General features: G+C 40.9%; 3 protein-coding genes across 3 annotated transcripts in view; 1 reads left to right on the top strand and 2 right to left on the bottom strand.

Moving 5' to 3' along the window:
• The first annotated feature begins 42,980 nt into the window (after positions 1 to 42,980).
• mrps18a (mitochondrial ribosomal protein S18A) lies at positions 42,981 to 48,585 on the top strand. Its single transcript, XM_086263934.1, has 6 exons — positions 42,981 to 43,199; positions 44,549 to 44,580; positions 44,867 to 44,971; positions 45,063 to 45,186; positions 47,857 to 47,929; positions 48,028 to 48,585. Exons 1-6 carry the CDS (start codon positions 43,052 to 43,054, stop codon positions 48,170 to 48,172), a joined length of 627 nt encoding a protein of 208 aa, XP_086120060.1. The 5' UTR covers positions 42,981 to 43,051; the 3' UTR covers positions 48,173 to 48,585.
• An 81-nt stretch (positions 48,586 to 48,666) lies between these two features.
• On the bottom strand, positions 48,667 to 52,208 carry rsph9 (radial spoke head component 9). Its single transcript, XM_086263932.1, has 5 exons — positions 51,829 to 52,208; positions 51,545 to 51,713; positions 51,205 to 51,334; positions 50,645 to 50,788; positions 48,667 to 48,928 (listed from the first exon to the last, which is right to left on the bottom strand). Exons 1-5 carry the CDS (start codon positions 52,053 to 52,055, stop codon positions 48,768 to 48,770), a joined length of 831 nt encoding a protein of 276 aa, XP_086120058.1. The 5' UTR covers positions 52,056 to 52,208; the 3' UTR covers positions 48,667 to 48,767.
• Positions 52,209 to 67,528: 15,320 nt separating this feature from the next.
• tmem63a (transmembrane protein 63A) overlaps positions 67,529 to 72,089 on the bottom strand; it is a 17,095-nt gene continuing 12,534 nt past the window's right edge. Inside the window, exons 19-24 of the mRNA XM_086263920.1 lie at positions 72,065 to 72,089; positions 71,811 to 71,916; positions 71,526 to 71,693; positions 69,887 to 70,002; positions 69,747 to 69,797; positions 67,529 to 69,225 (exon numbers count right to left, since the gene is read on the bottom strand). The exon at positions 72,065 to 72,089 is cut by the window's right edge and continues 138 nt beyond it. Of these exons, the coding sequence (XP_086120046.1) occupies positions 69,064 to 69,225; positions 69,747 to 69,797; positions 69,887 to 70,002; positions 71,526 to 71,693; positions 71,811 to 71,916; positions 72,065 to 72,089 (628 nt within the window). The 3' untranslated portion in view covers positions 67,529 to 69,063. The remainder of the gene's footprint in view (positions 69,226 to 69,746; positions 69,798 to 69,886; positions 70,003 to 71,525; positions 71,694 to 71,810; positions 71,917 to 72,064) is intronic.

The raw sequence follows: 72,089 nt of genomic DNA, 5'->3' as shown, positions 1-72,089 counted from the left end.
AGTTGTGGCCAAAGAATAACTTTAATGCTTTTGTGAGTTTAAGCTAACACGACCAAGATGAAACATTTAGTTTTGTTACAATCCAGTATTTCTGGTGAAGTAATTATTTTACCCCCAGGCCTTAAAGACATCAAAACCCCTCACACTGAGCAAATGAGAAACTTGTGCTAACTCTGATTGGAGGTTAAAAAATCCAAGAGAGGAGGAGAGCAATGTCAGACGGAGAAGGGGCAGTTCGGTAGTCATGCTTACTTTACTCAGTAGGTTAATTACCACACTGACAGACTGATTACTGAGAGTGACAGAGGAGGGGGATCTAGCAGAAGCTGCACTCCTTCAAAAATGTGTGTGTGTTTGTGTCAGTGTTTGTAAGAGACAGCGAGATTCCAAAAGATAACTAGAGATTTGTATCAATGGTAACTTTATTGTGTGTATAATAAAATGATTTAAAGATTAAGGACATAAATCTATTCAGAGCTTAGTGGGTGTAAATTATTAAAGAACTGCTTTTTCTCTGTGTGTGTGTGTGTGTGGGCATGCGTGCACTGGACACCTGGAGTTTGAATAAAATGTTACAGATGTTTGTGTCTGTATGCGCTTTAGTTCCAGGGTCATTGCAAAGGTCCTTCATGTCACTGGAGTTGGAAAACAAACATCAACAGACACACGATAATTTCCTTGTCAGCAGGTTCTGGCATTGGTCACATGATTGCGATAGTTATCAGAGCACTCTGTGTGTGCTGTGGCAGTTACAAACAAAAGTTAAGTGATTGTAAAGACTGTGCCCAGACAAAGGCAGAGTCTAAACAGTGATAACACACTTAAATTCAAATGTGCTTTCTCTGATATTTATCACAGCAAAGACAAATTAATTAAACAAGCTGCCTGATTTCTTTCACTGAGCCCGACGGTCATATGTAAGTACTTTCAACACAGCTGTTTCTTATTTAGTCTAAAGGCTAATTTAGTACACAGACTTTGGAAACACGTTGAGTGTCGGACTACTGCAGGGGGATTCTCTTGCTTGATGTTTATGCAGACATGCGTGCGTGTTCATTATTTTTAACAGTCTTAACAAATAAGATAAGTGCGGCTGTGTCGTGAAAAGTTTGTCAGATCGGTCGTTCACATCTGCAGCGTGCTATCTGTTGGGGCCTTGCCCTGCACAACCTCAGTGACCCCTTCCTCTGACACATGTTTGGGGGTAGTGAGGCGAGGGATGAGCCAAGAGATGAAGAAGGAAGTGAAAGAACAAGGAGGCTGTCTAAGTAGCTTAAGTGTTTTTTGTCTTCATCTGCTGGGGATCAAAGCTGGCTCCTGCTATAAGAGCTCTCTCTATCTCCCTCATAAGAAGGATTAGTATGAAACAAATGCAGCCCTGGCTTGGCCTTTGCTGTCCCTCACAGAAATGAGGAGGAGGGGTAGATTCCCATGCCAGCACAGGTGGGCCGCTTACAAGCACAAGGAGGTTAAACGACACCTCATTTGGACAATATCCTGAAAAGTATTTTGGAAAGCCCTCTGTAAAGGATTATGATATCCCCACACAAGAGCTCACATACAAACCTTTCTTTTGATGCAGGGATGAGTCAGCATGTTCGAGGGAAGCCCGTGTTCACATGAGTTCAGCAGCTGACTGTCAGGCCAATAAACCAGTAGGTGTAAGATGAAGGACTGGAGAGTTGAATGAGTACACCGTGGCCTGTATGTTTGTGTGTGCTACCTATCCTATTGGGTTGCTAAATATCAAAAAGCTATTCTTCATTGTGAGTCCTTGCAGAGAAGCTGAAGTAGCAGACCCTGTTTTCATGCCTTATTAGGTTGTTCTATTTAATATCAAACTGAAATAGATCCTGGCAGCTGTCTGCTCCACCTGGCCAGGACCCTCACCACGCAGGTGACTCTGTAGTCAACACCATAACACAAACTGTAACTGAGAACGGTTTTTGTACAGTGTTTCTGTGAGTGTGTGTATGTGTGTGCACCTGTGTGCATGATGTGTTCCTGTGAGGAATGAGAGACGGAGGTGACTGGCGGATGCCACAAGTACTTTTAAGGCATTGTGACATTTCAGTGGACTGTGCGACATGTGTCTGCCAAAACCAGCAGGGTCGCACAGTTCTAACCTTGTCAGACCATGACCAACACCACTGGGCCGATAATTATCACAACAAACGTCAGGGATGTGTGATCAAAAGATGTGTCATGGGACTGGCCCCTGCAAGATGATAGGATGGTTCTGGTGCTAAACAGTGCTAAATGAGCTGCGTGTTTATGTATCCATGGTGCCGTGACATGGCTGGAACAGGTTGCTGGAAATGCAGCTGAATGGTCACCCAAGGACATCCAGCCAGACTGGGTCATTTGACTTTAACAACATGGGTCCAGGAGGGTGGTGTTTATAGGACAGTGACATATATCATGTTGTTAAACACAGAAAAATACACATGCTGACTTCAAACATACAAAAACATATGAAATCTGTTCAATTTTCTTCAGTTTCACATTTTCTACAAGTAAAAAAGAGAGCTGACCATGAAGGTGAAGTTGTCTATTCAATGGTCTAACAACATACATACACTTTTCTGTATGTGATGACCAAGAGATTGCACACAAAAACACCAGAAATTAGCGCTCTATGAAGAATATCGAGGCGACTTTAGAAATAAGTTAACCTTTGTCGTTCAGGAGGGACTCACAGTAGAGCTGATGCTCCTCCACACTGAAAATAGCCCGTTGAGGTGGTTTAGGCATTTGACCTGGATGCCTCCTGGATGCCTTACTTGGGGAGGTGTTTCAGGCATGTCCAACCAGCAGGAGACACTGGGGGAGACCGTAGACTGTATATAAGACAGATATAGCTAACATCTGACATCACCTGCTAGTTAGTGAAGTTCCACAGTTAAACCTCAAGGTGGGTGACTTTGCTGTCACCATATTGCTGTCAAACTGAATATAAAGAACGAGGGGGTTTCTTTGCTTGCTTGGAACATCTCAGTATCTTTCTGGATGAGGTCTGGGGAAGCTGCAGGTTTGTTATCCAGATATATGTGTTATTGGGTGTTTGTGCTGATTTACACATTCACCTAACAACTGAAAGATTCTCAGTTTGATCCAAGGAGTGAACATAAATCCCCAATTACAAACATGCAGAGATGCCCACTATGCTAACCTCTTTGTGAATAAGGGACAGGCTGATTTATATTTAACTCTTGGCCTCTGTGGCTGTTGATATATTATCTTTGTCCAAAATGAGAATAGCAGAAATGAAACTGTTATTAAGAGGCTAACACAATGCTAATAAATGATAAAGAACTGAAGACTGGACTTAAGATTAAGAAAAGATTTAAAAAGAGTTATTAAGTTATGGTACTTTCAATAGTAATAAAATTGAAATTACACATATTTAGTTTTTTAGAAATGTGTGTATGACTTATTGAATATTGTCAATGTTTTTTTTTATTAGCATCAACACTGTAGTACAAAGATATACATGGAGCAAGGCCACAATGCTCCTTTTTATATATTTACCCCACCCCAAAAACATATTGGGCACCGATCCAGAGGGGAAAAAATTAAAATAAATAAATGAATAAAGTGAATTTAAATGAGGTACAAGGAAATTCACCATATTTGAAGATGTGCACTTAAAGGGCAATAGTTTGCACAAAGTTAATCACAATCACACAGAAAAAGGATGTACGGCAGCTGTCAAGCATCTATTAGGTGGGTATCGTTCTAATTTTCTCAAAGTGTTTTAGCAATGTATCCCAAACGGCAAAAAATCTCTCCTTCGACCCCTTTATTTTTTCCAACTGTATAAATTGTGTCAGGTCACTAAATCACAAAGACGCTTTGGGTGGCTTTTTTGACTTCCAGTGCAATAATATCCTTGCTGCGTGCAAGCAGTGTAGTAAAAGTAAAAATATTGTCATTGGTTTTAATTTCCTTATTTTATCAAGTCTTAACTCACTATACAGGCAGAAACTTGTGTGTTTATTTCCTGGTTTCTTTTGATAGTTAGTGTCTTGTTTGACTTCCTTCCTGTCTGATTGTCTTGATTTTCTGCACCTGTTTCTAGTTACCCTCCTTGTGTCTAATCCCCAATGAATTCCTTGTGTATAAATAGTCCAGTCCTTCTCTTTGTCTTTGATCTGTCACATTCTTTTGTCTGCTAAGTTCAGGATATGTTCTTGTTGTGTCCTTGTGCTAATGCTCTTTGAACTTTGTTTAATTGTGTTTCAGCATTAAAGTTCACTATTTATTTGTGAACTGTACCTCCTGTATTAATCTTCCCTTTACACCTCTACAATCCACACAACAGTAAGTTGTGACATTCATTTCCCTTTTAACGGTTTTAACTGTTGTAGTACTGTTTCAATGGTTGCATTTGGCCTTCAACTTTGTGACTCTTTCACTTGTAAAACAAGAAAACGAAAGAAATATAAAAGTGTGTGCAACACTTTATTGCTCACAACCTAATCGTGATAAGTTGGTGATAAACCGGTACATGAACTGATGAAGATAACGATAAGGAGAAAGATGAAGGGGGATTCCAGTAGCTGGTGGGCCAAAACACTAGACATGAAGATAGCTGAAGCTGGGCTTATCAAAGCTCCAAGAAAAGGCCAAGGAAAGCCTGCAGAGGGGTGTACTACAAAGCAAATTCAACATATCTGAGCTGATTAGCTGGATTTAAAAAACTAAAAGCACAGCCAGAGTTAATCTTCTGCATAAATTGAACCAACCTCTACCAGCTATAGTTGCATCAGGTTATTCATAGAATATGAATGATGAGTATAAGAAAGAAAAATATTGAAAAATGGCTTCTTTTAAAATTTATATCTTCACATTACAGCTTTTAAACTTTGTTAAAATTTGTTTTATAATTAATTTTGCTTAAAACATAAACTATATTAAGACTGTTTGATGTCACACTGTTGTCAGGTGGTAAACTACAATGCTGTGAAAAACTTACTTTTCCCCTTCCTGACTTTTACATTTTTTTCCACGTGTCACACACTTTCATCAAACAAATATTAAACAAATATTAATAAACAAAGATAATGTAAATAGGATAAAGTAAATAAAAAATAATGTTTTAAAATGGTGATTTTACTTATTAAGGCAGTAAATTATCCACAAGTACCTGGGCCCTGTGTGTAAAAGTAACTGAATTCAGTTTTACTAGCCACACCCAGTCCTGATTACTGCTAGACCTGCTGAATCAAGAAATCACTTAGACAGAACCTGTCTGACAAAATGAAGAAAGCTAAAAGCTCTCAAAAAGCAACACATAATGCCACAATCTAAAGAGACAGATGAGAAACAAAGTCATTGATATCTATCACACTGTAAAGGGTTACAAATCAATGTCTAAGGCCCTTGGGAATCCAGCGAACCACAATGAGAGTTTGAGTTGAACCTTTGAAGACTGCGAAGACTTATTCAGGAGGTCATGAAAGAATCCAAAACAGCATCTAATGAATTCCAGGCCTCACATTTGCCAAAGAAATCTTGATGATCCCCAAGGCGTTTGGGAAAATAGTCTGCAGACCGAGGAGCGATAAGTTTAACTTTTTGGAAGGTTTGAGTCCTGTGACATCTTGTGTAAAACTAACACAGTAGTTCACAAAGAGGAAATCATACCAACAGTCAAACATGGTGGTAGTAGTGTGATGGTCTGAAACTGCTTTGCTGCTTCCTGGATGACTTGTTGTAATTGACGAAACCAGAAATTCTGCTCTTTACCGGAAAGTTAAAGTTCATGCCCTGAAGTGCACTCAGCTTATGCAGCAGGACAATAATCCTAAAGTCCATCTCTGAATGGCTCAGAAGCTTTGATAGAATTATTGCCAGTTATCGCAAATGCTTGTTTGCAGTTTTTGCTGCCAAGAGTTGCACAACCAGTTATTAGGTTTAGGGAGCAATATTTTTTTTCTACACTGAACAAGGCGAGTTTGGATAGTTTGCTTTTTCTTAAAAAAATCATCATTTAAAAACTAGTTTTTGTATTTATTCCAATTAATTTGTCTTCGTTTGATTTAAGTGTGAGAAAATTAAGAAAATGAAGAAATCAGGAAGGGGGCAAATACTTTTTGATGGCAAAGTGGGTTTCCAGAGGTTCTTTTATTTACTGCTATTTAAATAAACACAATATAAATGAAGTAAGACCTGGATTTAAGTACAAAAAACTAGCAACTGGTTAAAATTTGAAAGATTGTCGGTCGCTGTTTTTCTAGTTTGTGTATGTAATTTTAGACCTGAGAGACTCCAGGATCAAATTTAATTTGGAAACTGACTCTGTTTACCTGATTTTGTGTTATTTTTATTTAAAACAATGCATTCACGCAAACAAACCTTAGTCCGAGGAGACCAAATTACGTGAACACTCAAACCTCAGCACACTAGAACAGTGTTGTTTGGCGGTACCAGGCTTGTAGTTGTCTGTGCCGGGTCAATGCACATTTCTTTCTGAGGTGACAAGCAGAGGGGCTGACAAGTTCAGAGCTGTTTCACTTTGTTTCCTTTTTATACACAAACAACGTCCCACTGTCATCACTCCATCCTTCAAATGCCAAAGGGCCCCCTTTAGTGTGGTCCCAGAGCTGGCCTCTTGTCAGGCCCCATGATTTCTCTCCTGGAAAGCACGTCCCCAGAGAGGGAGCTTTTACTGAGTGCAAGTTCAGACCTTTTCTTCTCTGCCTCACATCCACAATAATAGAAATACTGGAAGACAGACAAAGATATTTGGTGAATGGAACTGAGCACATATTGCAAATCTTCCTGCCTTTGCTACATCTCACACAGACCATTTTTTTCTTCTTTTAAGGAAAATCTCCAGAGGGTCACTGCCCACTTTCCTCTTGTACCTAGTGACATAAGGATTGCCTTACTCTGACTGACACAGCATTGCCCCCTTCCTGATAGTGTTTTACAACTGGTAGTCAATCTCTCACCTTGTAAACCTGCCGGCCTGTGTTAGTATGTGTTATTGGGAGTTTTCTCACAGGTTCTCACTCTCACAGCTGCTTTTTCTTGTACTCTAGCTGTAATTTAAGCTACTCTGCAATGATAATGGATTTAACAGGTACTTTTTTTTATCACAGCTCTCACCAGATGTGCTCGGCAGCCTCAGGTTAGATCGCTAAGCATCGTGACTTTATTTCCTCTTAGGTGGTCCCCTGTTTTTACCCAGGTAAAGCTTACCTGGAGGTCCAGGATACACCTCTTAATTACCCATAACTTTCCAGTCCTGTACCTCACCTGACATACAGCCTCTTGCCTTTCCTCACAGCTTTTCCACCCTTAAAACTTGGAACCCAAAAGCACACAGATGTGCCGATAAGGTAATTTTTTGATGACTTAGATTTCACAGTTCTTTAAAGTGTAAACTAAAATCAGTGCTTCAAACCTCAGGTATCAAGTTTAGTTGTGGCAATATCTGCAGCCAAGGATTTATATATTTCCCATGAAATTCCGGGAATATAGTTTGACAAGTGGGGAATATGTGGTTATGTACTGCCTTCCAAGATTGAGGTGGCTTTTCTTGTCTTTAAATATTAGCATGCAGCCAAGGCATGCTTAGCTTAACTTGCACCCAAAACTAAAATTGGCAAACGGCTAAACTCATTAATCATTATATTAAATCAAAAACATGAACAGGCAACATGCCTTTAGACGTTTGTCTTGGCAGATCTTTCTCTTATCTTTGACCTACCTGTCCTCCCAGCTGTGATGGTGACTTATTGGCCAGAGCTCCATATTTAAAGAACAGACATAAGAATGACACCAATCTTCTCATGTGACTCTCGGAAAGAACGCAAATAGCCACTTTTCCCAACTTGCCAAACTATTTTTTTTAAGTCTCTGCAGGCTTCAAAATAAATCCTCAGATTTTTAAACAGTGCATGTAACTTGGAGGGCCTGCCCCTGACTACACAGAGTAATACTAAAAACACTATTGTCTTCAAACAAACAGTTCTGACTCACAAACTACAATCCAGCCTGGCCAAAACTTCAAAACTTGAGGCTCTAACTATATATTCTATTACTGCAGTGTGTCTCCAACAGCTTCCTTATAGTTCCTGACCTGATGGTCACGCTTCATTAAGCCTTTAAGAACTCACAAATGTGGCCATTTTTAACTGGTTAATGGTAAGGATTACAAGACAAATTGGCTTGACTTCTCCGCAAGACTCCTGTGATAAGTTAAGTTCTGGCTCCGGTGGAGCTGAAACAGACATTTTTCTGAGGCTAATGGATCCTCCTGTGTCTAGAAAAAAATTCTGGCATTGGCTTTACAAAGCATCGCAACCTAAATGGCAGCAAACACCAACATTTCTACATGCTTAACCTTTCCTAGATGTGTGAATTAGCAGAGGGAAAAGGGTGTGGATGAAGGAGGTGCGGCAAACACATGGGGGTTGTGGTGGGTGATGAAAAGAAGAGAAGGAGAATATAGTCGGGTGAGTAAGGAGGGGAAAGAGGCTGTCCCTGTCTCTGAGGTTGAGCAGGGGGGGGTAGAGGTGAAAGAAATGGTGGTCTATGCTGTCTGGGTGGTGGGACCCCAGGGAATGGCAGAATTATTAGGAGGCGCATCTGACAGGAGATAAATACAACGTGGGTAGTATCGCCACCAGGCAGGCAGGCAGACATAGTTGAAAACTACAATAAACTTTGCTATGTATGGGTTAAGAAAACTTTTCATGGAGTGCTGCACTGGAGGATTCATGACCTCTTCTGCTCAGACTTAAAGTAAATAATTTATCTTTTCCAGAAGGCATATACAAATATTCCCATCTTGAGATATCCTCATAGGTTTCTTCATTTCATTTATTTCTGTCCATATGACAAAACCTGTTAATTAGAGACCGTTCTCTTTGTAAATAACTCAATTATATCATTCTGGTCTTGTGTGTTGAGGTTCTTGGGATGTCACTATGTGGGTTATGCTCCATCTTGTTGGGTATGCATGTGCATGTGTTGATTAACAGATGGAGCACAGAAAACCACCGGGTACCCTCAGAAGCTCCAGTGGGTTTGGGTCATCTATCCGCTGTGTCATTTGTTAAAGGACATTTGAGATGACAAAGGGAAAAAAAACATAGAGGCTGCGACGAGCCAAAATAAACAGGACAGCAGTGACTTTGATGAATCTTCCTTTTATGTGTCATTGTCAGGAGTTTTCAGCTTAAGTGTCCTTGGGATCCCTAAGCAACACAAACAAACAGCTGGAACGTGTCACAGCACTGCGCCTGACACAGTCGAAACATAACACGAAAGAGCATTTTTCTCATTCTGCTGGGGACGTGATGTTGGGGCGCTTTTTTGTCCACGCAGTTTTGGCTTTCCTGCCATTCTTCTGTGTAACACGTAACAGAAAGAAGGCCAAAATACAATTACAGAAAAATGTCTAATTAGCTTCAGACAGGGAAACCGAATCATTATCTGGCTGCCTTCACAATTTTACTGGCTTAAACGTCTGGACGTGAAATCTGCAATCTCTTTGTAGCTTCGTACTGAAGACGCATTGATGTGGTTTTGTCATTCAGTGACTCTTCCATAATGAGAGCAAATGATCGTGCTAATGCTTCCTGGCCTGCGGATCAAGGCATCAGTCATACAAATTGTAATGCTTCCTGTCCTGCTTCCAAACACACAGACAGCAGAGCTGTTTGTGAAAAGGAAATCAAGATAAATGGATAAATTGAGGGAAATTGTTTCATTTAATTCACAGTATGAGTAAGTTTTACACAAATGCAGCACATTTGTGTGTCGAAATGACGATAAAGATTAAGGTTTTAAGGAACCAGAATCTTCTTGCTTGCCTCCTTCCCAGAAGGTTTCACTGCAGCTGGTTTGATGTCTGGCAAATCCAAATCACGTGGTCGTTGTTTTGATTGAAGACCTTTCACTGTTTATCTAAATGCTTGTCTGGTTCCATCCATCCAAACCTCTACCCCATGCTTTTAACTTTTTTTCTGCATTTCAAACAGATCTGGTGTATTGCTCCCTGACAGAGATATAATGACAGGGGTTACAAGAGACATTATTGTCTCTTTGTCAGAGAGTTTATCTTCTGGAGACTGTGACTAATTATGTTTAACATCGCGCCAGTTATCAATATGTCAACCGCATAGAGACCTTAAGATTGTTATCATCAGTAACACCCAATCGTCAAAACTGACATTTCAAACAAAACCGAAACAGAACAGAAAACATCATCGATAGCTATTTTTATTTCATTTTATCTTTTACCCGGCAATTAGTGGATAAGTCTTGTTAATTCACTGTCTTTCACACAGAAGTGATCTCCTGTCGGTGCCTGAGGAGGGTCAGGTAATTGACTTTCAAATTTCAAGAAAATCCTATGCACGGTACTGTGCAAAAGTCACGAGTCACCACCCATTTCTTGGTCTTACTAAAAAAATTGGAAATAGGTGCTTTGATTTATTGAAATATACAACAATAAATAGAAATAGATTTGATAAGACAAAACAGTTTGTACAATTCTAATGATCACCTTTACTTTTCAACCCAGTCTGTACTCTCTTATACAACTTTCTTGTAATTTCAGTGGTCTTCAGAAATAGTTCTCCAGGCTTCTCGAAGGACATTCAAAGCTGTTCTTTGGATGTTGGCTGCCTTTTGTTTCATTCTCTGTCAAGATGATCCCACACTCATTCGTTGATGTTGAGCCCTCCAGTGAGGCCAATCCATGACCGTGTTTCATTGTGTGTTTATCTATCCAGACATCATTTTACCGCACTGGCAGTGTGCTTGGTATCATTATCATGATGAAAAATGAAGCCTTTGGCAATCAGATGTTTTTCAGATAGTATAGGATGTCATACTTCCAAACTTTTGATAAGATTCCCAACACCAGTGGCTGATATGCAGTCCAAACCACGACAGAGCCTCCACCGTGTTTTAACAATGGTTGTAGACGTTCTCTGTTGTGCCTTTCTTCTGACCTCCTCTGTAAATATTGATGACAGTTTGAGCCAGAAATATCGATTCATCACTCCCAGTGTTGGATGCAAATTTACTTTACAAATTTACTTGAGATATGGATATTATATGTATTTTTATTGTGCAAAAGAATCGATAAAGACAAGCTGCTAACATAAAATGAGCTAAGATCCTAGAATGATGTTAAAGCTGAGTGAACGATGCCCCAGCCCAGCAGCCAGAGTGTGAACTTCTTTTTTTTTTTTTTTTTTTTTTTCTCGCCTGTCCCATTTGGTTCTTTAGCCATCAGAATTGTTGTCTGAAGACCAACAAGGATACCCAATGGATTTACTTTGCCAAATGGATCATCGTGGCATTGCCGTATTGGTCCATTTGGTCGATCTTTGTTTTTATTATTTATTATATTTTATTTTCAGATGTTACAGACGGGACAGACATGATAGGATAGGAAAGGGAGAAAGAAAGAGGAAGGAAAGGAAAAACAGAAGGGGAGAGGGACAGTGAGAAAGGGGGGGAGAAAAAAAAATAAAAATCTCCTGGATCACCTGTTGAGAGAAGAATAGAAAACAAGCAAAAAAAGACAAAAAAAAAACAAAACAAAGCAACATACTAAACACAACACCATCGCATTAATCTAGCTAAGTGTAAACAGCAGTAAATACTAAATATTCAATGTTGTTGTGCAGCACGCAGGACAGATGTGCTTCGAAGTAGCAGCCAAGAAAGGTGTAATTTGGGTCTACGAGCAGTGAACACCCGTGTGCATACCTGTGTGGATCAGCGCGCTTGCATTCCAAAGGTTTCTCCATGTAACGATCTGCTAGGGAGTGTGGGGGGGCCACAGCCCCGTCCTCCAGGGTGTGAAGCAGGTATGGAGGAGATCAAAACTCCAGACATCCAGAGGCCCCCAGAACACAAGAGACCATGGAAGACCAACAGAGGGGCAGCCGCGCCACTGTTCCAGTAAGAGCTGAGGAGAGTCCCAGATGAGGGTTCACTCAGCAGCCGCGGAGCAGAAGCCAGGGGGAGTTGCAGTGACGCGCCCGTGAGCTCCGCCGGCCGCCAGCTGTGCCTGAGTGACCGAGCCCCAGGCCGAGAGGCCGGGGGCACCCCACCCCCGAAGGGGCCCGAGTGAGCCCCAGGCTCCAGGCCCCGATAAGCGGCCGCCAAGGAGTGAGCCGGTGTGTACCTGGACGCCCACCCCCAGACACAAAGAACCACCAACGCACCGACACCTGAGGGAGTCCGCCACCGGCAGGGGAAGTGGTGGTAGGTGGAGATAGGCCTCCAAACCTTGGAGGGCCTGAGGTGTCCCCAGAGAGGTGGCGTCTGACACCCAGCCTGACATATAGGCACAGACATACAGGCACACACAGACACAAACATCCATTCCCCCCCTCATGCTCTCATATGCACTCACTCCACACTCAACCAACGTGGAGACAGACATAAAGAGACGCTGTACACACGATCACACTCCCCAAGCGTACTCTACAAACCGGGTCTAGGTACCCTTGCCCCTGGAGGGGGGAACTGCACCCAGACCCAGGTGGTGTTACCCTTTTCCCTGCGGTGGGGAGAGGCAGACCACCCCGACTCCGTAGCAGCAGGGAGGCCCCACACCCCACACCCCAGACCAGAGTGTGAACTTCAACGGGCAAAGTGATGAGCTGTCAGCATTGTAGACTAGCCTCCCTTTCCACCTGTATATGTTTCTATAGTAGAATCACTGTGGGTGTGTTTTATATGTATAAACTAAAAGAAAGATTGCATGGATTATGCGTGGAGCCTAACGTTCATATTTTTAATCGGTTTTTATGAGACAATGTTTTTTTTGTTGTTGTTGAAGTTTTATTTTTAGATTTTCCAGGTAGAAAATAATGTAAAAATAGTGTAACGAGTTACTTTGTCCAGGAAGTCATTAAGTAACTTATTGCATTACTTATCAGAAAGGCAATGAATAATGCGTCGTACATTACTGTTTTGAGTATCCACTCCAACAGTGATCACTCCATGAGAACTGTTACCATTGATTTTGAGTCCAGTTCTTGTGTAATTTGGTATACCTCAGCCTTTTCTCCCTGTTTTCCTTCCTTAATAATGGCTTCTTGACAGCCATCCTTTAACTGAGACCATTTCTGATGCAGCTCCAATGAACAGTAGTTGAATCAACTGATGTGTCAGGTCCTATGTCAGGTCTTTGTGGTCATTTTTTCTTCATATTTCTTAAGAACATGACTTTTTGATTCTGTTCATTCTGTTCAATCCACTGCCGAAATCTACTGGGGGAGGCTGGTGGAAGAAGGCATTTTGAGACATTATCAGCTGTGGAAACCCTGGATAATGAGCCTGGCCGTCTATTCCCCCGCGAGATCCTTTCCACGTTACACTCTTTTATGATAGGGAAGATAACGATATCTATCGGGAACAGTTCCAGTCTGATCTTGAGGGACAGACGTGGAATGTGCGAACACATAACATTTATGTTGGACCAGAAGGTGTGGCCGCGGCTGTGAAATTTACTGATGAACAACTGCCTTGGTACAATGTGGGAGAGGATTCAGCCCCTCACATTACATTGGCGGTCCACGAGGGTCATGGGCCAAGAGATCTGGGACCGATGGTCAAGCGGGCGCTGGACAACGCCAGCTAGCAAAGCACCCAAATTCCAAATGTCTGGTATGCACCAAAATGTAAAATATATCGCATAACTTGTTTGTCCAACGATGCAGTGATCTTAGAACATAAAGAAATCTCCAGAATACATGGCAGGGAAAGAATGGATCATCCTGATGCAGTAGCTGAGCTCTCAAAATTGCCTGATACTTTGTGGTCCGCAGGGCCCACAGATGTAGGTTTAGCTAACTGTTCGCCTGTCCTGTTCCAGCTGAAGTCTGACACACCAATTAACAGACCACAATATAAGCACAAAACTGAAGCAGAAGAAGGTATAGCTGAAACCATTGAAGGGCTGTGGAAGGTAGGAGTGCTTGAGCCCTCATGGTCATTTTGGAACACACCTATTTTGCCAGTGGAAAAACATGGGACAGGGAAGTACCGTATGGCACATGATTTGAGAGCAATAAATGCCATACTGAGGACTGACACTGTGTCTGTACCAAATCCCTACACAGCTCTGACCGAAATTACTGGGGACCAAAAGTGGTTCACATGTATTGACCTAGCGAATGCATTTTTTGTCTCCCACTGCACGAGTCACTCAGAGACATTTTCTCTTTCACATACAGAGGCCGGAAATTTAGGTACACACGCCTACCACAAGGCTTTGCACTCTCACCAGGAATTTTCAATCAGGTGTTGAAAGAGGCATTGTCCCCATGTCAACTGCCAGAGGGCTGTACATTAATACAGTATGTTGATGATCTTCTTATTGCAGCCCCGTCAGCAGCGGCCTGTACGGCAGCATCGCTCGTGGTGTTGAACAGATTGGCGGAGTGTGGCTTCAAAGTGAGTAAAGAAAAACTGCAGTTGGTCCGGCCAGAGGTAACATTCCTGGGCCGGGTGATCGCACACAGATCAGTGGGGTTAATGAACACACACAGAGACCAAATTCTGACACATCCAAAACCAAGAACTGTGAAGGAGTTGCTTTCCTTTCTTGGCTTGACAGGTTACAGCAGGCAGTTCATTCCGAACTATGCGGGTAAAACTGCCCCTTTAAGGGACCTGATCAAGAAAGTTGGTGTTCGAAATCTGAAGGCTGAATTGCCTTGGACGCCGGACACAGAGACAGCGTTCATTTCGCTAAAACAGGATTTGTCAAGAGCCACAGATCTGGCCACACCTAACTATGATGAGGCATTTTATCTTGATGTTTCAGAAACAAAGGGAGTTGTGAATGGTGTGTTGTTTCAGAAAAAAGGGGGAGGTAGGGATGTACTTATGTATGTCAGCATAAGATTAAATTCAACAGAAGCAAGGCATCCCACATGCACACAACACGCAGCAGGAGTAGCAAAGATAATTCAGAAAACAGCACACATAGTGAGGGAACACCCACTGAAAGTGCTTACCACACACAGTGTAGTGGCCTATGTGAACTCACAGGTATTCACAATGACTCCACTGACGCAACAAAGGTTGAGCAAAATTTTAGAGGCGCCAAATTTGATATTCACACATGAAGGAATAAATATGGCAGACCTAATGGGGTCAGGAGAACCACATGACTGTATTAAGAAAGCCCAAGTTGAAGGAAAAATCAGGGAAGACCTGAAGGCAGAGCCCATATATGGAGCTGAGGATTGGTTCACAGATGGATGCTGCCACAGAGATGAAGAAGGATTAAAAGCCGGCTATGCAGTAGTCTGTAGAGTAGGAACTGAGTTTCAGGTGAAAGAAGCAGGAAAAATTGAGGGACAACAGTCGGCCCAGAGAGCTGAAGTGATAGCCCTAACTCGAGCCCTGAGGTTGGCTAAAAACATGAGAGTGAACATCTACACTGACTCAGCATATGCGTTTGGAGCAGCTCATGTGGAACTGGCTCAGTGGAAGAGAGCCGGGTTCAGAACGGCCACTAATGCACCCATCTGTCACAAAAAGGAAATGGAGGAACTGGAAAAGGCCCTGGAGGACCCAGACGAGGTAAGTATTATAAAATGCAAAGGCCACTCACAAGCAGACAGTATGGTGGCAAAAGGAAATCAGAAAGCTGATGAAGCCGCAAAGGAAGCAGCGGGCTACAAAGGACAGAGACAAATGGTGCAGGTAACCCCAGAAGAGGAGGTTAGCACTAACAGCATGGAAGAAGTTAGACAGGCTCAGGGGAGACATCCCCAGAGGAAAAGGGGGTGTGGGAAAACAAAGGAGCCTGGCAAGATGGCGGTTTGTGGAGGGGGCCAGATGGGCGTCCCGCTTTAACGGCCAAAATGGCGGAACAAAAGGTGAATGAGGCTCACGGGCTTGGTCACGTGGGAGTGAAACAGATGGAGAGAAATTTGTGCCGATGGTGGCATCCTGATTTGAGAAGGTTGATACTAGAAAAGGCCAGAACGTGCCTAATTTGTGGGGCACACAACCCAAAGCCAGCAGTAAAACCTGAAGCTGGTAAGTTTCTCATGCCAGAAAGGCCAGGGGAAGAGGTCGTGATTGATTATACCGACATGATTGATACAGGCCCAGGTGGGGTGAGGTATTTGTTAGGTGTGTGTGGATGTTCTGACTGGATGGCCCGAAGCATGGGCGACCAAACGTGAAGACGCGAAAAGCGTGATTAAGTGCTTAATCAATCATTACATTCCAAGGCATGGGTTTCCCAAGAGAATTAGATCAGACAATGGTACTCACTCCAAGAACAAAGATTTGCAAGAGGTAGAGAGGATGTTGGGAGTGCAACATAAGTTCGGGATGGTCTATCATCCTCAATCTCAAGGAAAGGTAGAGAGGATGAACCTAAATTTGAAAAACAAGTTGGCTAAAATCTGTGCGCAGACAGGGCTAAATTGGGTCGCAGCCCTGCCCATTGCTTTGAGGACCATAAGATGTTCTGTTAACCAATCCACAGGTTTCACCCCTTATGAGCTGCTGACTGGGAGACAGTTTCCAGCACCCTGGACAGTGGTCCCGGTGGAGCAGCCCAGGACAAGCAACAGGTCTCATGCAGAATATTTTAATGAGTTGAAAGCTCTTGTGTCCAGCTTTACAAAACAGGTCACTTGTGAGAGACCCACGGGGAACGGAGAGGTACCGGACGCAAAGGCAGTATGGCTAAAGGTCATTAAGCGAAAGTGGAAGGAGCCCCGCTGGACTGGTCCGTATGAGGTGACCGTCCGGACGGCTACAGCAGTCCAGCTGAAAGGGAAAGGCGACACCTGGTACCACTGGTCGCAGTGTGCACCCGCACACGAGAGCTTGGTGGAGGAAAATTCGTCTTCAAAGAACGCAGGTGTCAAGGAACAGAGGCAGAATAAACCTCTTCACCTGTGCAACGGGCCGACCAGTATTCCACCTGGAAGGCCGAAGAAAGAAGAGCAGCCTAGGAGGAGATCGCCGCGCCTACAGAAAGGAGTGGTAACAAATTGAGAGTTTGAAAAGGGGTGGTTTAAATAAAAAGAGTAAAAAAGGGAAAGTGGAAGGGGCTTGCTCTGTCAATTATGTTGTCTCTATCTGTATTGGTGGGTATTTTGGTGACCTGTGGTTGTTGTCTCATTCCTTGTGCCCGAAGGTTGGTAGAGAAGGTGATTGTAAAGGCAGTGGACCCTGGGGCGGTGGCCCCTATGTCCATGATGCCGATGATGGATCTGGAGGTAGTCGAGTGGACTGAGGAGTGAACAACAACCTATGTATCGACCTCTGGTGTGCCAGAGGTCGAAAGGGGGATTGTGGGGATGAACAAAAAGTATTTGACCAGCATAATATAATCTGCAGTATGATCATTGCTTTAACCATGTAACAGATAGCTTTAAGATGGCCTTAAGATGTTATGCATACAGTTATTATGTTGACCTTGTATTTCAGGTGCAGTTATGACTATTTTATACACAATGCATATCTGTGCTTATTAAAGAGTTGGAGCTCGGTCAATTAATTGGGGGTTGGAAGCTTTGTTCGGCGCGATGTCCGGACAATCTATTCTGCAAGTGACTTGGAGCCATAGAAGGAATTGCAATACATGCTTACAAAACACTTATATATCAGATCATTTTATATTAAGGTTTTAGTAGAGGTTCTTGGTTAAAACATTTATTTAGTAGAAGACATACACATAGTCTCAGTGAGCTTCTGGTCTAGTGAAAGGTCAGAAGTGCAACAGGTGAATTGAGAAAGAGCATGTGAGGTCAACACATACACACACATTAGTTAGATTTATTTAGAGGAGAGATTAGTTATGTCTCGACAAGAAAGAGGAACAATTCACTTTAAGACAAGAACGGAAAGTACCAGCCATGAAAATAGAAGATGATCTTCTGGGTTAAAAGTCATTGTGGTGTTGATCTGATCTATGTATAAAATGTACCTGTGACGCATGAAGGGGCATCAGTAAACAAACCCTGATGTTATAAAATAATTGTTTGTGCTTTAGTAAGTCGGAGATCACTTGCTGTCGGCGTACAGAGTGTTCTTCCCGCACGTGTGTATTCATTAAAATCATTGTTTGACCAAGACCTTCTGGACCAAGGGTGGTTTGTACTCTCCCTCCTCAATTGTGAACCTTAACAATCTGCTGTAGTTAGTTCTTTAGGCGTGCCTCATCTTGTCTTTTGGGGTTTTTTTTGTCCGTCACATGTCCAGTACTCTCCAGTTTTGTAAGGATACACTGCACACTATTGTGGGATAGTTTTCAGCTAATAACTTTTGATTCAGCTAAATGAATGGGATAAAATCATATGCTTTACATTTAAAGTTACAATTTAAAACTGGTTCTTTGGTAAGTTGTCTATTTTATTTTGTTATGTCTGGACACACACATTTTGACAGTTAATGATTCACAGGTCATTGTTAAGTTACTTAACAAGAAAAAACAAATTCCTCTGAAAACAGTTACATACGAGTCAACTTCCAAAGAAGAATGCTGAAGTGGTCTTGCTCAAGACCACTTTATCAGATTTACAAAAAAATGGTCTCTTGTGTTCTGGGGGCCTCTGGATGTCTGGAGTTTTGATCTCCTCCATACCCACTTCACACCCTGGAGGACGGGGCTGTGGCCCCCCCACACTCCCTAGCAGATCATTACATGGAGAAACCTTTGGAATGCAAGCATGCTGATCCACACAGGTATGCACACATGGGTATTCACAGACGCGGACTAAAGCTTTCTTGGCTGCTGCCTCAAAGCACACTGTGCGCTGTCTATCTTGCGTGCTGCACAATATCGTTTATTATTTAGTAAATATTGATATCTATGACTAGCTAGTTTATTGTGATGGTGCTTTGTTTTCTCTATTATTATGTTGCTCTTTGTTGTTTGCTGTCTCCTCTGTTTGTTTTTTTTGTTTGTTTTTTTTTTTTTTCTCCATACAGGTGACCCAGGAGTTTTTTTTTTTTTTCTCTCTCTTCCCCCCCCTTCTCACCGTCTCTTCTCCCCTTTGGTTTTCTTTCTTTCTCTCCCCCTCTTTCTCTCATTCATTCCCCCTGTCCTATTTATTAAATAAAAAAAAAATAAAAAATAAAAAAAAAAAATAAAAAAATAAAAATAAAAAAAAATGACAAAGGATGAACTGAAGCTCTGCCATCACGTAATGTCGCATACTGCTGTTTCTGATGTCATTTAAAAGAAAAAAAAAAAAAAAAAAAAAAAGATTTACAAAAAAAGAGAGAGAGGTGGCTCAAAACTTTTGCACCGTGTTGTAATCTAATTGATGTTGTCACCATATTTAAAGTCTCATCCACACGGAGGAAAATTGATTATATGACAGGATTCATTAGGATCCACCACAAATGTTTGAACCAAATTTCTTGACAATCCATGATTGTTTGAAGTGTTTCAGCATGATCCAGAATGGTAGACTGACAGACGGACTGAAGCGTATTCCTACTGTAGCTCAAAACACATAAATTATATCAAAGATTTTCCCAAGCAACAAAGCAGTGTTTTGGTTTCCAAACTGCCAAAATCAGCATTGACAATGCATGTTAAGACCCACATGCTACAAACTTGATGCATGACTGCACATTTATTATACAGTACATGTGTTCAAGGAAAAGACAGACTCCTGTGATTTAAAGGGGTCAAACGGGCACCGCTATGCAACAGGCACGAACTTATAGCAATAGCCGTGAAAATCTATGTTCTCTTCCATACCATGCAGACAAAATGTCCGCGTGATATGTTTCAGTAAGCATGTAACGTGAACTACGACAGCCACAGCGAGCATGTCTATTAATCAGCATTATCGCTGGCTTTCAGAAAAGTAATATTATTCTTACAGTTTTTTTTAAAGCAACCAACATGCCCCTCTCCAAAAGAGGTAATTTAATTTCCAGCAGGGCCCCAGTCCACAGAGGCGCACTCTGCTCGGAGCGAGGATCCCCCATCTGCATGAAAAGATCACAGACCTATGCAGGGTCCATGTTTAAAGGCTAATTGTGAAGGCTGAGCCCCTAGACACAGGCCCTGTGAGGTCCCTCTAAACTTTTACTACGTCCCAAACTGATTCAATGATACTGACTTAATACAACATAAACATTCTTGCATGCATGTCTTAATAAGTCAGTAGGGATAAGGGATATTGTGAGTTTCATTATCCCTTAGTTCACTGCTGGGAATCAGCCGTGGCTTGTGGATGAGGTAAGAAAATCATAACCCTGTGTGGGCCAAAAGATAACTGAGGTTGTACTGCTGCTAACAGGCTGTTGTATGCGGGATTCAGTATAAACATATTACAAGGATTTTTGGCTATTGTAAAGCTTTAGTATGATAAAGTAAGCAGTTCTGTTTAAAGTGTGTCTCTGAAGAAAATGTATTTAAAAACACAAAAATATCTAGCAAACAGTTCTCTCAAAGGACAGACTCCCAGGTTCTTGCATTTGACTGACAGTAAAGGTGATTGCAGTCTGGCTGAAATCCCAGGGCATTGTTCAGACCCCAGTTTTATATGCTTTATATAGTCTGGAGGCTGTCTGAGGTGTCTTCAGCGAACAAAAAAACCTCACTGACTGACAGTTTTCTGTTGAATTATCTGCAAAACTATTTGGAAACATTGAATGTAGCCTGTCAGATATCATAGCGGGACTAAATGTGACCTAAAACAGAGCACCCATACCAGATGTTTTATTTCTGAGCTCATTTTCATTAACACTTCTCACTGGAGGAGGACAGGTGGGCCATTTCAAGTGTTTATTGAACTGAACTGAATTTATTGACCAGCGGTGAACTGAACTGGATTTATAGACCAATATGTCTGCTTCACAAGCCAAGTCAAAAAAGGCAAAAGGGAAAACACACAAACAGAGACACATATACAGATTTTTGATTGGAGTTTTTTTTTTTTTTTAATTTTTGAAAGATACTGAAAAGATACAGAAGAGCCTTCATTTATTTGGTTGTGGCTCCGGAGCTTGATGGTTCATTCCCAACTCCTGTCCTTGGGTAAGGTACTGAAGCCTCAGTTTGGCCCTGATGGTTGTCCAGTGTCTGTTTGTAGATAAAATGCTTTAAGCACATAGAATAAACTGCCGTATATGCGTCAATAACCATACCCAGTATAACTATAAACATATTATATATTACATGTTAGTCTATATACCTGCAACTATTTTCACCAAATAAATTTTTGATGATGCTATTATTAATGGCATGGGAGGCCTATGGTAGCACATACATTGTTGCCTCAGGCAAAGCAGATATTACATTGGGGGAAAAAAATCTCCTTCGACTAGCAGGTAATACTCTCCCAGTGTCCTCGGAGACTAATGTCTGCTGTCCGGGTTTGAACAGCAGCATTCACAGCCCAGAGCACATAAGTTAAACATGATTTTCTAGTTGATGACAACGGTATGTCTTCCTTGTAAGTTACATTAGACATATAGTAGAGCTGTTTCACATTATGCTCTGCCTCCCGAGGTTTACACTCCAACTCATTTCGGGCCAATGATGAGAGCCACATTTCTGCTGCAGGGAGGCAGCGTTTTGGGAGTTCCTTTGGACTGGGATATATATGAGGTCCATGTAGTAATCATACTGTCAAACTGCAGTGGACAAATCCAAGTACATGCAATAACAAATACGCTTGACTTATAAAAGCTCTGTAGTTGTTCCAGCAAGAACAGATTGACATTTTGAAAGAATACACGTTGGCTGTGTTGCTGGGAAATGAGTAGCTCAAAGCCTCTCTAATGTCTGTAATAAGTAGCTGGAGACAGCTGGTTAGTCTGACTTAGCATAAAGATCAGTTCCTGTTCCTAGGCTATTTCTATCCAAACCTCCAAGTCTCACTAGAAACAACCTGTAAAAGTGACAGTTTGAAGGGTAAACTCGTTTTATTCAGGGTCTGCTAACTCAGATCTTAACTAAGAATGGAAATGTCCCAGAGAATCAATATACTTATATATAGTAAGCTTTAGATGGATGGGTGTAGATCACTTTTTTCAGGACATTCTGCTAAACTATTTTAACTTGCAATTAAAAGATGCATCACATTTACTCACTCTTCTTTTTATCATTGATGTATTTTAATTTTTTCGTAGTTTTGATATGGTAGTTTTCCTTCACATTGGTAATCATCTGCTTTAGTTTACTACATGTAAACTTACCTAAGGCTCCAAAAGGATTTTACATTTTTTTTAAAAAGCAAAAAACAAAAACAAAAACAAAAAAACTATGCTTGGGGTGCATTGTTGATTGGCAGGTATCTAGGATGGAGGCTTTGACAGTCTTATCCCTATCTGCGTATGGATTTGGGGACATGGAATTTCACCTCACTCATGAAGAAATCGCCCAAGCTAGGGAGCTTGCACGAGCTTGAGAAATGCTGGCTAGATATAGTTGGTCTCGCTTCAGTGCACATCATGGGCTCTTGAACCAGTCTCCTGGATAGGGGCTGAATTTTATTCCACTCTAGAGTTGTCCTCAGTGAGAGTTGTTGACAGAGCCAAAGGATGAGGAGGAGAACTGACGCAGCTCTGTGGCTGAGGTCACTGAGGTAGTCAAAACTCTTTGGTGGTCGGGTCCTGGGGGTGGGTTCTTCCCTGAGTTCCTTTGACAAGCTGGGGTCATGGTCCCTCTTTTCAAGAAAAGGGGACCAGAGGGTGTGTTCCATCTTCAAAATTAGATTTCTCTCCCCAGCCTGCCCGGGAACATCTATGCCAGGGTGTTGGAGAAAAGAGTCTGCCCATTAGTCGAAGTTATTGAGGAAGAACAATGCTGTCTTCGTCTTGGCTGTGGAATGCTGGACCAGCTCTTTTACCCTCCTGAGGATACTCAAGGGGGCGTGGGAGTTTGGCTCGTATGTGCTTTGTGGACTCGGGGAAGGTATTCGACCGTGTCCCTCACATGTCCTGTGGGGGTGTCCTCTGGGGGTGTCCTGCAAGGTTGTGTCAGGGGTGTGGGGTATCAGGTGTACAACTGCAGCAGCAGCTTAGCAGCAATAAGTCAGATTTGTTCCCTTTGGGAATTGGACTTTTATGAACAGAATTTCTAGGTGAAGAAAAAGGAGCTGAGGGTGTCACCTTTGGTCTGCGTTTTGAGGATGATGTGGTTCTGTTCATGTCATCAAGTGGTGACCTCCAGCTCACACTAGAAGTTCTGCCCTAAGTGGAGGAGTTCAAATTTTTTAGGACTAAGTGAGGGGAGATGGAGGGATGGATTGTGGCAGCATCTGCAGTGATTTATGGTGATTGGAAAGTTGAGCAGTAAGCCAAAGCTCTCCATTTGCTGGTCGACCTGGTCCTACCCCCACCCATGACAAGTATAGAATAGTGACTGAAAGAAAAATATGGTGGATACAAGTGGTGAAAATGAGTTTTCTTCATTAAAGAGGATCAGGAATGTGGACATTCAGGAGTTACTCATAGTAAAAAGGAGAAAGTTGCCTGACCATGATGGCTCCTGGATGCTTACTTGGAGTTGTTTTGGGCATGTCAAACTTGGAGAAGATCTCAGACCTAAGACACACTGGAGAATCTCTCTGCTGGTCTGGGAACACTTTGGTACCCCCACAGAGGAAGTGACTGGGTAGAGCGAGGTCTGGGTATTTGTGCTTCGACTGCTGCAACCACTAACCTGGATATGGATAAGCAGCAGAAAATGGATGGTACGGATAATTTTTCTAATTATTGTACAAATAATTATAATCACAGGCCCACTGTCAAGGAAGTCCACATGGATGTAAATTTGATATAAATTAGTGACATGTGTTTTATGTGGCTTTCATTTGAAGCTTGGCTCTGTGTGGAGTAGTTCTTCTTGGTCTTTTAAAGAGATATTCCCCTGATCAAATATCTTTCAGATTTCCTGTGGTTCCGCAGCAGACGAACTCTGACACTTAAGCCAACAGATACATTTCCTTAACATGTAACAGGTAGAGTGATTGATGGAAAACTAACTCATCATGGTAAATGTGCAGCAGATATAGATATTATCCAGTGACAAGCTTTGTTATTTAGGGACTGTTCTAAACTTTAAAGTCTAAACTTATTTGAAGTAATGTGAGGAGGTTCATTAAATAGAAATAATTATTTTGGGAACATGGAGTTAACATGGAGTGATTGTAATTTTTTAATGTGGACATTCAGATCAGAAAAAGCACGATTCATCCTCACTTCATTTCTGGTATCACCCTTGTTTTCATACGGTAATTGTGTTATTATCCATGGACACTCAGAACATATTATTACTGGACAGTGAAAAAGACCCCGCCGATTATCCTCACTTTAAAAAGCCCAACAGACTGTCTCCCATCTCTCCAACAGCTGTAGGGTCAAAGACATAAAAGAGCAGATGAAACACAAATGTTTGGTACATGTGGGTTCTGGTTCTTTGATGCTTGTGTGTTATTTTCTTTCTTATGTACGAGTATATGGGGAGAACCTGACAACAGGGTGTTCATCAGATATAAAGAGACTTAAATCAGCCGAGACTACTTTGTTTGTTCTTGCACTTTACTGTTTCTCTTTAATCCTTTTCTTTCAGTCCTCCATGTAGGTCCCTTGTGCGCTCCCGGTGCTTGGGAGAATGCTTACCACAACAAAGAGACAACATCCCGCATTTGAAAATGGGTTCCTGCCAGTTGGACGGGTTTTTTAAACAAGCATTTCAGTGGGGAAAAAAAAGTCCGCTGTTGTGAATGTCAGCAACATTAATTGAGGACAAAATGTGTGATCCAGTCAAATCTAATTAGATTTACACAACTCACACCTTCTTTTAAGCTCTGTGCTTATTTACCGATGTTGAAACATGTGCAAGATTAGGAAAAGTTCTTTCATCATCGCTGTGATTTTTGTAAGCTGTGGGGGATTTATTAATCATAACATTGACTTGTTCCTGTTCCAGGATCTTCCCTCGGACAGTAACGCGTTGTCTGCCTTTCCGTTGTGGGAATTATTGTGTTATTTCTAAGTCAGGCGGATGTTTAAGCCTATTTGAAGGGCCAAATAAATTCAAAAATGACCAAAAAAAAGTATAAAGAAACAGAAAATGTGCTAACGGCATCTAGAATTATAAGAGACTATGAAATACATAGAGCAGCTCTGCACTCCAGAGGTCACTGACACATTTGCTATTAGTCAAATGGATTATAAAGGAACTGAGGTGCTGCATGTGGAGGTGTTAGGGATGAAGAGCTGGTGTCTGCAAAAGAACCCATTCCAAAACTAACCATAAATATCATGCATGTGGTTAAATGTGGAGATTCATTTCATGTATTCGAACCATCTGGAGGACGCCTCGGAAACTTGTGATCCGAACTCATCTGGAGTACCTCATGATGTGGTTGTTATGACTAAAAGAGTGGCCAATGGAAAATGAGTGAGCTAAAAGAGGATGACAGAAAGAAATGTTCACCACCTCGGTGCAGTCCAAAGGGCACTCGGTTCTTCTGAAATCCTGTCTATTAGTTTGCAATATCGTGTAAAATGAAGAGCAAACTTGCGACATGTACACACACTGCAATGCTAAAACTGTTGTGTAACTGTGTTGTGTAACTGAGACCTAATGTCTCTTTGCTGCATCTCCTGTTGGTTTGTATGATTTAGGACTGAACAGATAAATAATTCAAGGGTTGTATCACAGGATCAAGACTCCGGCACTGTTGCTACAAAACATGTCATACTACAACAGAGCCTTCAGCATATATTATCATATTTCAAGGAAAACTATTCGTCCAACACCAGACCTCTGAGTGCCAAGAACATCAGCATAATGGCTCATCTTGCTAATGATCCATCAAAAATCAACAGGTTATTGTAATGTGTGAAGAAAGGGGGAGGAAGTGAGGTCACCTTGTCAGTGGCTGAGTGCATTGCTCAAACTGATCAGAATTAAAATTCAAAGAGAAGTCAAACATGCATGTCACTACAAACATTCGGGGGGCATTATGACTGGTTGGTTGGTTGGTTGGTTGTCAGAATGATGATGGTTGCAAGTGGCACACTGGTTACGGCTTTCTTTCAACATGATAAAAGTTATAAAAGTCCTGAGTCCAGTATTCTTACTGTAAATGACAAATGCGGAAAACCACATTGTCATCAAATGTGGTCTTACATATTTCTTTCTAACACTGCAGTGGTTAGAACTGTTCGCCTATTCAGCACCGCAAATTCCTCTTGTGTGTTTCTGACTAGTTTTTCACCAAAGATTTTGAATTAATCACTAAGAGAATAACAATCATTGCCTCATTATAAAGAGTAATAATCATAGCATCAAAATAAAGACTTCACAAATTCCAACAAATTCTTGGAAAGCATTGGAATGGATGTGAGGGAATGTACAAAGAAGTGGAAAAACTAGAGGCACAAATATGTTTCCACCCCCCCAAAATAAACTGGCCACAACAAAGGGTGAGGTTCCATAAGGGAAAAAACATTGGGACATGATCATGTGTTAATAATAACACGTAATACACCCAACACAGTGTAATAGCAGTCTGGTGAGGAAGGAGCGGCTACCAGGTCCAGTGGGCATGTGATGTGGAGGTTAGCCAGATAACTCTAGGCCAGTTACTTAAATCGAAACAGACCTTTTTTTGACGTTAGCAACATAAAACCATACAAGTCAGGTCTCCACAGCTTTACTCTGTCCGTACATACATGCGCATAGATGGGTAGGCGCCGGTGCCAGCCCTTTACAATGGTGAGGTCTCTCTCGGAACAGACATGAACAGCATGTAATGGCTGCCAGACTATACTCACACACCCACTAGGAGACTCCCTCAACTACAATAATATGGCAACCCCCTCTAGTGGTGCTATAAAACAATAAGGGGTTGTTACAACAGACCAACAAAGGTCGGCGACAATTTTGGACACTATGTCATCGGCTCTACATAGGTTCCCTGCAGATGTTTAAAACAGGCCACACTGGAGACATCCAGGATGTACCCTGAATGTGGCAGCTGGAGAAAGAAAGTGACTGGATAGGTCAGTTGTCATCAGGACCTTTAAAAGCATGTAAATATATGAACACATCAGTGTGCCGTAGTATTTGCCATATTACTGATGTTGGTACAATGGTGAGCTTTTGGTATAATTTTGAGCTATCAAATTACTAGGAATTAAATGAAGTTCTTTCTTTATCATTTTCTGCATGCAAGCTGTATTAGCACTGAGAATCTTGTGTTAACGACTCTGCTAAATGAGCTGAATTAAATAGTATTCAGCTGTTGGTGAAGGTTATGCTGTGTATGGAAAAGTGCCTGTAAAATAGAAAATAAGATGCTGAGCATAGTTTGGATGAAGATTCATGTGTTTTAGTGTTAGTAAAATCAGGGAAGATGGAAAACAGATGCCATGGCATCAGCTCATTGGGCCAGATGAGCTAAAAAAAAATGAATGTAAGAATCTCATCCAGATTCGTTCAGAGTCTATCTATAGATAAAGAAGAGAGCTGGGATGATGATCTTCTCTCTTACTAAGTCGTTAAGTCAGGTTGCTTTTTGTTTATGTTTTTAAATGAGCCGACTTTGTGAATTTGGGGTTAATAAAGGGTCTTTTGGTGTGTGGTCATCCTATTAATGACCACTTGTCAGCTCAAAGTGCACAAAAGTTACATACACTAACAAAATAAAAGCCAGTCAGTGATGAGGTATCCAATTATAGATGAGAACTGAACAAAAATGTATTAGAATGATACTTCCTGTGAAAAAAATGTGACTGTGAATCATACAGGAAAACACGCACACATTCAGTGTAATTCTCTCTTTAATCTTATCATTTGATATAAATGGAAATAATTAAACATGTGAGTGTCTTTCCGCTTGACGACAAAGCGGCACTCGGAAAGAAATAGCTCTTCCTCTGTGACTTTTCATAGTCCAGTGTTTACCAGTGATGGAATTTTACTGGAGAGTTTGCCTTGTGTTGGACAGCCCAGCCCTCATACATACTTGTGAATGGCAGATGGAAGGACTTCAGATTTGCCTTCTTTTCAACGTCCAGTCTTTTGTGGCATCATGTCTCTTTGTTTGACTGAATGTGCCCTCATTAAGCCCAGTCCATAAAGACTGGAGGAACCCTTGACTCTTTGCAGTTCACTGTATGACTTCTTGTCACTGTGGCAAGACAGACTGAACGCGCGCGCGCACACACACACGCACACACACACACACACACACACACACACACACACACACGAATGGTTTTGGCGTTCTCACAGGATAACATAGATTTGGAGATGGTGTTAAAATTGCAACAAAGAAGAGTGGCAGTAAAGACAGGGAAAAAAGGAAAAAAAGAAGTCAGTCTCAAGTTGTTTTTTTTGTTTTTTGTTTTTTTTTTAAATGACCCCCAACTGGGAAAGGACAAGAAAACAAAACAGCAGCCTTGGTCCTCATCAAGGAGCCCACGTAACCTTTCTCTTTGGTAGAAATGGGCTGAAAACATATTTGAAGGTAAATCATTATGACAGTTTATACATTTATACAGTTAACATCAACAACCCATTACTGTCTTCTCTTTTAACCCTTTACAGCCGATCGGAGCGGGCACGCTCTGTTTTGCTTAACTATTTTTAAATCCCGGTAGCTCTGCAACCAAGTAAGCTAGCGCAATAATTTTTTTTGCATATGAAACTGGAGGAGTTGTACTTACATCTTATGCCATCAGCTTGTCCTAGGTCACAGTTTCCTTCCACATATAGCTTTGCAAAAACTGCATAAAAATCACTTGCAGCAACAAAAACATGATATTCCAGAAACACGCTTCGCCGATCCATCAGCTGTTTGTAACACTTCCTACGTCCATCAGCGCGAACTATCACATGACCGCATGACCTGCCCGAAACCGGAAGTGACGTCATTTTGCGGAAATGTAGTTTTTTATGATCGGGGCCTTATGAGCTTGTGTTTTACTTGTTATGTGTTTTAAAAAGTTATGTTTGACTTTATGACTTTCTGTGTCGTTTCTGGGATGCTTAAGACTCATATTGCACTGCTGGAAATAGTTTATTTTGATGCATATGCTGTTATTTTGCAAATTTGCACTATAATATTTATTTTCGTTTTTCCTGCAGTATATAAAAATTGGTGTATTTCAAAAATAAAACTATGAAGACACTCAAAATAAATTTCCTGTGGTGGGAAACTAGTTTGTGTAACTTTTTTGTATTTACAGTTTTGAGGGATAAGCCTCTTAAATTTCTCTAACTAGAAATATATGTTAAAAAAACAAAAACGATTTTCAATTTTTTTGTAGTTTATTGCACTTTTTTGCAATTTATGTAATTACTATGCACCTAATGCAGACATATTATTAAAGTTTGGGCTATAATGGTTGTATTGATGTATAGCAACTTGAAATGCTCCCAAAAATGGCTCCACAGCATGTAAAAATATAATATAAGCTCTGGCGAACTTGGTTCTATGGTAGGTCTTAAAGGGTTAAGAAATAGTTTGTTTAAAAAAAATAGTAGGTTGGCGAGTAGGTTTTGAAAACTGTGTCAATACCCCCATAACAACCACCACGTCTTTCATTTATTTATTTAGCCTCTTATTTAACCCTTGTGTGGTGTTCGTATTTTTGTTACTCAGCCAGTGTTCATGGGTCTGGTGGACCCGCTAGAGTTTTGGCTTTCCAAATTAACACTATCAAACAATTTTATGTTAAATTACTCAACAGATGTTTACTTCATCCCAATTACAAGACATATGAACAGCAAACATGGTTAATTTTTTCCCTTTACCTTTGTTAGATCACATTTATGAATTAATGTGCTTCTCGTTTTTCTTTTATATAAAATGTTATAAATAAATCAGTTATAATCAAGTGGAGTGAGTGGAAAGACACAACACATTTACACGTGAAAAAAAAATTAATTGTTTAATTTTTCTTTTGAAAAAAACTGAACACGGGTCTCACAGACCCGAACACCATACAAGGGTTAATCCTCAAGGTTTCTCTTACAGCTTCTCTGTACTGCTGAACATCAGGTGAGGATGCAGTCTCAGCAGTGCAAAGCTTTACCTGACAATCACCACTGCCCCCTGCTGGGGAATGGTGATAGTCAGGTGACTCCTGTCCACAATGAAGTCTGCTTTTTTTTTCTCCTTTTTTGTTCCATAGTATTAAACACATTCACTTACAGAAACTGCGACTGACTAATGACGGATTTAAAGGAAGGCTGCACTGACCTTGTGTCACAGTCAGTTTATTTACAAGCCAGGTGTGGCTCACATAATGGAGGGCTACAGCCGGCACAGCTCCAGTAAAATGTATGCTTTTAAATGCTGCAAATCCCATTGTATTTTGCGGTTGAGAGGGAATGCAAGCAGTGCTGGTAAGCCAATTCATGCTTTGTTGAAATAAGATGTGATGTCAGGTTATGTGTTTGCTGATAAGTGCAGAGACGTTACATCAAAATGTCTGCTTTCACAATAGAGCTTGACCCGAATTTCCCACCTTTTACAAAGAGTGAAAGAAGGACACGTGTTGAAGGCACTCTGAAGTAACAACGTCTGTGATGAAATATGCAGTTTTGACACAAGTGCAAGACTTTGCAAAGTCTAATATAGGGCTGACAAAACCTTATTCTCTGGAGACCAACCTTGTCTGAAGAAGTCAGGGTCAACATCACCCAAGAAGTTTGTTTAAGCACAGGCAACCATAGCAACACACCTTAGAAATAGCAATGGTTTACGAAGGAGAGGGAAGCTACAGAGCCAAATCTGTCACAGGCGTGCAGATGCAGCTTTTTAAAGCCCACATTCATTGTTTTGGTTTTTGCAGCTACCTTCAGTTTTGAAGCAGCAAAAATCCCTTTGGCGGTGCCAAGAACTAGCTGGTGAACACAATTTAACCTTAAAGCATTTACAAAGCCACAATAGTACACCAGAGATGGTATTGTTTCCCCCTCTTGATTCTGTTGGTCTATATGTGTATATCATCATGACGAAATTTGGTCACAGCTATGCCGACTGTGCCAGGAACTACCACAAAGGCTGTTTTGATGACTTTGTCAGGTGTTTATAGGTCTGTGGACAGAGTTTTTAAAGCCATGTAATCACTGAAAATACAATCAAGCGCTTTACAGACAGACGAGTGTTTGATATCGAAATGAAGACCAACTTCTAAGATTGGCAACGCGGTTGGTATGTTACCATCACAGGAATGTCTCTGGCTCTTCTAAGCAGTGTTTCTTAGATTGTGAGGCATGACACTCTGCAAGCGACAGAGCCACTGTCGCAAGGAGGTGAATAACCAGGGGAAATATACAGGGTAGCTACACTACAAAAAACACTATGCACTCATAAATATGAACCAATAATAATGAGTAAAATGCAACTGAAATACATAAAATATCTAAATTTTATTTGTTGAAATACGTAATCATGAAGAAAAATATCCGCGGTATAAAGTAACTTTGACCATTTGACCAGATTCCATTGAATGCAATTGTTACACTGCTGAAATGATGGGCCAACTCATCTCCGTGCAACATATTTATTTTTACAGGAAACAGGAAAGTTCTATTTGGCGCGTGGGCTGTACGATGCCTCTTCACCACTGACACTGCTTCTTCTAGTGTAGCTAATATTACTTTATACAAGTAACTTATACAGTTTCATATTCACATACACCACTTTTATAAACTGCTTAAATCACAAAAATACATTTTACTATACACATGAATAACATAGTGAACTCTCATTACAGTTTTATCTTGTTTTTACTACCGTTTTAGTCTATTTATGAACCTGTCTTATTAACTGTATTTATTAAAGTAGATTTCTTCTAAATAAAAGGCTTTTCTTAACATATTTCTATAGCATTCACTCTTCATGAACTAAACATACAGCAGTTTACATTTTTTCTTATTGTGCAAACATATTAAGTGTGGCTTTAACCCAAAAAATACCTGCAATGAACTCACAGACTTTCGGTACAGCCTAACAACTGGATGAGCACGTGTGGCTTTAACCCAAAAAATACCTGCAATGAACTCACAGACTTTCGGTACAGCCTAACAACTGGATGAGCAAAAATACCTGCAATGAACTCACAGACTTTTGGTACAGCCTAACAACTGGATGAGCACGTGTGGCTTTAACCCAAAAAATACCTGCAATGAACTCACAGACATTCGGTACAGTCACAACTGGACGAGCACAGGCTAACAACTGGACCAATCACTGTCTATCACTTTTATAACATCTGTTTTATATTATCAACCACCCAGCTTACCTGTAAAGACAGAAAAATACCACAATCAGTTCTTTTTGGCGCGAGGCCCATATGCTGCCTCTTCACCACTGACACTACTTCTTCTAGTGTAGCGTCAGCTACGAGACTGGGCGCCCTCTTCTAGTGAAACTTATACAACAGTAAAATTAACATTACAGTGGAATGAAAGTCTTTGAGTATAAAATAAAATGGGGGGCTACTATTTTCATGTCTCTATCCTTAACATAGTGGCACACAATGTTTTAAACTGTACAATGTAGTACATAGATAATTTACATTTGATTACCGTATTTCCCGGACTACAAAGCGCACGTGAATATTAGCCGCACAAGCTAAAATCAGGGTTAAATCCTGTTTTGTACATACATTAGCCGCACCTGACTAAAAGCCGCAGGTGTTTCAATGTTGACTTATCATATGTAAGAGAATATGCACAAAGGGAACTGTCAGGAAAGAGATGGCTGTTTGGAGACACATCACTTTTATTAATATTTTGAAAAACAAGTTATGGGTACATATTTGCATAACTTTTTAGGTATATGTACAAGTACTGGTAATTACAAGTACGAAACATGTACTGTGCTTCATAAACGAGTAACAAATGTAGTACAGCACACCAGAAAAATAGATTCAGCCTACCTTTTAGGCTCAGGTGCAGTGACACGGCTTTAACAAGAAGAAAAGTCAGTCATTCACCATCTTTCTGTTCTTCCTGCGCACTAAAACCACCAAAGTCCTCTTCTCCAGTGTCGGAAACGAACAGGCTCAGGGTGGCCTCGTCATCCACTCTCAGCTTCTTTCCTTCGTTGTCACTTTCAAAACCAAAGAAATCCTCGTTGTCAGTGCCAGAGTTGAACACCCTCAGAAGGGCCGTGGCGGTGTCCTCCTTTCCATCATGCAGCAGTCCAGCCCTTCGAAATCCGTCGGTGATCGTGGTGGTATTTCACACTTTTCCACGCTGTCAGATTCCACCTGTGGAGTTGAGCATAACTTGCTTTTCGCAAGTTTATTGCCGCTCGTCATTCACGCCTTCCGCTGAACGCGTAGCGCTACTTTGAAGTTTGTTTTTCGCGCTACTTGTACGGCACTATGTTGCCTGGCGGATGGACATGTGACCAACACACCACTCTTGAACCCCGATACTGTGTGTCTGATCACATGCCCTTCCGCCAGGCAACGTAGTGCCGTACAACAGCGGCACAAACAAAACAAATCGTCTTACGATATGACAAAAATCACGGACAATCCATAGAAAAGCTGCACCTGACAGGGTTCAAAGCTTGTGCAAAAAGTAACGGCTTATAGCCCGACAATTACGGTATATTACTTAAAATATTTTTATTTCAGGAACTAGAAGGTTTTCCATTTGGGTGTTCATTCTGGTGAAAATTCTATGAAAAGGGGTGTAACTTCACCAGACTCTACCCCCTGATGCTTAGATGGGTCACTATTGCCAGAGTCAGCAGTCAGGCGCCATGGCAACTCATCTTATAAATGACAATGGTTTATAAAGCAAAGGAAAGCTATCGGGCCAAAGTTATCACAGGTTTAATGAGCTGGTCTAATGAGCTGCTACAGGCTAAAACGGCGTAAAAAGAACATTGAGTTTGATCTATGTTCACAGTGTGGACACAAACATGGCTTCAAATGCAAATGCTCTTCCCTCCAAGTCTGATTGATGTGCAAATATGTCACTAAATGTTTGCTTCAAATGCCATACCAACTTTATGACAAAAAAAAGTATATAATGAAGGCAAAGCTAAATACTCCAGCAAACTAATGAAAGGAAATTTGGCTGCACATGTAATGGTACTGCTTACCTCATTTGTTACGTGACAACGTGTGGACAACCTTCTTAGCAAAAACCTCAGACGTTGATTGGAAACCATGCGAGAATGCCGCTGCAGGTGTCATAGCAACAGACACCAGTAGGAGGAAGTTAAAGGCAGCGACAGCCATGGTGGGAATCCAATTTGGGTAGTGCTGCACAAATCAGCACAGCATGAGATGACCCCGTATCACATTAGAACATCCTTCAGAGGTTCAATAAATCACTGGTTTACTTTTTTGTTGTTGTTCTTGCTCCTACAGGTGTAAAATCCTGCTTTTATTTAAAACAAATGGTGTAACAGGGATTCCAGGGCTGGGCTCTGTTTAATGTTGGGCATCGATCCTGATGGAAAACACGTTTATTGTTTCTTTATTCTACTAATCCTTCTCCCCATTCTCTTAACTGACTTTCTTATTAATAGCCACCATGGGCGAACCCTTTAAAAAGTCAAACGCATCTCATCCAGAGGAAACTTGGCTTCAGAAGGTGCAGGACCAGTTCTAAACTAAAACAAAAACTCTGCATCCCAGCAGGAAGATGAATGCAAAGGAGGAGAGTGCCGAAACTGTTTTTAAACAGTTCGAGAGGATCCCTAAGGAGTCGAGGAGCTGGGGTAACACCGGCATTGCAAAATGCATCAAAAGCCAAGAAGACCACAGGTTTTTCATAGAGTGTGTATGCTCGAATGAGAAAGACAGATGCACACTCAAGCCTGTGATTGTGTTTGAGCGTGCATGTGTATTTATGGATAGTTTGACTATGTGTGTGTGAGAGAGAGGGGGATAGAAGCCAGCTCTTGCATTTGGCCAAGTGTCAGAATGGGAAAAAGAGCCTCTTCAACGAGCGTGGAATTTGTTGAAGAATCTTGTGCTGTTTAGCACGTACACCCGGATAGACACGGGGGGTGGGGGTGGGGGGTGTTTCGATTTGAAGAGGTAACATTGCTGAGAGCGGGTTGTTGCTGCTTGGATGGGCAGAGATTCGTGTAACTTGCACGAAACCTTTACATAGCATCAGAAAGAAACCAATCCAATCTTTGATCTCCGCTCCCTAGTTGATAAAGCCTATATTTCTGTTTCCAGTTGCCTGCTCTAGTTGCTTTCTTTTCTCTTTACCTTATTTTAGAGCTGCAGAGACCTTACCAAACTCATTTCCTCGAAACGGTCTGATTGTGTTCAGTTGACTTCCTTGGATGCAACAGGCCTTACAAGTTAATCATCCAGGAAAGCCTCTTAGTGACAGCTATGCCTTAATTGCATACCAGACTGAGCCCATCAATTTGGACGCAGCAAATCCAAAATCCACAAATTCCATCTGCATGGGAATGAGTTATTCTGTCAAAACCCCTTGGTTCTCACTGAGAGAAATATACACAGAGCAGTATGAAACATGAGAAAGTCTTACTGGTCAGATTTGTATTAAAGGTGCCACCTCAAATTCTACTGTTCAGATCCCACGGTATCGCTAATACGACCCTCTTTGAGGTCTCCTTTTGTTTAGACTCTTCGGCAGAAGCTATCACCAGGGGCTTTCCAGCATTAAAAGCAAAACAAACAGTCCAGTGTGACAGTAAAAGGGGAAAGCATTGGACTGGGTTGGATTTATTTTTGCGAGAAGTGACCGTACCACTCTTCCTCATTCTGGTTTCATCTCGTTTGCTTATTCCATGCTGTGTTTTAGCAGTTTATCCAGGAAAGCTGGGCTGAAAACACTAACCTTTTCCACACAGCAATAACTTCCCACCATGACATCGAACCAACATTGCTTCAGGGTCCCTAAGCGCTTGCTGTGAAAATGTCAGACAAGCTCTTTTCATGTGAGGGAAATCCTATCTGATTTACTCCCCCTTCTTCCTCAGCTAAGGCGCCTATTTGTACAGGGCCATGTTTCATTTGAATATCAAAGCCGGTGAGGAGCTGGTCAGACACTTTAAATGACATTTTTTGGGCTTCTCTTGAGGAATGTGATTGCTTAAGTGCCCTCGACGGAGGGACCTGATCACAGACACAATGCATCCTTTGTGCCGTCAGTGTGACCGTAATCTCTATTTATCTACACTCTGAGCTCTGTGGATGAGATGAGCACAGAAGTCTATTTGCATCGCAGAGTGCGGCTTTTTTAAGCCTCACAGTTTAGATGGCATTTGAGAAATTGTTCACATTTTTGTCCATGAAACGGTGGCGCCACGATGGCGTACATGCTTCCGACATGACCTACTTGTCTTCACCATGCTTCATTCACCATTGATCACAAACCCAACTGTTGAGGAAATGCACAAGAGAGGCCCTGCTGAGATCTCTATTGCACTTCAAACTTGCTTATATTCAGCGCTAGATTCTCCCAAAGTCTAACAAACATGCTAAATTCATTAGCTTCTCATAAAACATTTACAGGGCTTACGTCTTCTGTGTCTCGTTGTGTGATTTGTGCGTGTGTGTGTATGGGTGACTGCACCTGCTTTGAATATGCGAAGAAAAAGGTAGACATTTTTGAAAGCTAACCTCATAACATTCACAAACACAATACTGGTAGAGTGAAACGCCTCCATATCTACTTTAAAGTGGTCCCAATGGTCCCAAATCACAATCCTCTACAAAAAAAAAAGTTAGTTTGCTACTCAGTTTTTTTGCAAACACATTAAAAACAAGCACGTAAGCTTGTTTTTAATGTGTTTGTTCTGAAAACAAACTACTAGACTCAATTCACTTAATTTTTTTGTATTGATATATGATGGTAAATCACAACAACAGTCACTTTACAGACAGAAAGACCCCAAATTACTAGACAGAAAACCCCCCAATAATTAGATGATGCCCAATGAACAAGTGCTTGTCGACAGTGGGAATGAAAGGGAAGAAACCTCTACCAGAACCAGGGTGAGGGAGGGGCAACCATCCGCCATGAGCAGTTGGGAGTGAAGGGAGCGAGACAAAACAAAAGACAAGTTGTGATAACTAATGATTAAATACAAGGTGGTGTGTAAGCACACAGGGAGTGAGAAAAGGTGAGTGAAGAAGAAACACTTATTGAATCAATGGATGCCCCCAGCAGCCTAGGCCTAATGCAGCACAATTAAGGAATGGTTCAGGGTCACCTGATCCAGACCTAACTATATGCTTTATCAAAAAGGAAAGTTTTAAAAGTCGAGAGGATGTCTGTCTCCTGAATCCAAACTGGGAGCTGGTTCCGTAGAAGAGACCCCTTAAAGGTGAATGCTCAGCCTCCCATTCTAATTTTAATAAGAACCACAAGCACTTGCGTTTCTGCTTGTCCTGCACGTCCAATGACATTGAAAGTTATGACAAAAAGTTCTTCATCTAATATCTTAAATATAAACTTAGCTGTCTTTTGCCTGCAGTATCCGATATTTCTCAAAAACTTGAGGCAACCTTGAGTTTCCATTGAGTGTTCCTGATCAAAATGCTGTAAGTATTTAGCCCCAAAGATGACTTTTTTAACCTTTACAAATATGCAACAGTGACATCCTGTTTAATTCACATCCTGTTTAATTTCAAAATGACCCAAATGTAGGACATACTATCATACAGGCATGCTGCATTAATAAATAAGGATTTTTAAATGTCTTGAATAGCAACACTGGAATGAGGCTAGAGAAGGCAACAAGAACAAAACAACACACAAATAAAGAAAGGAAGGAAGAAAACTGATACATAAGAAGAGTGATCTTTCAAAATAAATAATAGAAAAACTCAAAACCAAGATAGTGCCCCTAAGGGAGAACTCTAAGATGTCCCATGTAAGGAGTCCAAAGTCTTGGTGGATCATATGAAGGATGGCCCGAAGGATGTTCCAAATTGGCAGTGAATCAGTGACAGTGTAGACCCTTCAGGACCAAGGCAAGTGGAGGGTGGTGGGGACAGAAAACTTCTAGAGGCTGGATAGGAATCAAAAACCCTCATAAGGCAGAGACCCTCTGAGGGCAAAGCAAGCAGTTGGAAGGAAAGTTGTCAGAGGGGAGACAACTGGAGGTCAGGGCAGAATGCTAAATAAGCAGAAGGCTGGAAACCAGCCACCCTATAGTGCCTTGCAGACAGAGCAGACCTGCTCCTCAGGATCTGTCCTTGGCATGGGGTTGATGACAACAGGCAGACTTAGGGGTGTAGAGATTGGAAAACTGATTCAGATACAGGATGCAGGGTCGACGGAGGTGGAATATTTGGGGAATATTTGGCAGGTCAGCCAAGTCTGAGGCACAGGAACTGTAGCCCAACTCAGAATGTGAGACATTAGTCGTCTCTGACCAAGGTACATCAAAGATGACCTACTCAAGGGGCAATGAGACATTGGCTGACTTTTTTGGCTGAATTAGACAGTCACTTCTGATTCATGATAGGTCAGAATGAGGACTCATTTGTGGTGGCGAGAGGCAATTACAAACTCAGTGGGAATAGTGGCTTGGCTTACTTACTGATGCAGATTTAGTCTCGGCTGACTCAAGAATAGTTTGGTGCTGGTTAATCCAAGAACAAGAGTTACTGACCAAAACAGGATGAGGTATTGCAAGACTGTGGAAGTGCCAGGCTTGGCATTTGCTGATCATGGCAGGAGCCTGTTAATGCACTTCACATGAAGTCAGACATCAAAATTTCCAAGTTCCCAGTCAGAATGACTCGAATGCCCCCTCAGATTTCCAAGTCTGGAAGTTGGAGCAGCTTCACCAGCCTTGGCAGAAGTGACCATAAAAAGTAATGCACTGAAAAAAGAGAGCTGTTGGAACAACTTGATTATATAATGTCAAATTGTAACACCTGATTTAATTAAGTTTAGAATTGGTACCTTAAGTTCACAAATCACATGAGTCAGACAAAAGTTACACACAGTGCACAATAAAGCCAACACGCACACTTACACTCACACTTTCACTGTCACTTACACTTCCAGTCAAATGTTTGGACACACCTTCTCATTCAATGTGTTTGCTTTGTTTTCATGACTATTTACATTGTAGATTCTCAGTGAAGGAATTACGGAATACAGAATTATGTAGTATACAAAAAAGTGTGAAATAAGTCAAAACATGTTTTATATTTTAGATTCTTTAAAATAGCCATCATTGGCTTTGATTACTGCTTTGCACACTCTTAGCATTCTTTCCATGAGCTCCATGAGGTCGTCACCTGAAATGGTTTGCCAACAGTCACCATCTCGTCTGGGTGTAGGTCAGGTGACCAGTTGGCCAGGCCATCTGGCTCAGCACATCATCACTCCCCTTCTTGGTCAAATAGCCCTTACACAGCCTGGAGGTGCGTTCGGGCTCATTGTCCTATTGAAAAATAACCCATATGGTTTGCATTTAGTTGCAAACCAGATGGGTGGGATGGTGTGTCGCTGCAGTGGCTATGGTAGCCATGCTGGTTCAGTGTGCCTTCAATTTTGAACAAATTCCCAACAGTGTCACCAGCAAAGCACCCGCACCATCACACCTCCTCCTCCATGCTTCATGGTGGGAACCATGCATGTAGAGATGATCCATTTACCTTTTCTGCAATACACAAAAACACGACAGGTGGAACCAAAGATCTCAAATTTGGACTCGTCAGGCAAAAGCATGGCTACTTTGAGGAATCTAAAATATCTAATCTAAAATCTAAAATATAAGATATATTTAGAGTTATTTAGCATTTTTTTCTTTGCTACATTATTCCATATACACTCAACAAAAATATAAACGCAACACCTTTGTTACTGCTCCCATTCCCCATGGGATGGACGTAGAGACCTAAAATTCATTCCAGATACACATTATAACCATCCCTCCCAAACAGTGGTCACAAATCAGTCCAAATGTGTGGTAGTGGGCACATCTGCTATATTGAGATAATCCATCCCACCTCACAGGTGTGCCACATCAGGATGCTGATCTGACATCATGAGTAGTGCACAGGTGTACCTCAGACTGCCCACAACAAAAGGCCACCCTGGAATGTGCAGTTTTGTCTCACAGCAAAATGCCACAGATGCCACAAGCAATGAGGGAGCGTGCAATTGGCATGCTGACAGCAGGAATGTCAACCAGATCTGTCGCCCGTGCATTGAATGTTCATTTCTCAACCATAAGCCGTCTCCACAGGCGTTTCAGAGAATATGGCAGCACATCCAACCGGCCTCACAACCGCAGACCTCGTGTAACCACACCAGCCCAGGACCTCCACATCCAGCAGGTTCACCTCCAAGATCGTCTGAGACCAGCCACCCAGACAGCTGCTGGAACAATTGGTTTGCACAACCAAACAATTTCTGCACAAACTGTCAGAAACCGTCTCAGGGACGCTCAACTGCATGCCCGTCGTCCTCATCTGGGTCTTGACCTGACTCCAGCTCGTCTTCGTAACAGACTTGTGTGGGCAAATGCTCACATTCGATGGCGTCTGGCACGTTGGAGAGGTGTGCGCTTCACGGATGAATCATGGTTCACATTGTTCAGGGCAGATGGCAGCTGAGAATGTCCCAGTTCTTGCATGGCCAGCATACTCACCGGACATGTCACCCATTGAGCATGTTCGAGATGTGCTTGACCGGCGTATACGACAGCGTGTACCAGTTCCCACGAATATCCAACAACCTCGCACAGCCATTGAAGTGGAGTGGACCAACATTCCACAGGCCACAATTGACAATCTGATAGACTCCATGCGACGATGTGTTGCACTGCATGAGGCAAATGGTGGTCACACCAGATACTGACCGGTTCTGGGTCCCCAGACCCCCAATAGCGCAAAAAACTGCACATTCCAGGGTGGCCTTTTGTTGTGGGCAGTCTGAGGTACACCTGTGCACTACTCATGATGTCAGATCAGCATCCTGATGTGGCACACCTGTGAGGTGGGATGGATTATCTCAATATAGCAGATGTGCCCACTACCACACATTTGGACTGATTTGTGACCACTGTTTGGGAGGGATGGTTATATTGTGTATCTGGAATGAATTTTAGGTCTCTACGTCCATCCCATGGGGAATGGGAGCAGTAACAAAGGTGTTGCGTTTATATTTTTGTTGAGTGTATCTTGCTTCATATATTTGATGTCTTCAGTATGTACCTATAACATAGGAAGTAGTAAAAATAATAATAATAAAAAAAAAACATTAAATGAGGTGTGTTCAAACTTTTGACTGGTAGTGTACCTTTCACCAGTTGTTCTTTGCTTTTTTTAAATTTGCACACTCAACATCGTTCTTCTGAGTTATCAGAAAGGCGACATATGCTTGAATTGTTCAACCAAGGACTTGACTTCTAGTGGTCAGAACTAATACCAAAAGTACCTCATTAGCCACTCTAGCTAGTGTAGTTTGTCATTACGGGGTGATCGTGGCTCAAGAGTTGGCAGTTCGTCTTGTAATTGGAAGGTTTGCCGGTTTGAGCCCCGGCTCGGACAGTCTCGGTCGTTGTGTCCTTGGGCAAGACACTTCACCCGTTGCCTACTGGTGGTGGTCAGAGGGCCTAGTGACGCCAGTGTCCGGCAGCCTCGCCTCTGTCAGTGCGCCCCAGGGCAGCTGTGGCTACAACTTAGTTTGCCATCGCCAGTGTGTGAATGGGTGGATGACTGAATGTAGTGTAATGTGCTTTGGGGTCCTTTGGGACTAAGCGCTATACAAATACAGGCCATTTGTTGGGTTATTTTGACCTCTCTAAGAAAAACCAATAATTAAATAATAATGATAATAAAAAAAAAACCATTTTATTAGAGAAAACGTGCATTTAAGCAGCAGATTTTTTTTTATGTAACACTTATTACTAGCTTGGCTTGAAAGCTAGAACTTACCCTGAGGAAAGTTTTTTTTTTAACTTATCTCATGATGTAGGAGCAGTTAAGGGTTTCATCAAGGTCAAGGTTTTTTTAAACAGATAAAGCCTAGAGCAGAGAGTCTAAATGCTTAGAAAACAGCAAAGAAAGAAAGAAAGAAAGAAAGAAAGAAAGAAAGAAAGAAAGAAAGAAAGAAAGTGGACAATGGCATAGTGTTCAGATGCTAACGTTATCAAACATCAGATACTTTATCTTCCTCTTTATCTGTCCCCAAAGAGTCTACCTGTATCTTTTGCTTTCTGCTCAAAATGTTTGGCATGTTCTGTACAATACTTGTGTTGGTGTCTCTCATACTTCTACATCTGATGAGTACGGCTTGGATAGAGATGACCCTATCTCTAAAATCTAAAAAACAACATCAAAAGGATAAAAGCATTGAGAGGATCCAAAAACACATGCTGTGGTTTAGACTAGGCGTTATTTGTCCTTCCTCTAGGACATTGAGTTTAAATCTTCCTTGAAGGCAATTGACTTGTACTGTTATACTAGATCTCTCTCTGGGTTTAAAAAAAAATCTCTGAAGCACGCTGCCCCGTTTTGCTGGTTTTCTCCTGTGTATTAGATAAATTGCATACATATCAGCGTGGCATGTCTTTATTGATTTTTCTCTTGTGTTTAATTTTGCCTGATATTCTGCTGCTGTGTTGTTTGTGGGTTAATCTATTAGTTAGATTTCAATCTCAGATTGCGTTTTGTCATCCTTTGAGGCTATAGGCTTACATTTCATGAAGGTTCATAAATCTAGGAATTAATCTCATTGGACTTGAAAATTTATTTACTTTTGGATATAAAGCTTTTTTATAAAAGTCGCTTATTAAAAAAATAACAAGGTTATCCAAAAGTAACAACATATAAAGCTTTTTTAAAGTCAGTTATTAAAACAACTAAAACAAACAAATGTCATACACGAACATGGGAACAAAAATGTACAATGATATTTCTGTAGTTGTGTAACCTGTGGGATTCCCCCCCCTTTTTTTTTGTCCCTCTTAGATGTAATAAGCGGTTTTCGCCATCGGTGTCGCTCTTTTATTCTCGCGAGAATAACAGACAGGAAGGAACCGCCATTAAAATGTAGGAGAAGAAGAAGAAGAAGACAGGAAGGAACGAAGGAGAAAGTCAAGAATTAAACATGGCAGCCCGCAGTGTGTTCAGGTCTCTCTGGACCTCATTTGCGGGCTTAAAACTTGAATCCAGAGGCACCAACTTGAGTTCTTTAAGGACGATAAGTGTTCCTCAGCTTACTTCTTTAACTATCCAGAAAAGGGGGATTCGTCAAGGTGAGACATGTGTGCAAACGTTACAGCTTTAGCCTGTCGGTGGGATAACTAGCATGTTTTGCTAAATACACCGCATGTTTTTCATTTCCTATCACTTATAGGACACGCTATTCTCCTGTTGTGTTTTCCAATAAAGAGACAATACATTAGTTAAATGATGACGACCACATCTGCGTGAAACGTCAGTCGGCAGCGTCTGAAGGTGTTGACTTTTCAGTTAACTTTCCTGAGGCTTATGCCTTATGTACTGCAAGAACTTCTGAAACCTTTAAGGAGCTTCTTTTTTCAGCTTTCTAACAAAGTTATAGAACCCATTAAAATCATTTAAAAATGTCAGTAAGATTGCGTTGAAAAATCCACATTTTACCAAAATCAAAAACAAGCCTAACAGCATATTCTAATACAGGTACTACATTCATCAAAACAATCTCAACAATTCAGCACGTGCATAAATATTATATAATATGCATTAATATAAAGATTAGTTGTTCATCTTTAACAACTAACTTTATGATAGTTAAAATGAATGAACTTCTTTCATTTTCGGAATTAAAGGAAATTATAGATATCTAGTTTGAATTTGGTAGACCCAAGACGGATCAAACAGAGTAAAATATTACTTTGAAACTAGTAATGTAAAGATTTTAATATTGCATTGTAAGAAGTTGTAGTCATCTGTTCTCACATTAGAATCAAGAAATGCAGATTTCTGTAGCTTTAACCAGATGTGTTAAAGCTACAGGAATAGCTTTAACAGTTAATGAAAATAGTTTGAAAGATCAATTCTGTTGATAGTTTTGGAGTTAGTAGTTGAACGAGTAATATTGATTGTTGACTAAAATGAAAAAGCACTGTTTATATCTACAATTACAGACTAGTAAAACTTGAATCTAGGATTTTTATTGTCAATTACAATGTCAGTGTGGAAACCACTTTTGTTTCCACTATGCAGTAGTTGGCACTGTCACCTCACAATGATTGTGATTGGTGGTCTGTATCTTGGTGTTAGCCCTGCGACAGACTGTCCAGGGTGTACTAGGACCTCTCACCCCATGACTGCTGGGCTCCAGCCTCAGAGCATCCTACTTTGGAATAAATAGAATAGAATAGAATTCAACTTTATTGTCATTGCACATGCACAGGTACAGGGCAACGAAATGCAGTTTGCATCCATCCAGAAGTGCTTTAGTGATATAGATATATTACAATATATATTAGCAATAATATAGATATGTGAGTATATTACAGAAATGGGTCTATAAAACAACATTTAATACATGAATTAGTGAAATTCAACTGCCAAATTAAAATTTAATGTAAAGTCTGATGTTTCATAATGTCTGTTGCAGTGGTGGAGAAGCAAGATGGTAAAACAACAAATGTAAGTAAAGCTCAGAACCATTCAAAATTTTATTGTTGTGAAGTTAAATAATTGCAAAACTTTTTTTTGAATCATCATTGTTTTGGATAATTACACAAAACATTTTGATGTATTTTAATAAGGCCTAATATAAATACGTAATAAACTCTGTAACCAGCAGTGAGAGACCATGTTGGAGTTGAGGAGTATTATTCCGCACTTGTAAATAAATAGCAAATGCTATTAGTATAATAAAAATGCTTTGATTCTGATAAAGTAACTGTCATATCTCTTATTTTTATGTTAGATTGAAGGACAAATTCTGGAAGTTCCAGTCGGAGCACAGCCTCCAAATCCCACAGCCAAGTGTCCAATCTACAGATGGAATCTGCAGAACAAATACAACTACACAGTAAATACTTTCACTGTTATTAGTGACATTATTATTAATATTACTGTATTAGCCTGATTTTCTCTTTCTTTTTTGTATTTTCCCTTCCCAGGATGTCTTGTTGCTCAGTCAGTTCATCAGGTCAGATGGAGGGATGTTGCCCAGGAGAGTCACTGGTCTCTGTCCAGAAGAGCACCGCAAGATTGCCATTTGTGTACAGATGGCTCACAGAGCAGGTCAGTGGAAGTCCTGCTGTTGCACTTTAAGTTTTTAAGTTACCCATCAGTAGCACCTCCACAGCTCTAGACACGTGTCATATATCATGAAGCCTCCTTGTACTTTCTTTCCACCTGTAAGTGGGTTATTTAGTTTACTCAGATAAAATAAATACAAAGGTTAATAGCCACTTTGTCTGAGTCTATTTTTAATTAGCTTGGGTTCAGCGGAGTGACTTTTATGTGTCCTTTATTTAGCAAGGTAAAAATGTTTGACAATAAAAATGGTCTTTTTCAAAACAGATGTAGCCAAGAGGGCAGCAAATTGTAACAAATGTAACATAGCAGTTATATATAGACATTTTAAGAGGCCAGACAGGAATGAATTGATTATAATGTTGGTGCAGTAATGCAGCACTTGCAAAACAGGTCACAAGAAACAAAAGAATTTAGTGTTTGGCAGTCAGTCGTTTTTTAAGCACGGCAAGGGAACAAACTGTACACTGATCATGATTTTCATACTTTTCCTGAGCCTGTCAGAGTATTTCTGCTGCATTAAACACGCACGAGGGGTCAGAAGATCACAGCATAGTTAATTCTTGGCTTTTTCTCTTGCTTTGAGAGATTTCACCTGAGTACACAATTTTGAAACCCCTCTAAGTCTTTCTGCTAAAGATTTATGTGCATTTTGTTAATACCCAGTCATCATGCTGACTTGTTGCTAATGAATCTAATGAATTCCTAATGAGTGAGAAATTCCACCTGTTGGACCCTTCCAACATTTTTCCTGTTTTAATATAAAACATTGATATAGTCATTGTGATACAACCCACTATTTTTCAGGGCTATCAGTTATCTTATATGGATGAATACTAGCAACATGCATTACTATATAATATTTGTTGGTAATTCCATTAAAAGACGGCAGAGAGATGCAGTTCAGTGAGTCCTGTTATTGGAGGGAGAGCCTAGCAGACACTGAATGGCTCTAGCTGCCTGTGTCAACAAATGCAACTGTGTCCTTAACTCCAGTATTCAGGTGGATGAGTTGTTTTAAAAACAAGTCTGGTCATGAAATTTCCTCTCTGCTAAATATTTCACAGTTAGTATTATTACAATAAAGTAGAAGTGATTTGGAACGACAGAAAATCAGATATGAACTGATAGGCCATGTAAAATTAGAGTGGGGTTATGGGATGCTAAGGCACTTACTGCACTGAGGTCAAATCAACTTTCTGCAGAGTACTCACTACAGACCTCCAAGCTTCATGTGGCCTTCAGATAAGCTCAAGAACAGTGTGTAGAGAGGTTCATGGAGTGCGTTTTCATGGCCGAGCAGCTGCATCCAAGCCTTAAATCACCATGCTGTCTGGCAATCCGATGGATGAGTCTGGGTTTGGTGTTTGTCATGAAACCAGTACTTGTGTGACTGCATTGTGCCAAGTGTAAAGTTTGGTGGAGGGAGGATTATGGTGTGGGAGTTGTTTTTTTTTTAGGAGTTGGGCTTGCACCCTTAGTTCCAGTGAGAGAAACCCTTGATGTTTCAGCATCCCAAGACATTTTGGACAATTTCACTCCCCAACGGGGCAGGGATAGCTCAGTAGGTGGAGTGGTGGCCCCGTGATCGGAAGGTCGGGGGTTCGATTCCCCTGAACAGCTACCCTGAGGTACCCCTGAGCAAGGTACCATCCCTACACACTGCTCCCCGGGCGCCCAATTGCTGCCCACTGCTTCACTGAGTGAATGGGTTAAATGCAGAGAGGAATTTCCCCACGGGGATCAATAAAGTACACTTTCTTTCTTTCTTTGTGGGATCAGTTTGGGTTTGACCCCTTCTGGTCCAACATGACTACTCACCAGTGTACAAAGCAAGGTCCAAAAAGAAATGGATGAGTGAGTTTAGTGTGGAAGAACTTGACTGGCCTGCGCAGAGTCACCTCACCCGACAGAACACCTTTGGGATTAGAGTGGAGACTGTGAGTCAGGCCTGGTCGTGAAACATCAGTGTTTGACCTCACAAATGTGCTTCTGGAAGAAATGCCCAAAAATTCCCATAAACGCTCCTAAACCTTGTGGAAAGCCTTCCGAGAAGATTTGAAGCTGTTATAGCCGCAAAGGTTAGGCTGACGTCATATTAACGCCTATGGATTAAGAATCAGATATCCTTGAGTTCATATGCGTGTAAAAGCAAACAAGCAAATACTTTTGGCAGTACACTGCATTTTCTTTGTACTTTTCAAAATCAAGCACAAATAATTTTAACTTTTGAGTTCTGTTTATACCTTCATTTTACAAAGCATCACAGCTTGTTATGAAAGGTTTGAATTTGACACTGCCTAAAGGCAAATAATTGTGCAACCTGGACCAAGACATGATAGTAGGGTTGTAAACTTGTTCTTGCTTGTTCCTCAAGTCTTTTATTCATTTTAGAACAACCTGAATTTGTCTGCTTCACGTGTTTATCATCTACTACGCAGACGATAAACACTGTCAGCTGTAACATTACATTAAATGAAAACTGAGCAGTAATTTGGTGACTGTAATGACAGTGAGAAGTAAATCTTAATGTGTCATCAGTACATTGTCTTTTATAACTGTCTTTTGAGAGTTTGTAACAGTATTAATTTTTTTTAATACAAGTACTGAGAAATTTAAGTTAATAAATGCATCTTGTTATTTTGTGTGTTCAAGGTCTGCTTCCTGACCATAAACCCAAACTTCCAGAAGACCATGTCCCAAAGAGACCCAAGCCCAAACTTAACAGGTGACGCATGTATCTATGTCTGCGTATGCTTTTTTTTCAGCATTTGTATCCAGCGCAGTGCTGTTAATAATTCCCCTGCACCTCTGTTTGTTGTACAGATACCTGACTCGCTGGTCCATTGACTCAGTGAAACCCATCTATAAAACTGGACTGAAGTGGTGTAAGAAGCGTATGCCTGTTGGCCACCCAATACTAAAGAACAATGTGCGTTATGGTGTCAAGCCCTTGTACATAAAACACTGAAGGACCAAAAGCCTGAAAGATTGGTACAACTGGAGGAAAGTGGGTGGACCCATTTATTCAGGGATGAAACCACCAGATCCCTGACTGCTAACCTTGACCGTTGTCATACGGTTCTGAGAAGGGAGGAAACAATTCCTAAAAGCTTCATCCATCTGTGTTTATTCTAACTTTTGTTTATTAAGCTGAGTCACTCTTTTAATGAATCACACTCAGACCCACCCGACACCATCTATTCTGGCTGTTGCTTTTCAAAAAAAAAAAGAAAAAAAAAAAGAAACTCTTGAAGGAAACCTGCTGACAACTTAATGCAAGCAACAACCTGATCAGTGTTACAGTTTCAAAGTAGGTGGTATGGTGACTGTGTATACTCAATGCAACACAGATGTGAAAATAAAATATGTGTGTTTACTCTGCCTCTCAACATGTGTTTACTGTGTAGGCACGGCCTTTGTGAATTGGAAGTAAACACAACAAAAAGTCTGTAGACACTAAACTGACTGTACCAACCTAGTTTTATTTGTTTTATAATACAACAAGATCTTAGCAGATTTTGGTTTTGTGAATTACTGAGAGTATGCAGCTTGAAAAAAAGCTTTTATAGCATGAAAGGAAGGTCCAAATTCTTGGTCCCGTCACCTATATAGATGTATCCATGCTGTGGTGTCATTGGCACGTGGTAGAAGGTCAGGCCGAACCACAGCAGACTGCGAAGCACGCACACTTTTCTTGCGAACTCAAACTGAAGACTCCAAGATCCTAGACACAAACACACAAGACTTGTAAACAGTTAATAGGAAAAGCAGGACGCTGCTAAATTATGTTCTCCAACAGAACCGTGAAGCTGAGCTGAAATAAAGGCTAAACACTAATCTTTGGAAATCTTACACTATTCAGCCAGAGGATACACCAATGAATCACGCTTTTGTGCTTTTGATGTCTATAGTCTAACCCGTTTGCCAAGTATGTTCGGGGTGTGACCATGAACGCCAAGAACCTAGGGAATTAAAACAATGATTTAATTGGACCTGCTACTATGAAAACATGATTACATAAAAGAGTTTAAAGGCCAATATTTAAAAAAAAAAAAAAAAAAAAGTTGCAACTTTCCTGTTTCTGGATTTGATTTCAAAATATGATGCAACTAAAAGTAAAAAAACCCACGTCAACAGTATGTAATGTGCGTAGCAAAAGGCGAAACAAACTTAAATCAGGAGCTGGAAGCGGTTTGAGGGATGGTTAAGGAAAAGGGGGAGAGCCCAGCTTTGGGTCTCAGAGGAAAGCACCTGTCTTTTGGTGGAGATACATGATCCTGTTTTTCCCCTAGTGTCCCGTTAAGAAATGTTAACTCTTTATCCTTTCAGGCAGGAACATGCAATCCGCTGCAGTGAGCGTGGCACTGAAACAGCTGTGTGCTGTCTGCTTTAGACATGATGCAGCTGACATCCGCATCAACACAAAGAACACACACCGACTTGTACACATGTGGAAGCTCTCTGTCAGACATCTGCTGCATGTTTGGTTAAGGGTGCTAAACCTTTTTTTCTCTCTCTCCCTCACACACCCTGTTAAATCCAGACACTCACTCTTTACATTCACTCTGGTCTGGAGCATATCCAGTCGCTAACCTCGCAGACATGACTTTGCATGTCTGCTTTCACATTATTCTTTGCACAGTGTTCACTGTTGATGTTTTCCTGCTATGTGTGGTAGTTTTTTTTCCCCAATAATGTGCAGCCAGGATTATCATGTCATGCTTTCTGCTACATTGCCACATAATGATAGATGGTAGTAGTCCGTAGATGATATTATAGTTTGAGTTTGACTCCCATCCAAATGTGAGAAAATTCCATTAATCATGCAACATCAGTTTGGTTGGTGGTCCTATTTTACTGGTTTCTCTCCTGGTTCTCATTTTCCTCTCTCCCCTCAGGAATTGTTTATGGTAGAAGGCCAAAATCAAATTAATGTGCACCAAATCCTGTACTCAAAGCCCAGATATTCCAAATCCAAAAAGCCTGAGTGTCAGACCAAAGCATATAAACTCTGGGTAAGTAGACACAGGGAAATTCTTCTAAGCATATATTCCCAAAAATCCTTCCCATGTGGCTGGTATGTTAATGTCAGACGGTTTTAGAGGTTTGTGTTTATTGGTAGCCTCACTTGAACCACCGTTTTACTGGTAAAATTATGCAATTTGTTTCCACTTGGAAGAAGACCCTTATGGTTTTCAAACAGCTGAATCACCACAAGCGTTTTCTGTGAAAATCACCCCTTGTAATGTAGCACAAGAAATGGAACACATGTTAACGTCAAATCACCGCCCAATTCTGCTGAGATCAGTTATAAAATAAGAGCAATTAGCAGAAAATGAAATACTTGTTAAAAACAAATCTTAGGACCTGCACTGTTGAATTTATGCAATGAAAAAAATGTGACTGTGTGTTCAGGACAGATTAAGCTCTGTAGTGTCACCTTTCGGAATGTCATCACTGAGTGCATCCAGATAGTCCATTGCTGGGTTCCAATCACCCATGTCCAGGGCAGATTTCTTCTTATTTTTTGATTGTCTGAAGTGAAGGAAATTGTCAAGCTTCCTTGCTTCTGCCTCAGACAGACCTGAAGAAAAAAAAAATCACACAATCTTGCCCATGTTTTACAAAAGATACAACAAAATACTGTATTTGTTGTTGATAAATGCAATAACATGTCATTTTGTATGACATCAACGTTCACCATCATGTTGGCCCAAAGGTAACATGAAAAGGAATAACAGAAACAATGCACTTGTTTTAGTAGCCAAAAGTTTGTTGGCTGGCAAACTTAAGACAAGCCTTTCATGTGCCTTCTTGACTAGGGGAACATTATGGGTGCTGCAAGGTTTCAATCCATTACAGTGCGTTACCAATGCTGTTCTTGATGACCGTGGTCCTCCCAACAACCTTCAGATCATTAAGAGACTGTTCATTTCTTTGTAAGTGAAGTGAAGCAAGGGGATCAAATTGTTATTTCCCCCACAGTATATACATATTTACCACAGAAGCTGCGGTTGAGCTGGACAAGACCACGTGGACTCTTGATGAAGGCACCACGAGGCACCACAGACACTTCTGCATCGATCTGATGAACGGACACTGCCAGTCTTTTTTCCTCAGTTACTGTTATCTGTAACCAATATAAGCCAGAAAAAGAAGAAGAAAACAAAATCAAACATTTGTCTTGTTTTTTTTACATTGTGTTCAGTTTGGTTGCATGTAGATTCTTGTTTGAATTCATTGCATCATCGAACACTGCAGTAACACTGAATGGAACAGGAAAACACTTCATCCTGTAATTCAATTCGCTGTCTTACTAAACAGCACTGATCACACTTACCACTGCCTTCTCATTTACAGGCTCATTTCCCTTTCCTTGCCTGTGGATCTCTTGATGTTCATACACAAATGACGGGTCTCCCATGAAGCGACCCTTTGTAGCTTTGGACACTTCCTCTATCATAGCGTCTGAGGCAGGGGGAAGTAGGAACCAGTCCATGCAGTTCAAGCTGGAGTTAACACCACAAAATAGCAGCCCAATGGTATATCTCACGATCTTAAATAAATGTACAGTGGCTAAAATTAAAAATAAAATAAAAAAGACACTTGAAGCGGATGTCTTACCTATACAGGTTCTTTTTGTCTTTCATCTCATCTTCTCCTCTCCCCTGAGCAATAAAATAAACCCCATTAATTCCTAATATTTTACCCCAAAACAACACTCGACTGAACTTGTAGTTTTTCTTCAGGAGCACTAAGGAAGACTCCAGGGCGGTTCTTTGCTCGAGGGTTAAAATATGTCCACTACCAGCAACGAGCTCCAAAGAATAATACAACGAATTTGAGTCCATTATGTAACAGCTACAAGCTTTTACAAAGTCGTTTTCAATTAAATTAACGTGTTTTTTCCGACTATTTGTTAGCTAAAATAACAGCTAAAAAGCCCTACAGGTCGTGTCTTTGCACTCTAATGGCAACAAACACAGTTGCCATGGTTACGCAGGGTTATTCGCTCATCGTGTTTATTTACTATTTATAACTCCCCCCCCCCCCCCAAGTGTTTCGTGCCTCTACGGGACATAACGATTAAAACAGACACGAAACATAGTTCATGTCGGGCGTGTTTGCTTATGATGTTTCCATAAACCAGACCACGAGCGACTGACGTCATCAACTCAAGTGTGTGCGTGCTAGCAGCGGTTCGGGGTGAAGCAGGCGGATAAAGTGCATAAACTTATAAATGTCAACCTGTCTGAATATGGTCGAGTTTGTGCCGGAGGGAAGATTTAATGAAAGCTTTCCGTCTTAACTCTTGAGACAGGTATTAACACACAAAAACATGTCGGAAGAAGAGCCAAGTAGACTACTGTGTCCTGGCTGCTGGCGGATTGATTTATTTTCTGTACAAGCAGCAAGTAAAAGTGTCTTAACCGAAACTTTACACAGGGCGTCACAGAAGCCATTTTTACTCAGGTGTTACTAATAACATTAACTTGGCCTCTGTACCTAAATAGAAAAACATCCTGTCAGCGTGAATGCTTTCATTAAGATCTGGTCATGCTGCAGTACTGTAAAAAGTATTGTAATATGACTATTAACATGTAAAATGGGTACATTTGGTTGGGGAAAAGTGCAAAAGGTAACTTCTGCCCCCCCCCCCCCCCCCCCCCCCAAAAAAAACAACAACAACAAAGCAAAACAAAACAAAACATGAAGCCAACATGGAAATGGGGCAAAAAACTGAAGTTTGACAAAGTGCCACTAGAACACTCACCCAGCAAAGAGTCCAATCTGGCCCACTGAAGAGTTGGAAAATGTGAAGAAGGGTATAGATTTTGGACTTTTTAACTTTATTTTGATAAATATTACAGCTTTATCTGCTGATAAAGAGCAAACTCATGGTCATTTTCTCTAAATTATCAAACTATTCTTTAATTACAACACAGACTGGGAAATATGCTGACAGAAATATTTTCTGTAATTTTACACATTTGTTTCTTACAGTTTAAGCCCAAAGATTTGTGCTGACAGATTTCTTACATTTACCATCTCAGTCTTGATGCATTCTCAATCATCCAGGAAAGTAAATCTCCAAAAAGTTGATTCTGTTCATCTGGACGTAGCGTTTTGTGGGAGAAACGTTTCGTCACTCATCCAAGTGACTTCTTCAGTCTCAGCTGACTGCAGGTTTCTCCAGTCTTATAAACAGTATATTTGCATAATGACTGAAACCAGCCCACTGAAGGAACAATGGGCTGGGAGGTCAGTTCCTTAAACATAATTATGCAAATTCATGACACCTGGGTTAAAATAAAATCTCAGGATGTACCACAATTCACGGATCACATTAACTCGGTGGACCGGCACATCAAATTCACCAGGGAGGATATGAAAAGTGGCAGGTTAGCCTTCTTGGAATGTGAGATTTCCATCAATATGGGGGACATCTAAAAGCTGATGTGTACCGTAAACCTACACATACGGATCAGTATTTAAAGTTTGACTCTCATCATCCACTGGAGCACAAACTGGGTGTCATTAGGACGGTACAACACAGAGCAAACACCATCCCCACTGACACAGCGGCCAGGGAGGCAGAACAGCAGCACATCAAGAAGGCCCTGAGTAAATGTGGTTATCCCAGCTGGACGTTTGTCAAAGCTGGAAAGGCACCTAAAGAAAGCTCCAGCCAATCCAGGAGTCAAGTCAAGTCAAGTCAAGTTTATTTATAGAGCACATTTAAAAACAACCAAGGCTGACCAAAGTGCTGTACAGTAAATACAGATAAAATACAATAGAACACAATTTCGTAATAACACCTCGCTGATAAAAATAAAATAAAAATATATAAAACAAATAAATTAAACCTTTCTAAAAGCCAATGAAAAGAGGTGAGTTTTAAGAGCGGTTTTAAAAGTTTCTAGGCTTTTGGAGAGTCTGACGTGAGGAGGTAAACTGTTCCACAGTCTGGGTGCAGCCACAGCAAACGCCCTCTCTCCCTTTGTCTTTAATTTATACCTGGGAACATCTAAAAGCATCAGGTCGGCTGACCTCAAAGATCTCCTGGGGCGATAAGTACTAAGGAGTTCTGACAGGTAAGAAGGTGCAGTGCCATTTAAAACCTTAAAAGCCAGCAATAAGATTTTAAAATCAATCCTAAAGGCAACTGGGAGCCAGTGGAGAGAGCAGAGAACCGGAGTGATGTGGTCTCTTTTTTTTAACCGGTCAACAGGCGAGCGGCAGCGTTCTGCACCAGTTGAAGGCGATGTAGACAGGAACGATCTAGGCCAGCATAGAGGGAATTGCAGTAGTCTAGCCGTGAAGTAATAAAAGCATGGACCACTCTTTCTAGATCGTTCCTGCAAAGGTAAGACTTGACTTTGGCTAAAATCCGCAAATGATAAAAAGATCCCTTAACTACAGAGCTGATTTGTTTATCAAGTTTAAAAGCATTGTCAAAAATAACACCAAGACTCTTAATGGAAGAAGTGCAATCGGAGGTTAGGGGTCCCAAAAAGTCAAGAGAGAAGTTGGGATCTTTAGGAAGCCCAAACACAATGACTTCAGTTTTGCTTTCATTAAGGTGTAAGAAGTTAAGAGTCATCCAAGTCTTAATGTCAGACAAGCAGGAGAGTAGCGGCTGCAAAGAAACATTGCAGTTCAACCTCAGAGGGAGGTAGATCTGAATATCATCGGCAAAGATGTGGAAGGACACATTATGTTTACGGAGCACATCGCCCAGAGGGAGCAAGTACAGAATAAACAACAGGGGGCCTAGTATGGACCCCTGAGGTACGCCACAGGTTAAAGGAGCTCTGGGAGATGACAGTTCACCAAGGTGAACAGAAAAACTCCTGTTATTCAAATAGGACTGGAAAAACTTTAAGACAGTGCCCTTTAAACCGACACAATGTTGAAGGCGGGATAGCAGTATGTTGTGATCAACAGTGTCGAAGGCTGCTGTCAGGTCCAGGGTTACTAAGACAGCAGCACAACCAGAGTCAACAGTTAAAAGCAAATCATTAAAAACTCTCAGAAGGGCGGTTTCTGTGCTATGCCGAGCTCTAAAACCAGACTGGAACTTCTCATAGAGATTGTTATTGTCAAGAAATAGCTGGAGCTGCGTGAGGGCGGCTCGTTCCAGTACTTTAGACAGAAAAGGGAGGTTGGAAATGGGCCTATAGTTAGAGAGTAGGGATGGATCTAGATTAGGCTTTTTAAGGAGAGGTTGAACAACAGCGTGCTTGAAGGGTGTTGGTGGGGATTTACAATGGAATTTAAAACACGAAACAGAGTCTGAGGTTTATGGACACTACTGCTAACCAGGTTTGATATGTAGGAGGACTTGGCCTCTTTAACGGCTTTCTGATAGGTTGAAAGAGAGTCTCTGAGGATATTAAAAGAAATGTGCAGCTTGTCCTTTTTCCATTTTCTCTCAGCACACCTACAGGTGCGCCTGAGAGCACGAACAGAGTCTGTAATCCAGGGTTCAGCGTGAGCTTTGGGACGGAGAAGGACAACCGCTGCCCAAGCGAAAACCTCTAGTGATCCCATATGTGTCAGGAGTATCAGAGCAGTTGAGATGCATTTTTTCTAAACACCGGGGCTCTGTGGCTTTTAAACCCCAAAACACGCTGCGCCAAAAACTGGTCTACCCCAAGGATCGGGTCCCCCGACACAAACAGAGTAACATAGTGTACGCTGTTAAGTGCCAGGAGGATTGCCAGGATTTATACATCGGGGAAACCAAACAACCTCTGGCGAAGCGGATGGCACAACACAGAACAGCTACCTCGTCAGGCCAGGACTCTGCAGTCTATTCACACCTACAGGCCAGTGGACACTCTTTCAATACACATCTTGGACAGGGAGGAACACTGGTTTGAGCGTGGAGTCAAGGAGGCCATTTACGTGAAAAGGGAAAGACCATCTCTGAATCGAGGAGGGGGCCTAAGGGTACATCTTTCGCCATCTTACAATGCTGTGATTGCAGCCATTCCCCAACTCTCTGTGAATGGTACTCATGGCCATTGATCAGTGGTCTTTGATCAGTGGGTTTTGGTCAGTGGTTGTTGATCAATGGTCATGAGAATTTGCATAATTACAGTTTTTTCTGAATGCTTAAACCCTAACTGTGATTCTTATAGCACAATTTCTAAAACTATTAATACTTATAGCAAAACCACTCACTGAGTTTGCAAAACTAAAAGCACAAACACTGCTTTGCACTCAGTTTGCCATTTTGTAACACACTTTGAAAACCTGTAGCTACAATCCACTGCACGGCACTCTTTTTGCAGAACTGTAAACACAACTCACTGCTTTACACTCAATTTCCAAATGATCAACGCACTTCTAGCAAAATTATACACATTTATGGCCATTATTTACACTATTTTGCCAACTGTCTGGCACACTGTCACATGTGAAAACTTTTTTAGATAATTAGTTCACTTTGCAATCAGCCTAAGCACTATAATACAGCTAAGCTCTGTGTGTGGAGTACAATGGAGGGAGCAGGAAGGGTGAGAAGTAGAGGAGGCCGAGGAAGAGGATGTGGAGGTGAAGAAATAGGACAAAGAGGACGACAAGGACAAGGAGGAGCAAGAGGAGGACGAGGAGGGGGGAGAGGAAGGGTAAGAAGAGTAAGAAATAGAATTGCTGATGACATCAGAGCTATAATAGTGGACCATGTAATCATCCATGGAGTGACCCTGAGGGAAGCTGGCCAACGGGTTCAACCTAACTTGAGCCGCTACACTGTAGCAAGCATCATAAGGACATTTTGAAATGAGAGTCGGTTAGTACAGTCACTTCGCACTAAGATTTGTAGCACTGCCATATGCCAATGAGAAACACAACAATACCATAGATGTAAAATTCCAGAAGATATTTTCCCCAGTGCTTGGACTAGAGGACATTGCATGTGATGTAGACAAAACTTTGTGACCGGACCCAGAGAGACGACACGATGTAGACTGATTTCTTTTTTTCCTCAGTGAAATTACTATTTTGTTTTGACTTGGAAATAAACACTTGTGTTTGTTTTGTTGTGTGTGAATAAACACCAGTACTTGAAGTTTGGATCCGTCTATGTTTATGGACCTATGACAACAGTATGAGCTCAATCTGACATGGCCTACCTTGTGCACAGAGAAAGCAAAAGCCAGATGTGTTTTTCATTCATACCATCAGTGTGTAGTTGGTGCAATGTGTGCTTATTAATGTGATGGCTTGTGTTAACTGTTGGATACCAAAATACCATTTTTACAAAGGTGTGGAGAGTTAAGCAAGGGTTATTCGCTTTTACAAGAAAACTACAATGTTTTGCTAATTGGGTGAAGAGTTTCCTTATTTGTGTGTAGAGTTTTGCAAAAATAGCCAATAGTTACAAAAAATGTGCTTAAGCCATCAGAAAAAACTGTAAGATTAAGGAACTGACCTCCCAGCCCATTGTTCCTTCAGTGGGCTGGGTTCAGTCATTATGCAAATGTACTGTTTATAAGACTGGGGAAACCTGCAGTCAGCTGAGACTGAAGAAGTCACTTGGATGACGCTACGCTACGTCCAGATGAACAGAATCAACTTTTTGGAGATTACCATCGCACTTTTTCAATAGCATGTAGAAAAACTGAGAGATGCTGGTAAAATGACACTTCTTTCTTGTTATTTTGAGATATCTAAAGGGATTAAATGTGTAGTGTTCTTTACACAGACAGAAAAGCCAGTTTGGTCCATTATGTAAAATCAGTTTGATGTCCTCTGCACTAGAGGCTGGCTCTAAAATGGATCAGATCCACAAAGTCTGATGTTAAAATGTTCAATTTAACAGTATTACAAAGCATATTTACAGTCGTAACCTCACATTTCCTCCACTGTTTAACATGGCAAATTGGGCAAGATTAAAACACACAATTTTTTGTTAGTTAAACAAAAAAAGAAAAAGGTTTTTACTATATTTTATTCTTTTACATATGCTGACAGCCTCTTGCAGCTTGCAGCACTATTCCTGGACACCTTGACCTTTCTGCACTCATTCCTGGCTGAGGAATTGTAAAATTTGTTGCTTCTATAGTTAAATAAATATTTGGTACGTTACTAAATATTTACTATCATATAAGTAGGGATGGGGAGTGTTTCTTTTAGAGCCGTGTCTTTAGTAAAAGAAGTAATAAAATGCTGAAAACAGCTCTTTACATATGAAACTGTATTATTGGCAAATTGTGTAAAAAAAAAAATCCCCATCAGTGTTATATTGATTAGTAGTACTGCTGTAGATGTTTAGAACCTAGCACTGTGTCATGTTAACTGTATGTACCTACAGCAGGATTAAAAATATTAATGAAAAATGAATCTATAAAAAAACCCGGTCAAGTTGCTGGTTATATTATACTGGATGTGCAGCCTGAGAAGTGCAAGCTACAGCTTTGGTGAGTGAAATTCTAGTCATTTAGTAGTCCTACTCACATTGACTTACTCAATATGACTGCATTGCACCTGCACAGTCTTTGAATACAGATTGCTAACCAAGTTAGTTATCCTGATGAATTATCACTCAATCCTCTGATTCGTATAAATTAACCTCTAGCTGGAAAACGCAACATGGTGGCAGCGAAATGAATACACTGAAGCTTCAGAATGCTGAAGTGTCTAACGTTGGCGTCATGGACGGGTTTCAAGGTTCCAGACCAATCTCTCCCGTTTGTCTTCTGCTTTGCCTCTGCAATCTAAGAGAGAAAACTGTGACTACATTTCACTGCGAATGTACTGTGTGTGGATGGTTGTAAGCGTGCAGTGAAAATCCATTATTTATTTCTTTTTTGGAATAGCAAAGTGACTTGAGCCCTCCTGTCAAAGTTGGTTGCTAGTTCAGTTCAAATGGTCTGCTGCCAACCTGTTGATGTCATGGTGGCTATGTCCTTTATTTATACTGTCGATGGAAAAGACCAAGCACAATTCCAGGTTTTCTAAATGGTGTATCAAAGAGTTCAAGAATACAGTTAGATTTTCAGGCTCAAGTGCCCTCATACAGATGATTTTACATGAAAAGTGGCATGGCTTTGCAAAACTAGCCTTTTGACCTGTTACTATATTTTGGCTCGGGTTACATTCCTACTTAATTGTACAAAAGTATGCATTATACAGGGTGGGCCATTTATATGGATACACTGTAATAACACGGGAATGGTTGGTGATATTAAAGTCCTGTTTGTGACACATTAGTATATGTGAGGGGGCAAACTCCTCAAGATGGGTGGTGATCATGGTGGCCATTTAGAAGTCGGCCATCTTGGATACGACTTTTGTTTTTTCAATAGGAAGAGGGCCATGTGGCACATCAAACTTATTGGTAATGTCACAAGAAAAACAATGGTGTGCTTGGTTTCAACATAACTTTATTCTTTCATGAGTTATTTACAAGTTTCTGACCACTTATAAAATGTGTTCAATGTGCTGCCCATTGTGTTGGATTGTCAGTGCAACCCTCTTCTCCCACTCTTCACCCTCTTCTGCCAGCACAGGCATCCAGTACCCGTAGTTTCAGGTGCTGCACATCTCGTATCTTCACACCATAGACAATTGCCTTCAGATGACCTCAAAGATAAAAGTCTAAGGGGATCAGATCGGGAGACCTTGGGGGCCATTCAACTGGCCCACGACGACCAATCCACTTTCCAGGAAACTGTTCATCTAGGAATGCTCGGACCTGGCACCCATAATGTGGTGGTGCACCATCTTGCTGGAAAAACTCAGGGAACGTGCCAGCTTCAGTGCATAAAGAGGGAAACACATCATCATGTAGCAATTTCAAATATCCAGTGGCCTTGAGGTTTCCATTGATGAAGAATGGACCCACTATCGTTGTACCCCATATACCACACCAAACCATCACTTTTGTTGTTCCAACAGTCTTGGAGGGATCCATCCAATGTGGGTTAGTGTCGGACCAATAGCGGTGGTTTTGTTTGTTAACTTCACCATTCACATAAAAGTTTGCCTCATCACTGAACAAAATCTTCTGCGTGAACTGAGGGTCCTGTTCCAATTTTTGTTTTGCCTATTCTGCAAATTCTGTGCGCCTATCTGGGTCATCCTTGTTGAGATGCTGCAGTAGCTGGAGTTTGTAAGGGTGCCATTTGTGAGTAGCTAATATCTGCCGAAGGGATGTTCGACTAATGCCACTTTCCAGTGACATGTGGCGAGTGCTACGCTGTGGGCTCTTGCTGAATGAAGCTAGGACAGCCACTGATGTTTCTTAATCAGTGACAGTTTTCTTGCGTCCAAATTTTGGCAAATCCAACACTGAACCACTTTCACGAAACTTAGCAAGCAGTTTGCTAACTGTAGCATGGGAGATGGGTGGTCTCGTAGGGTGACCTGGTTACTGCGTTCACCAGATATCAACACAATTTCGATCTGCTCCTCACGTGTTAACCTCTTCGACATGTCAATGGCTGTGAACAAAGATAAGCTTGTAAATAACTCGTGAAAGAATAAAGTTATGTTGAAACCAAGCACACCATTGTTTTTCTTGTGACATTACCAATAAGTTTGATGTGCCACATGGCCCTCTTCCTATTGAAAAAACAAAAGTCGTATCCAAGATGGCCGACTTCTAAATGGCCACCATGGTAACCACCCATGTTGAGGAGTTTGCCCCCTCACATATACTAATGTGCCACAAACAGGACTTTAATATCACCAACCATTCCCATGTTATTACGGTGTATCCATATAAATGGCCCACCCTGTATTATTGGGTCATAATCTTTGTTTTATTAATGTGTAATGAAACAAAGACAGACATTATTAGTAAGGTGTATCATTTTGAAGTTCGACACAGGTATGATTCTAATGCAGGGCGTAATATAGGATATCATATTACTATATTTATATTTTAAAATCCATAAAATAACAAGTACTTGAAAAAAGTATAAAATAAATCATAAGAAGTCCAATAAATTTAATAATAAATCGATTTAGTTTAGACTGTGCTCGCTTTAGGCACTGACTCTCTTTCACCCTTTAAGTTCAAAGAAAGGAAGACATACAGAGGACCCAAACCAGAGACTTTGGTTTGGCAATTTCGACCAAACTATGCATATAATTGGTTAAGCACTGTAAACATCTGGTAGGACGCAAGCTTAGATCTCTCTGACTCGATGAGTGATTTGCACATGGAGAAAATAGCAATGCTAGCAAACCAGCTTAGTGTGCTTTTCCTGGGCTCACAGTCATTTTCTGTGTATGACAGTTCACTAAATATGCATAATTAGTGATGAGATATCATCCTTTCACAGACAATATATCATCACAGTTTACTGGATTGTGAAAATATATTTGTATGGGTGTCAAGCAATTTAACAACCAGGATCTAAGGCCTTAAAAGTTAACAAACAGTCTCTTCATTTGTCTGTTTCAAGGTTAAGGCAGTCTTGGCATGACATAATCTAGTGTAGGAGAGGAGGGAAAGGGTGCTATGTGTCAGTGTGTGCTGTCTGATTTTTACCATCATATTGAATATTTGCAGTCAGTTGTGCTATCTGTATTTGACAGTCAAATCTGTTTGCTTTTGAAAGATGATGCAACAAAGGGTTTTTATTTTGATAGAGAGATGCCTCCCAATCAGCTAAGCTGCTGTGGCTTGGTTTAATCACTTTTTGTAAAACTGTGTATTTAAAGGTCAGAATTTTGTGAAGAGACCAAACTTTTTTCCTCTTTAGTTTCTACCGTTATTCTTTTTCCAGTTCAAAAATAACTTACTTTCTCTCTGTCTTCTATTTGTAATATAGAGCTTTTGGACATCTTTTGTAGATTACATGGAACAATTAAATCTGGTTTCTCTTTCTTATGCTGTCAACTCCTTTCATTTACCATGCTGATTCACATCTGATCAGTCATCTGTTTACCAGTTTGCTCATTAAATGTCTTTGTAAATACATGGGCAACCATCCACCATCCCTTTCACCATGACAATTACCCAGCCATCTTGTAACAATTAACAAAGAGTCTTCATCTTCCAACCAAAAGGGTTTGACTCTAAATGATGATCCCTTCCTGTCTTTCTGCCTCTGTCTGTTGCTTCTTTTATTTGTTGGTATTCATACCAGTTTATTTCTAACAATATACACACACTCACTGGTCACTTTATTAGGTAAACCTTGCAAGCACTGGGTTGGACCCACCTTTGGCTTCAGAAGGACCTTATTTCTTTGTGGTACAGATATTTGAGCTTTCTCACATGGTGTAGTATCTTTCGGAATAAGTCATCAGAGTTGTTATAAAGCAGGGGTGTCCAACTCCCGTCCCCGAGAGCTACTGTCCTGCAGCTTTTAGATGCATCCTTGTTCTGACACACCTGAATCAAATGAGTGGTTTTTTACCAGGCCTTTGCCAAACTTGATGACATGCTGACGAGGTAATCCAATCATTTGATTCAGCTGTGTTGGAGTAGGGATGCATCTAAAAGCTGCAGGACAGTAGCTCTCGAGGACTGGAGTTGGATAGCCATGTCATAAAGGACTGGATATAGTCAGGAACAATAGTGAGATCGGCATATTAAAAGTGTAGTGCCAAGAAAACATCCTGCACACTGTTATATCACCATAGGGATTCAAGGAAGGGTACAGCCATAATTTCATGTTGTACAACCAATTCTGACCCTACCTTCTGAATGTCACAGCAGGAATCGAGGCTTATCAAATTGATGAGCAGCAATTTTCAGCCTTCTCCTTTTCACGTTTGGTGGGTCTGTGCGAACTGTAGCTTCAGGAGTGGTACTTAGTGTGGTCTTCTGCTGCTTGAGCGCATCTCCTTCAAGGTTGGATATGCTGTGCCTTCAGAGCTGCTCTTCTGCATACCTTTTTTGTAACCAATAGTTATTTGAGTTACTTTTACTACCTTCCCATCAGCGCAAAGTAGTATGGCCATTCTCCTTTGACCTCAAGGATTTACAAAAACATTTTCACCAAGAGAACAGGCCTCACTGGATATTTCTTTTTTTCAGACCATTCTCTGTAAACCCTAGAGATGGCTGTTTGGGGAAATTTCAGCACATCAGCAGTTTGTGAAATACCTGTTTCAAATCAACATGCTCAAAGTCACTTAAATCACCTCTCTTCCCCATACTGATGCTCAGTTTGAACTCCAGCAGATCGTCTTGAATATGTCTACATGTCTAAATGCATTGTTTTGCTGCCTTGTGATTGGTCGATTCCATTATTGTATTAATTTGAACAGCTGTTCCTAAAACATTGGCTGAGCATATATACTGTATTTACAGTATATAGAGAGACTCAGCAGTGTTGGCCTCCTTATTGAGTATTGTATGAAGCAAATCTTGTTTGAGAGACACTAAGCGAACATCGGTTGTTTGGTTTATCCTGGCTCACATCCAGCAGTCTTAGCCAGAACAAGCAGCATGAACTTGGCTTAAGTTACACAGAAAAACATGATTGGCTACTGTCCAATGAAAGATTCTGGACAGTCTGCTGGGCAAATCTTGGCCATGATGATCCCATTGTAGGCCTTTACATTGCCTGACAGCTGAGCTTTCCACTATGTAATTTGTGCCATATGACTCGTATGCCCTTGCAATCCAAGAATGTGAGGGTTTCTGAGTTAGAAACCTCAATTACATACATACACGAAAACAACACAGCAGAATACAGGGCATTGTTTTCACTTCTCACCTTTGCACATATTTTATTCTTACCCAGCTGTCATAACCAATGAGAAAATAAATCCATATTTTTGGTCACATTTATAATCATTTTTTTTAATGCACTAATCATTCAATTACCTCCTTCTCTACATGCAGTAGTTTTAATTTTAATTGCGGGGTCCAGTTCACTCACTCTACAGCAGATTTACTGTAATCAAGTCAGCATAAAGGTTTGCAACTGTATCTCACTTACACTAGCTTCAGCGCTCACACTTCACTCACTCTTCACAGCTGCGTAGAATTACTGCCAATTCAGCTAATTCAATATCAAATAGAAGCGGTTGGGTGTGTGTGCACCCTGTGAATACTGTGAAAGCATCGTGAATTCGTTTACTAACAATAAAAACAACTGCATGGAGGATTCATTCAAAAAATGTAAACGCCTTTGGATTTTCACCCCATTTCTGATCACATTTGTGGTCAACATCTTATTTGCCAAAGGGCTGTAACTCTCAGACCCTTGCAGATGTTTCCTCTCAGCAATCACAAAACGGATAATCAGGTTTTAATTATTACTGCCGTCCATTCATTCCCATGCTCGTCTATTCCCTTGTCACGCTGCATTTCCAGGACTGTGTGTTGGCTGTAACCATCCAAACAAAGGGGCCTCGGTCTGGAGTCACATGCTTCGTCAGCAGCGGTGATTTCAGCTGCCTGGCCCTCCGCCCTTCTGGCTAATGTAGTCCAAGAGAATGAGAGTGGGGTGACTTTTCTACAGAGAGCTCCACAGAGAAGAGAACACACAAGGACAGCCCCTCATCAACCCACCTACTCACCCACACAGACAAAACACACTTTGAGCTTGTGGCTCAAATTGGCACCTCATTAGAGTTGGCAGTCTTGGTGGAAGTTTTGGACTTACAGAATGACACGCACGCACATACACACTGCTTCAGTCCAGCTTTCCATTTGGCCAGAGAGGAAGTTAAGACTTGGACTCAAGCGGCCTGCTTCTGTGCTTGTCCTGCTGCTCTGGGAAACTCACCTCCCAGGCGACCAGCGTTGCCATGGCACTAATCCTGACGGACAAAAGATAGGAGTGCCACAGAGCATGATGCTTCCAGGGGTTCTCATTGGTTGGCACCATCCCACGAGATGTTGTGATTGGCCAGAACTGTGTTTATATACAAATTGCAGCAGTCAGAGGTCACTTCCATGGATCTTGGTGGTGACATGAAGGAAATCTGACCCCAAACCCTCAAAACACTAAATGGGCTTAATTCTTATTTGATACACACACACATACATCCACACACCCGAACACACAGAGCGGCTCTTTCTTAACTTCAGTGTCCTGGGAGTGCACAATTAACTGAATACTGAGAGAGAGGGAGGGAAGTGACATAATAGCATCTGTGGTACACAAAAGCACAGACGTCAACAATACTAAGAATGCATTTAGGGCACTGAGTTCAACGCTTTACACACCTATACAAAACAGCCAGAGAGGGTTTGGATTAACAGTGGATAAATTGTATTGTGTATGCAAGTACTAGCTAAGTCTCTGCTCTTTCATTTGATGAGGGGCCCCAAGAATCTACTCAAACACAGTAATTACTATAATCAATAGGCTTACCCACTCTCCTTAAATTTGCTTATTCTTTTTCTTATATACTTGAGAGTGATATCAAAGTTCCTAAGTCTTGGCAAGACAGCTAAAATAATCTCATTTTAATGCCAGTTAAAATAAAATAGTATTTCTTGTCATCCAGATAATTTCTGAACGATCCTTATTAACTGCTTAAATGGTTCCACTAAGCCACCATCCCAGCTGGTACTAATAGAAGCTGTTTAGCTGTTTACTAGCAAACCTTGAGGGCTATTTAAAGCTGGTTGGCTAAACATGGAAAAAAAAAAAAAACCAACAGTGTAAGGACAGACACACGGTAATGCGCAGACACAGCATAAGTTTCCAATAATAAGTGAAAAAAAGAGGAATATTTGCCCAGGTTTAAATGAAGCATTTCTCCTAAAGACATTATTATTTTCCCGGAAATTTGTACCAAATGACACAACTGGTTTCCAAGAAAAGTCTTGGTAACTGTTAGGAAATAAATTAGAAAATTACAGCCATATAAATAAAGCTTTAGCAAACAAATTTATGTGATCAAAACGATATTTTTTCCACGTTTCTCTTTATGCGCAGTGTATGAATTCAATACTCAGAGGAGAAAGAAAATGAGAATAAAAGAATATGTGACTATCCAAGTGAATTCCTTGCATGTGAAATGCCACAAACGACTCCCAAGATTGCATGTGACTGGATCAAACTTCAGACTTTCACACACCCATGACATAAAGTCGAGCACAATGTGGGCCAAAGCAAGAGCCAATGAGTTTGTGGCGTTTTTAACATCGGGTCAGAGTTTGGTGTGTGGTTTTGGAAACTTGTACTGTACACTGTAGTTCTGGCTGCCGCTCAGAGCTCCTTCCCAGGCTCCTGCAGCCTTTAACATCAACATTATTGCCGCTCCACTGAGCTAGCAGAAGGCAAGTTTCTCCAGCAGCGACCATGCATTACATGTTCAAAGCACAGAGGATATATCAGGTGTCTAATATCAAAATCTAATCTTATTTCACCAGCTCATCTTTGGAGCCACATGAGGATATGTGCACGTTATTAGTTCCCCTGCATCCTGACCCTCTACAGCTTTTCTCATGTGACTTTCTCCAAGTTTTTCAGATCAGTTTCCAAATCTCTTTGCGTGAGACTCAGGCAGGTTTCCCCCTTTTCCTTCTCACTATTAGCTTTTCATTAAAAAGGTTACACTGAAAATTGTGTTATGACTTTAAGCATACTGGAGATCGAATAATACTAAGAACAGAACTTTATTGCTTAATCACTTTCACACAATACTAACACTTGAGAAAGGGTAAACATGTGAGAGGCTGTTTTGTAATACTTAATCTTTGTCAGACATTGGGGTAAAGCACAGTCAGTAACCTTTGTGCTCAGTGCTTACAAAATTCATATTGCTCAGGGGGAGTTTTTTAAAAAAATATTTCTTCATTTCTTTTTTTTTATCATCTGGTACCTTCACTTAAGTAGCTGATGTATAAAGCTTCCAAGTAAATGCATGCACATTTATACTGGATTCTTGGGCCAGGATGTACGAGGACATAGTTGTCCCAAACCTCTTCAATAGTTACTCTTCCTGAACAGATTTTTTGTTCTTCAAGAGCTACTGCAAGGCTCCGTTAGTCTGCGCTGATATTCGTCTGGCAGGTCCGTACGTCTCCTTTCACCACAGCTACTAGATGCTTAGCACTTCATTACCCATATTTAACAACTACGGCACCCTAAAAGCCTTTTATTTGACAACAGTGGTCTTTCTCAGCTGAGGCAGGTACCCGTGGTGAGAAAGGGGAAAAGGTCAAGAAGAAGAGAAAGGGAACAGAAAAGGAGACAATAGCGAGGGATCAGGTGAGGAGGTGGAGCTGCTGGAATAGTTACCCAGTAAACTGGCTCATACCGATGTCAGAGTAAGTTAGAAATCCTTTATGTAGCATTGTGCATTACCGCTCTATGAATATTTCAGAGATCACACAAACCCACTGCAGCTCAACAGTGCCCCCCAATGACAAAACAGACTTATGAACGTTAATGTGTTGCCAATAACTGCATGATCTGAGAACATGTTATCTATTATAACTCCAAAGAATCAACACTCTGTTTACCCGCCACTGAACAAGTTTTCTTTAATAATTTGTTTCTTTGTTAAATGCTTAATTTAAGCTGCAAAAGATACATTTGACGCAGATAAACATTGACCTGTTTATAACATTCATTAAGTAATGCTTCAGAAATTTTATCTGACCTTAGACAACATTGTATATGACACCAACAATCAAAACATTGTTTTGGTTTCCACCTCCTGTAGAACTGATTGTATTACAAAAAGCAAAAACTGATTTTTTTTAGTAAACACAAGAAAGATACAAAAAAGTGCAATATTAAGGAGACCCTTGGCAGGTGCTCTGGCAATAATCAGCAATCAATCCCTTTGGCATTTGTAAATCAGTATGTGGGAGAAATTAATTCTGGTGTTCCTTTGCAAACATTATGACTCATATTCATTTGTTCATGTCTTCCCCCTTCCCCCCTCATTTTGTTCCTTAACATATCTACATCAATTAATGCCCATCTAGTAGATGGTTTGCCATGGTTTTAAACAAAGAATGAGCAGCTGCCTCAAATAAATCTAAATGCTCATTGCCCACCATCATATTCCAGCCAGAGCCAATAATGCTAACCGTCAGTCTAAAATGTCTCAGCTCTGAGTAAACCACGCCAAATATTCTGCTGCTGGCTGCAAGGGTGAACAAAGACCCTGAAGATTTCTTGCTTTTTTGGTAAAAAGGTTTGTACATTAGCACGTTTGCTACCCTTTTTCTTCGTGTACTCATACAGCAAAGATTTCCAGTAAAGTGTTCTCATTACAATATTTCCCGGTTTCTGTTTTCAAACAAACATGAAATAATGACTCAAAGGCAGCCTGGTGTAATGCAAACCAGCTGCCACTCCAAAGCCTTTTTAACCTGCTGCCCAGATGTTAATACAGCTGTGACGTCACCTGAGAATCAAACCAGTTAGAAAGGTGACAGCGATGTATAAAATGCTCCTTTTAAACTTTTTTTTCTTTAGTTGCCTCCCTCATGCCAGCTGACCGGGCTTTTCAGGAGGGGAGAATTAAAGAGAAAAGCTCAGGAGTGTTTGAGAAAGCTCCTGCAATTTACACTTGAGGTGTATTGAAACATTAAACCATATAAAGCTATCCCAGTGGACCCCATAAGCTTGTGAAATGAGCATAATAACAACTGACATGACATGGTGAGTTGGTCCTTATCAATTGGTTGTGCTTTATGACAGATAATATTAAAATCTTGTTTCCTATGTATACTGGTCAAACGTATTCTCTAGATATCCAATAAAAGTCCCACCCATAAATAGTAATTTTTAAAATGAACAACACATTTTCCCTGAAACCATAAACTTATCTCACAGAAGAAATTAAATAAGTTACCACTTTGTAACATCGTAGGTGCTGATCTATGAAGGTTTCTGGACTCAACGGGACTGTCTGTAAAACCTCGAAGAAGCAAATTTATGATCAAGACAAAGGATCATCTTGACTTCAAGGGTGCAAATCACTGTTGGATTCTTCCATGTTTTTGTCTACTGGTGTGAAGCTGCAGGCTGCAGTGTCATCAAAAGACCCATAAGATTGCGGAGCTTGATCATCATTTTGTGGGATGCTGGCAGGTGATTTAGGGTTGAGTACTCTGGGAAGGTAAACCTGTTAATGTACAGCCAAGACAAAATGGATGAGCAGTGAAAACAAAAGAAAAGCGTGTTTCTCTATACTGATTTTTGTAAATTCTTAACTCTATGTGATGTGATTCATGCAATGCTGAAAGTGGTGGCCAAAGTATGACCTTGTGAAGACAGAAAGGAAAGATACAGCTTCGAAAAAACAAAACTGGAGTCAGCTTTGAACATAAGTGCAGAAACTACTAATAAGGCTCAAAGTTCACGACTTGAACAACCCTCGGGATCCACTGGGTAGACTTCCATTTTAGCTCTCTCGGGTCTATAATCCTCCAACTTTTTGTGTTATTTAAGTGCAGTTGCATTTTCTGTGGCAGCTGAAGCCAAAGTAATTCATCATTATGTTAGTCATTGCTTATTAATGACTAACAGGACAAATGACAAATAGGGCAAATGAATGGACATGCAGGTTGACGTAAGTTCAGGTCCCTCTTAAATATGCCTGAGCTTTAGTTATAATGTGGACATTTTAAAGAACAAATACAGTACCGAAGTGCTTTCGTCCACGCCCTCTCCTGGATCCTCGTCCTCGTCCTTGACCTGAGAGAGAACGCAAACACATTGAGCACTGATTGTGCAGGACGACATAGAAACAACAGAGTACTGATCACGCACAAGAAAATACTCACCACATAGTTGAGTGGACTGAGGTACTTGAAAAAGCCAAAGCAGGTATAGCTGAGGGAGATGATGATGGTGATACACAGGACCACCAAAGTAAACAGAGATGTGGGTGCCCAGAAACCTGAAACATTGCATGCACACACAAACACAATTTCTACGGAGCCCCTCTGATGACATGGTTCAAAAAATAAATAAATTGTGGCCACAAAATACTACTTCGTGGGCACGAAATGAGTATAATGTGCCCACGAAATACTTATTTGTGCCCACGAAATACTTATTTGTGCCCACGAAATACTATTTCGAGGGCACGAAATGCTAATTTGTGGGCACGAAACACTTGACCAATACCCGTGATCCTTCCCAGGCCCTTACAGTTGGTTGACAATAAAATCTATCCCGGCGTCCAGGTCGTACTTATGTCTGTAAAGCAACTTGGCTCTCAATATCCTGTTTAAATGTCTTTCCGTAATAATGGTTCCTTGCATTGCAGGCTTTTCAAAATGCATTTGTAGCTCATTCCCAGCCTAAAATAAAACTCAATCATACTGTCTCTGTCCATGGTGTATAGGTGTAGCCTACTCTTATGCTTATGTCTCTACGCAGCTGTCCAGGAATTGTATCAATATGATGTTCGCATCTTATCTATTTCGTTGCCACAAATGTGTAATTCGTTGCCACGTTATACCCGATTCGTGCCCACAAATTAGCATTTCGTGGGCACGAAGTAGAATTTTGTGGCCACAATTTATTTATTTTTTGGACCATGTCATCAGAGGGGCTCTGTAGATTTCAGATACAGGTATGGAAAACTTTAATTCATAGCTGACAGGGGGGAGGGGGGTGCCTTTGGGTTGAAATAACCGTTCAATACTGAAGACGTGGACTCAAGTAAGCATTAAGTGTGAATGTATAATTTATCATTAAAAACAGATGAGGCAAATCAATTTGTGTAATTTTCATTTTATCTTCGAAATAAGCTTGTCCTGTATTTTTGGCTGCATTTGGCTTATCTTGAACTACAACTACGCAGAGCTAGTCTTCTGATGCTTGAAGTAGCAGTTTTTTCCCCAAAAATAACATTTTAAAAACTCAGTAGCAATGTCTCTCTGCAGAAATCATGACTCAGTTACTCAATAAAATATCCATAAACCTTTTTGTGAGCTCAAACTACTCAAAACAACTTAAAGAAGCGAACTAGCACCGTAGTGATAAAACTGTGACTCTCACAGCAAAACAATGTAGACAGGACATCAAAGGTCAGAGGAAAAGCGTGTACATTTGACTCTGAGATAAAATGTCCCTCAAGCATTATTGGCCATGTTTAGGGTTAAACACAATGGATAATTTGTGTTGCAGAATTTTAAAAGTGGCAGTCAGTGCCGCCTCACAGCAAGGAGGTTTTGAGTCATCTATGCCTGGCTAGCTAGCACGCCAGAGTCCAAAGACATGCACATCAGATAGCATGTTTATGAGGATTAAAAATTGGCAGTTTGTATGGATATGAATTAAAATGGTATGGTATTCTACTTCTCTGTATTCTATCATCTAGTGTCTGCTGGGACAGAGTCTGCCTCTCGTGACTCTTTGATAATTTGAGAAACCCTTATGAAAAAGGATGAAAAAGGATAGATTATTTCTCACCCATTCTGAGGGCAGAAAAGAAGTAAAGCCATATTAGGCAGATGATGGGTGCGCCCAGAGCTTGATTCACAGCCTCCAGGTGAACTTGGCGGTCTAGGCGAGCAGACAGGTAAACAAAGCACAGGTTGTATCTGTCCACCAGGTACTTCAGGACCATGTAGATGAGACCTGATACAGTCAGAAAAGAGGCGATTAAAAACTGAAAAGTCAACAGACTATTAGATAATAAAGAAAAAAACAACAACAACAAACATCTAGCGGAGCAACACTTGTGTAGTTACTCACCAAAAGGCACTATTACAGGACAAATGATGCTGTAAGCCAGGATAACCGTAAATAAACAAAGAATCCAGCCGTACATGGCTCCGTATTCAAACTCATATGCCTGATTCTGTAACACGATGTTGACAAGTTATTCACCTTCTAAATACGAAGGGGAGAATCAGAAAGATATTCACAAACAATATATTCTCTAACAGTTGTAGATTTATGACAGAATGAAATTAGAGCAAAGTATAACAGTTAAAGCCACTACAAACCTCTTTGACATATTTCCTTTCAGCA

Source organism: Aulonocara sp. 'chitande type north' Nkhata Bay, linkage group LG15 (assembly GCF_057382095.1).
Source record: "Aulonocara sp. 'chitande type north' Nkhata Bay isolate Kocher_YH1m ecotype deep benthic linkage group LG15, A_spYH_male_GT1.1, whole genome shotgun sequence".
In the NCBI taxonomy this organism is placed as follows: domain Eukaryota; kingdom Metazoa; phylum Chordata; class Actinopteri; order Cichliformes; family Cichlidae; genus Aulonocara; species Aulonocara sp. 'chitande type north' Nkhata Bay.
This window is presented reverse-complemented; position numbering and strand designations above follow the sequence as displayed.

Excerpts from the sequence above, each read along its gene's own strand:
- mrps18a (XM_086263934.1), top strand. The coding sequence starts at position 43,052 with ATGGCAGCCCGCAGTGTGTTCAGGTCTCTCTGGACCTCATTTGCGGGC. Across the intron at positions 43,200-44,548 it reads GAAAAGGGGGATTCGTCAAG|TGGTGGAGAAGCAAGATGGT; the intron begins GTGAGACATGTG and ends TGTCTGTTGCAG. Across the intron at positions 45,187-47,856 it reads ACAGATGGCTCACAGAGCAG|GTCTGCTTCCTGACCATAAA; the intron begins GTCAGTGGAAGT and ends TGTGTGTTCAAG.
- rsph9 (XM_086263932.1), bottom strand. The coding sequence starts at position 52,055 with ATGGACTCAAATTCGTTGTATTATTCTTTGGAGCTCGTTGCTGGTAGT. Across the intron at positions 51,335-51,544 it reads CTGTAAATGAGAAGGCAGTG|ATAACAGTAACTGAGGAAAA; the intron begins GTAAGTGTGATC and ends TATTGGTTACAG. Across the intron at positions 48,929-50,644 it reads CAGTGATGACATTCCGAAAG|GATCTTGGAGTCTTCAGTTT; the intron begins GTGACACTACAG and ends GTTTGTGTCTAG.